The sequence below is a fragment of the Hevea brasiliensis genome, unplaced genomic scaffold (genome assembly GCF_030052815.1).
Source record: "Hevea brasiliensis isolate MT/VB/25A 57/8 unplaced genomic scaffold, ASM3005281v1 Scaf303, whole genome shotgun sequence".
NCBI lineage: Eukaryota > Viridiplantae > Streptophyta > Magnoliopsida > Malpighiales > Euphorbiaceae > Hevea > Hevea brasiliensis.
In genome coordinates this window covers 1-72,089 of record NW_026614811.1, presented here as the reverse complement: position 1 = coordinate 72,089, position 72,089 = coordinate 1, and the positions used below count along the sequence as shown (strand labels likewise).

Sequence of the window (72,089 nt, the reverse complement as noted above, 5' to 3'; positions counted from 1 at the left end):
TCAAGCAAAACCCGGATCTCACAGACTGAGCAATAATCACGCTTGAAATCATGGAAAGAGCAGATTTCATGGAGATAATTTTAGAAATTTAGCCAAAATCACTGCCGTAAATGAAGCAATGACTCTTTCCCTAAAAAGACTATAAATACCAACGAAATGGTCAGAAACAGGTATGCATACTCACTTTGTAATTCTTTTCAACTAAATACTCTCTGAATACTCTCTTAATCAAGATCTCTGATTTGAGCATCGGACTGGCCTGTTAGTAGGCCATCCACTTCACTTTTTCTCTTATTGCACGACTACGTAGCAATAGGACCAGGATTCGTGGACTTTCGGTAGCATCAATGGCACCGTCTGTGAGAAACTCAGATTACCGGCTGAAATACTTACATCTGAGATCATTCCTCTTCTTTTCATTACTTTTTTCTGCTACTAGTAGTCTCTAATTCTTGGTCCTAATTGTTTCTGCGATATTTGTGTTCTTCTTTCTTAATGGCTACAGATCTGAGGACCCCAAACAAAAGCATCATATCCATTAACCCCACACAGGGAGGAGATCAGCCTGCGGCATACATGATCCTAAACATGGCCACACCTATAATCCCATTTGAAGCACAAGTCCCACCACAAAATGTCATCATCCCAGGTCAACAAAATCCATTCCAAGGAATGGCACCAGACCAAGTGTACCTATGCATTCAGGAGATAGAGGCCCAAATTGCTTTCCGGAACCAGTGCCCCACCAAAGACATCTGCCCCAAAAGCAGGAAGGGTCATAGAAGCAGATCCGACCAAAGCTAAGGAAACTAGATAGGAAATCGCTCGATTAACAAATAATAACTTGAGAAGAAAAAAAGAACAAGTCACGGCGAGCGAACAAGAGGAACAGTCCAATGAGTCACTGCGACCACAGATAAATTGGAGTTTGGTGAAAGTAGTACAGAAACTGTAACACCCCTTACCCGGTCTATAGTGTAGCCGAGCGAGGTATGCCACACTCTGTGCTGGAGCACCTTATTTGATCTTACTTTATTCCTTGGTAATTTTATTCCATTTATTATTTTAAATTTTAAAAGAAATCAAATGGAAAAACTGACAAAATTTTCTCTATTTTTTTTATTAACATTTGATGATTTTCCCACCTGTTAAAATTTTTCATCAATAATTATAGATTTAAAGTTCATTCATCATCTCATAATTTCATCATCCATTCAAAATTTCAAATCGTACTCATTCCATTCATACTCAGTTTAGATATGAAATTTACAAACTTCATTAATCTACAATAATATACACATGAATACAAATTCTTAATATACATTACATGCTTAATAATTAATTACAATGATAAAAAATAAAATACATCAGCTAGATGGACCCTACCTATGCACTGCAGTGAGGTGACACAGTTGACACAGTTGACACAATGCAATCTGCTCTCCAAGTAATCCTAGTCAGTCGCCTACTGGGCCTTTTCCTTCTCTCCAGTACCTACGCGTAGCAAAAAGTAACGCTCTAAGCATAACACTTAATGGTGCAATAATAATGTAAAAATAAACCAAATAATTAGAAACAAAGAAATTATGTCATTATGCGACACAGAATGTATTTTTGATAACTATTTGTAATATACTTAATTTATTAGTTTTTCTATTCATTATTTATTATTGAATTTTTAAGACTTATTTTAATGCCTAAGGAACCTATACAGATTGACTGGATTAGATAAACGGGTAATCTAGTACTGGGTATCAAGTACCTTAGGCCATCACACCATCGGTCACATAGTGTCTGCCAGGTGTGCAACAGAATAGCTAAAGAGCTATAACATCAATCGGGCATAAAGCGATGTGTATCAGAAAAATAACAGAATGGCTATAAGCCACAAATCACAAAATGACATTAGAAGCCATAAATCACAGAATGACACAGAGCCATAAGCAATACTGCAAATTAGAACCCTATTGGCATGCCATCCTAACCAATCATAAAACTAGGCATACATGGGCACCTTAGTACCTTAAGCATTGTTCTTTACATTATGTTATTACATTTACTATTTATTGCATTATTCATGCTATATCTTGATCATGCCATTCATAATGGGAACACAAGCCCCAAATTCATATTGATCCCACATTTTATTTCATTAAGCTATTAGCATTAATTGCCAACCATAATTCAAGTCATTTTAGGAGTATTACAAAATTTCAGAATTTGTAACTTAAGTTCACTGTTATATTAGGCCAGTCTACAGTGGAAATTTAACCTCACTTTCTTCATCAAAGATATTCCTTAATGTGTTAACTTTAATTTCCTTTTTGAATCACTCAATTTTGAGTTTTTTAGCTCAAGATATAGTCAATTTACCAAGTCTGGTTCACTGACCCCTTGCTGTTCCAGAATCTAACAGATTCCGGAACCTCACTTTGTCTAGCCATTTGGACAAGCTACAATCATAATTTGGCCTAATGTTCTCCATATGAGTTGTTCTCCTATGTATCCTAGACACACAGATTCAAGAATCACAATTTTTTAAGTTATGTACGGTGAGTTATAGCAATTTAACTGACCTAGACTTATGAACCCTGCACCTGCAGGATCTCAGATTCAGATCAGTGTTTTGCATTATATATTTAGGGTTCTTACACTAAAATATGGAGGAAGGTTTCTAAACTAAAGTTGTAGCTTTGTTTCCTAAGTTTCCAGATCATATTGGCTCATCTTCATTAGAGTTTTCTACTAGGATTTATGGTCTTATTATCATTCTAATGTCAAATCAAATAGTCAATTGCTCAGGTGCAGGAATTTCCAAATTGGAAATTCCTGATTTGTCCTAGTAAATTCCCTAAGTTGCATTTGGTTTTGGGTTTTAATCAATACACCAAAATTATAGTTCTAGGTCTTAGAAAGATTTTGGCTTTTGAATCACTACATTTTCCATTTTGGAGACTGAGTTATGACATTTTTGTCACAACTGGTCAGGTATCCTGAAATTCAGAATTTTAGGTTAGGTTTGGTTTTGTTAGGTTTGCTAGAGCAAATTGGTCTAGCAAATTGGTTGGGTTAGGGTCAGAATTTGACTCTAAGTTCTTCATATGAAATGTTCTCCTATGTCTAAGCTTTTCATAGGTTTAAAAATTAGCTCAATTAGAGTGTCCTACAGTGAGTTATGCCATTTGAATATTTACTGTTCATATGGTTATTTTTCAGGTCCAGCATGTGGTTACCCAGATTTAAGCCAATTTTAGGTCATTTTGTGTTCAGTTTCTAGGAAGGGTCTCATCATAAATAAAGTGGCATTATATCCTAGGTTTCATCTCCAATTAGCCTCACACCAATTGGAGCAATGCAGCTCTACTTATGGCTGCCTAAACATTTTGGACTCAGGGTCTAGAATTCCTTACACAGAAAATGGCACTTCTAATTCTTCAATTCCACCTAACTACCAACTTCAAATCACATTCAATGAACTTCAAATAGTCAATAATTGATCTCAACAATGTAAATTTCATACCACAACACAAAATCTCTAAATTTGATTTAAAACCCTAACTCCCAATTTCTTAAATTCACACTTCACATGTAATTTAAGTTCTAGTTCATATATACTAATCAAAGACCATTTCTAGGCAAGTTCAATTCAAATAAAACCATCAAACACTCCCCTTTCTCATGGCTACCGAAAACCATGCATGACCATTCATACTTGGTTCTTCCATTTTTTAAAAATTTCTAACTCAATTCAACTTTCTATCAAATATTAAAGAAAGAAGAATGTGAGTACTTGCACTAACCTTCAACTTAACCAAGTTTGACTTTGTAAAACTTCAAATTTTCACACTTTCTTGGTTGCCAATCTCTTCTCCAAGGTGCAAGATCAAGTTTTAGTGAAATCAAGTTAAGAGAATTAAAAATGGTGGAAAGGGAGGCTCCATGTGGTTCAGCCATTAAGGAAAACAAGGAAGAAAATGACTCTTATTTAATGAGTTTTGTCTTTATTTAGTCATATTTATCCATATTAAAAATATAAATATTAATTATAATAATTTTAATTTTAACCTTTTTCATTAATTCCACCTATGTCCTTGTTTCTTCTTCTATATATATACTTCATATTTTAATGCATTTTCAAAATTTTAATGTCACTCATTTTAGTGGACATTTAAGTCAAAAGTCAACTCTAGGTGTTAAATGACCAAAATGCCCCTCATCGAGTTATAGTTAATCTTTTTCGGTAATACGGATGAAGCCATAACCAGATGACCACTTTAATTTTTATACCATTTAATTCAATTTATTTTCATATCATTTTTAGTCCTTAACCCGATTTTGAATAGTACTATTCACTGACTGAATGTAGCACTATTTAGAGTTCGGAAGTACAGGACATTCGACAGTTGCCCCTCTTTACATAATTCCTACTGAAGGGAAAAATTTTCCCGTGTAGGGATTATGTAAAGATTCATACCTATATTTTGGGCGATTAAAATTTGAACTTCGAAATTAAAGTTAGGGAACTAAAGCCTACTTAGGTCAGCGACCCTGAGGTTGGTAACAAGAATTTAAATGCTGAAAAATTAAAGTCAACTTAGATCAAGGAACCAGAGGTTGATTAACAAGAAATTTAAATGCTGAAAATTAAAATCAACTTAGATCAAGGAACCAGAGGTTGATTAACAAGAAATTTAAATGTTGGAAATTAAAATCAACTTAGATCAAGGAACCAGAGGTTGATTAACAGGAAATTTAAATGCTGAAAATTAAAATCAACTTAGATCAAGGAACCAGAGGTTGATTAACAAGAAATTTAAATGCTGGAAATTAAAATCAACTTAGATCAAGGAACCAGAGGTTGATTAACAGGAAATTTAAATGCTGAAAATTAAAATCAACTTATATCAAGGAACCAGAGGTTGATTAACAAGAAATTTAAATACTGGAAATTAAAATCAACTTAGATCAAGGAACCAGAGGTTGATTGCTGGAAATTAAAATCAACTTAGATCAAGGAACCAGAGGTTGATTAACAGGAAATTTAAATGCGGGAAATTAAAATCAACTTAGATCAAGGAACCAGAGGTTGATTAACAGGAAATTTAAATGCTGAAAATTAAAATCAACTTAGATCAAGGAACCAGAGGTTGATTAACAGGAAATTTAAATGCTGAAAATTAAAATCAACTTAGATCAAGGAACCAGAGGTTGATTAACAGGAAATTTAAATGCTGGAAATTAAAATCAACTTAGATCAAGGAACGAGGTTGATTAACCGGAAATTTTAATGCAGGATAATAAAATCAACTGAGTTCAAGGAACCAGAGGTTGATTAACAGGAAATTTAAATGCTGAAAAATTAAAATCAACTTAGATAAAGGAACCAAAGGTTGATTAACAGGAAATTTAAATGCTGAAAAATTAAAATCAACTTAGATCAAGGAACCAGAGGTTGATTAACAGGAAATTTAAATGCTGAAAAATTAAAATCAACTTAGATCAAGGAACCAGAGGTTGATTAACTGGAAATTTAAATACTGAAAATTAAAATCAACTTAGATCAAGGAACTAGAGGTTGATTACAGAAAATTTAAATGCTGAAAATTAAAATCAACTTAGATAAAGCAAAGTACATGAGGTTATCAATATTCAAATCCTAATCTCATGGCAAAATTTTAACAGATTAATAGCGCATTAGATAAAGAGGTTGAAAAAGGACAATATTAAAGAGTGAGTATACGGGAAAGATAAAAGCAAAAAGACAAATGCGAAGAAAGTATATCAAAATGACTTTATTATGGTTTGGAAAATAAAGGTACAGTTTCAAAGGAAAAAGGGGTACAGGGACATATCTCACAGATTCCTTGTAGTTAGCTTTGAAGTCCCTTAACTGCCATTATTTCAAGTATTCTACTGACGGAGAATCATGTCGTGATGGTTTATTTTCCTTCCCTGGTCCCATATCTTCTTCCTTATTTCTCCATTTTCTGGTTCTAAGGGCGCCCTTTTGGGTTTTCACCATTAGATTTTTTTTTTTTTTTTTCAGGGCGCCCTTTCGGGTTTTAGCCCCCACCCCCTTTTTATTATTTTTTAGGCATAGTATTTCTTGACGGTGTCAGCATTCATGGGTCTTGGAAGTTTCTCGCCGTCCATGTTGGTCAAGATCAAGGCCCTACCAGAAAACGCCCTTTTGACCACGTAGAGTCCCTCATAAGTTGGTGACCATTTACCCCGGGTATCGTTTTGATTCGAGAGCACTTTCTTTAGGACTAAGTCCCCGAGTTGAAATTCGCGTGGGCGAACGCCTTTGTTAAATGCCCTGGCCATTCTTCTCTGATATAACTGCCCATGACATGCTGCCACTAGCCTCTTCTCGTCTAGCAAATTTAATTGGTCCAACCTTGACTGGATCCACTCCGACTCATCGATCCTTGATTCCTTCAGAATCTTTAGGGAAGGAATTTCAACTTCAATAGGCAGTACAGCTTCCATCCCGTAAACCAGTGAGTATGGGGTTGCCCCAATTGATGTCCTTACAGAAGTCCGGTATGCGTGAAGGGCGTAGGGAAGCATATCATGCCAATCCCTATAAGTGACTGTCATTTTCCGGATTATTCTCTTGAGATTTTTGTTTGCTGCTTCCACTGCTCCATTCATCTGGGGACGGTACGGGAAGGAATTGAGATGTCGAATCCTGTATTGATCACACAACCTTTGGATCTTTGGACCATTCAAATTCTTGGCATCGTCAGTGACGATTTCGTTGGGGAGGCCATGCCGGCAAATGATATTATTTCTGAGGAATTTGAGGAACGTGTTCTGCGTGATGTGAGCATATGATGTCGCTTCGACCCATTTAGAAAAATAGTCAATAGCTACCAGGATAAACCTATGCCCGTTGGATGCCTTAGGGTTGACGGGACCAATTACATCAATGCCCCACATTGCGAAAGGCCATGGTGAGACGAGGTTGAACAATTGGTGAGGCGGAACATTTATCGGATCCGCGTAGATCTGACATTTATGGCACTTTCGAAAGTATTCAATGCAATCCTTCTCCATGGTAGTCCAAAAGTATCCCCGTCTCATGATTTGTTTGGCCATCATATGCCCATTGGCATGGGTTGCGCAATTTCCCTCATGAGTCTCGAAAAGGATCCTCTTTGCTTCTTTTGCATCCACGCATCTCAACAATTCGCCGTTGGAGCTCCTCTTGTATAGAATTTCTCCACTGGGGAAGTATCCCAACGCTAATCTCCGGATCATTCTCCTTTCGTTTCTGCTTGCCCCTGGAGGGAATTCTCTGGTTCTGATGTAGACCAGGATGTCATGATACCAAGGTTTACCATCAGGTTCTTCCTCAATCATGAAGCAGTATGCTGGCTCACTCCTTGCTTTGATCTGCAATTCCTGAGTCGTCTGCCCTTCTTCTATTTGAGCCATGACAACCAGGGTGGCTAAAGCATCTGCAAATTGATTATTGTCTCGACTGAGGTGAGTGAAAGTGTGACACCCCTTACCCGACTACAGTGTAGCCGAGCAAGTTATGCCACTCAGTGTGCCGGAGCACTCTATTTTATCTGATTTCATTACAGCCCTTGATTTATTTATTCAAAAACTTTATTGAAGATTTAGGCTATTTTTACTAAGTGTTAAAATCTAACTAAATTGGAAATTTCAAAAATTTTAACGATAATCCGACAAAGTGTCGGCTGTAATTTGAACTAACGATTATTCAACTCGCCAAAGACAATTTATATATATACTCAATTTCTCAAACTTAATCGTCTCTAAAATTTTCAAACATAATGTATATCAATACATTATCCTGATTTCTCAGAAATCTCTTTAGATTTTCAATATCTCAATATTCACAAGTATAAACTCAATATAACATAAATTCAATTCACATACTAAAATACTTACTTTGAATAGCTTCCATAATTCATAGGTTAATTAAATGAGTTTATTTTGTACAAGATATACAAATAATTTACAATGTGCTAGGAATGAACAATATACATAACATGTATAAAATGAGCCCTATCTACATGCATTGCTGAGGAGGTGATAATCTTGAACTCTTCTGACACTTCTGCAGATCTGGACTCCAAAAATCTCGATCGACAGTCACTGGTTTTACCTTGAGACTGCGAGGAAGCAATTCCATCGCGCTAAGCATTTCGCTTAGTGGTGCAATAATATAACGAAATAATATATACAAGTAAAGAAAGAAATAAATGATAATTCGGATACTCGAGTCAATTTAATTTGTTATGGTATTTCTAGTATCAACGATCTTATATACTAGTTTGTTCCTCTTTGGAAGTGCTTAGTTTATAACTTTTCAGTAATACTAGCAGGTATATAATTTATTCTATCTGTATTATATTTCAAGTCTGTACGATTCTGTAATTTATATTTTTGTTATGTTTCTTTTGCTAATCTCTTTTGCCTATTCATTCAATACTTAATTTAATTGTCTTTGGATTTTCATTATACTTAACTTAACTTAGTGCTGAATTGAATAATACTTTAATTGACATCCCAAGTAACCTATAATAGACGACTGGAATGGATAAAGGGTCGTTGGCAATGGAAAACGCGGTGCCACGGGCAGTCATACCATGGGACGCAGAACGTCAACCATGTATGCAGTCAGTATGGCTAAAAAGCCATGATATCACATAATCGGGCATAAAAGCCATGCATACGGGCATAAAAGCCATGAATACGGGCATAAAGCCATGAATACAGGCATAAAGCCTTTCGCGATCGCTAAAACAATACCCTATTGGCATGCCAAACTATCCAAACCAATCTTGTTAGGTATACTAGGGCATTTGATACTTTAAAATATTAATATATTGTGTTTTATGACTTCATTATTTCATGATAAATTTCAATCATAATTCATACATTCATTTGATCATTTATATGATCACAATTCACATCAATTATCCTTTTATACCATTGTACTCAAAATACTTCTCCTCTTTACAATAATGAGAACTAATGTCTCATTCATACATTAATATGGTTTATTTATCCATTCATTATGTTATTCATATTGATCCCAATTCTAAACAATGGTTCACATGTACCATTGTATTCAAAACATTTTTCCTTTCTCATTTATACATTCAAGAGTCTACTTATGTAATTACAAATTTTATATTTCAAGTTGAGTTACTAATATTTTATGAATTCCATTTGTGATGGGCATATATGCCCCAACTATCTATTCACATCAATTAGGTGACTTATTTTTCATGTTTCAAGTAATCCATGAATATTTCATGGATTTCAAATTTATGGCCTAATTTCTTTTTAACAATTTTGACTAGGATGCATAGTCCATATTTGTCATACAATTCTAAGCATTTAAGCTTAGAATTGGTTCTAGGTCTTCATCTTAATTCACTAATCATTTTGATTACTATTCACCATACTAGTCAACCAAAATGTTGACCTTTTTATACTTAATGAATATATTAATTCTAATTACACCAAGATTCCACATTTTGAGTTTTACATTTACTAGTATTAATTGCCAATTGCAATTTAAAGTCCCCTAGATGCATTTCTAATTTCAAATTTTGAATTTCAAGTTTTGGTGTCACTATTCACCTCATTGGTCAACAAAAATGTTGACTTTTGCATAGACATTAGGTACATTGGTTTTAACACTCCCGATGTACCACATTTTGCATTTAAAACTTGTTGGAATCAATTACCAAATCCATTTCCAAGCTTATTTCAAGTTTTTATGTCACTATTCACTTCATTAGTCAACTAAAATATTGACTTTTGTATAGAAAATATGTACATTGACTTTGGCACTTCAAACATACTACATTTTTCATTTAAAACTTGTTGGTTTTGGTCACTTTCTCAAAGCTTAGGTCATTTTGGCAAAATTGCCAATTTTCGGTTTTGGTGCTCCGAAGTTGCACTGTTTCATTGGTCGATTTACTGTTGGAATTTGATAAAACTTCCTTCATAGAAAATGTTCCTTACTTTGTCTAGTTGAATTTCTTTTTTTGAATCACTCCATTTGGAGTTTTGTAGCTCAAGTTATGGCCAAAATAAGTTTACTGTTTACGTGCACTATTCATGCTGAGATTTTGGGTTCTGGCAGATTTTGGTCCAACTTTGGTCAGTAATTTGATCAAGTTAAGTTCATAATTTGGTCTAACTTTCTTCATATGAAATGTTCTACTATGCCTTAGGTTTCCATCGGTTCAAGAATCGCCTAAATCCAAGTTTTCTAGAGAGAGTTATAGTCCTCCAAACATTGCTGCTCAAATGAAAATCTGCAGAGTTGCAGGTTTGAACAGTAACTGTGACTGCCATTTGGGTTAGGTTCTGGTCATAATTTGGGGTAGGTTTCTTCATGAAAGTTGTTTGTCTATGTCTTAACTTGTTGTTGTAAAAATTTCAGGTCAATTGACCAAATCTACAGTGAGTTATGGCCAAATGAACAGTTACTGTTCATTTGATCATTTCTGCAGGTGCTGTTGCAGGGGATCCGGATTGGGGCCAAGTTTTGGTCCTCTTGCTTTGGTCTTTTGGGCATGGTTTCTTCAGCAAAAATGTGTCATTATAAGCCTAGTTTCATGTCCAATTGGCCAAACACCAATTGGACCAACACAGCCCAAGTTATGGCAGTGCAAGTGGACTGAATTTTCAGTCCCTCTGCTGCTGTCCTAGGGCAGCCTACCTCTTCACTTTGCAATTCTATTTTTCAGTCCAAATTGTGCTTAACTTATCTAAAATGGTCACTAATTGACCATTATAATGTTCTTTAATCAATTCAAATGCCAAGTCCAATTTTCACTTCTCAAAACCCTAATTTCCCATTGCAATTCACCCATACACCTTAGTTACACACTTCCATTCATTATATATGTGTTTATACACTTTAAACATAAGCTCTAATTCATTCTAAGTCCATCAACAACACTCAATCCTATTCCTTCCTTAGGGCAGCTGAAATCCATGGTATGTATACACATGAATTTAGTCCATTTAACTTACAATTTCATACTAAATTCAAGTCCTTAGCATGGAAATAAAGGAATATTAGCATAAGTAAGCACTAACCTCACTTTAACCTCTTGTAGGGCAGATTTCCCCAAGCTAAAACTTCACTTCCTTTCCTTTTCTTGGCTGCCAATCACTTCCCCAAGATGAGTGGACAAATTTTAATGAAAGGGGTTTAGGGTTTATGGTGAAAAGAAGAGAGAAATGGAGCTTGATTGAAAAAAAATCAATGGAGGGAGAAGAGGGAGAGGTTCACGTTTTGGTGAAGGAGAAGAAGAAGATGACCAGAAATTTTGGTCCATTTTTGACTCTTTTAAGTGTTTTAAAAATGCTTGTTTGAATGCAATTGATGGAGACTTGTAAGTGACATCATAAAGATGTCATAAATTGCTTTTTATGGATTTTTCTTTCCTTTTCTTTTCTAATCATTTTCAATTCAATTTTCAACAATATTTATTCACATTTTATGTCATATTAATTATTTACTCGACTGGACAAGTCGGCCAAAAATTACCTCTGAAGGCGAAATGACCAAAATGCCCTCCGTTTGGCTTAACGGGTCAAAATTGTCTGTACCGATTGAAAAATTTTTCTAAATATTTTCTTGGCATTCTAATGCCATAGGAACCTCAATGACCCTTCTTTGGAGTCCCAAAAATTATTTTATGAATTTTTCCCCGGGTCTAGGGCTCCTCGTTGCGAGAACCGCAACTTCCCTCTGGTTACCCATCGCTTGGGCACCGGCTCATTTGACTTAACTGTATTTTATTTCTAAAATTTTTACTAAATTTTTCTCATTAATATTTGAGTTAATTATGGTCCCTGACTTTAGTTTAAATATTTTTCCGGAAGTTCTAGCTGTCCGGACCGACATCGGTCACCGGAACAGTAGAATGTACGGAGTTGTTACCGGGAGGATGTTACAGAAAGAGATTTCCTCAAATTTCTTGATCAATTCCAGTAGGTATTTCTGATATGGGATTAACTTCGGATCCTTGGTTTGCCATTCTCCCTTGACTTGATAAACGATCAAGGCTGAATCTCCATATACTTCCAACTTCTTGACTTTCATTTCAATGGCAGCCTGTAAACCCATCACACAAGCTTCGTACTCTGCAACGTTGTTGGTGCAGTCAAACCTCAATTTGATAGCTATCGGGAAGTGTTTTCGATCCAGGGATACCAACACAGCTCCGATTCCACTACCGGATAAATTGACAGCTCCGTCGAAATACATTTCGCATACATCAACTGGTTCTTTTTCTCCGCCGTCTACTTCGTTAACATGCTTATCAGGAAACTCAAAATCCAAAGCTTCATAATCCTGGATAGGGTTTTCTGCTAGGAGATCAGCGATTACGCTACCTTTCACTGCTTTCCGGGTCATATAGACAATGTCATATTGGGAGAGTATGACCTGCCATTTGGCTATCCTCCCTGGCACGAATGGGCTTTCGAATACATACTTAATAGGATCCATCCTAAAGATGAGCCATGTCTTATGATTCAACATGTAGTGTTTAAGTCGATTTGCTGTCCAGGCTAACGTGCAGCAAGTTTTTTCTAGGAAAGAATACCTTGACTCACAATCGTTGAACTTTTTGCTTAGGTAATAAATAGCCCTCTCCTTTCGGCCGGTATCATCATGCTGCCCCAGAACACATCCCATTGAGCTTTGTTGGACTGCCATATACAGAATCAGTGGCCTTCCTGCCACCGGAGGAACCAATACTGGTGGGTTTGACAGGTACTGCTTAATTTTCTCGAAAGCCTCTTGACAAACAGAATCCCATTGAGTGGTGTTGTTCTTTCGGAGTAGTCTAAAAATTGGCTCGGCTTTTGCAGTGAGGTTGGAAATAAATCTCGAGATGTAGTTCAACTTCCCCAGGAAACTGCGCACCTCCCTTTCTATTTTTGGGGATGGCATCTCTTGAATAGCTCGAACTTTGTCTGGATCTACTTCTATTCCCTTCTCACTCACTATGAATCCCAACAACTTCCCAGATCTAGCACCGAATAAACATTTGGCCAGGTTCAGTTTCAACTGATACTTCCTGAGCCTCTCGAATACTTTCCTTAGCACCTGCACATGGCTTTCTCCTCCCCTGGATTTGATGATCATATCATCCACGTACACCTCCACTTCTCTGTGCATCATATCGTGGAATAATGTGACCATAGCACGCTGGTAGGTAGCGCCAGCATTCTTTAACTCAAAAGGCATGACTCGGTAACAAAACACCCCCCATTGAGTGATAAAGGCAGTTTTTTCATTATCTTCCTCATCCATTGGGATTTGATTGTACCCCGATGCCCCATCGATACAAGAACATCTACCTAATCCCGCAGCATTGTCTACTAACACATCTATGTGTGGGAGAGGGAAATCATCTTTCAAGCTTGCTTTATTAAGATCCCTATAATCGACACACACCCTGACTCTCCCGTCCTTCTTCATCATCGAGACAACGTTAGCTATCCATTGGGGATATTTGACCACTTCCAGAAACCCAGCATCATATTGCTTCTTGACTTCATCCCTAACTTTGAGCAGCGTGTCAGGGTTCATTTTTCTTAGCTTCTACTTCACTGGGATCGTCCGGGGAATTAGGGGAATTTTGTGCGTCACTATGTGAGGGTCAAAGCCGGTCATATCGTCATAGCTCCATGAAAATATGTCCAGGAATTCTTTGAGCAAACTGACCATATCTTCTAATTCTCCACTCTCCACAACTTTAAGTTCTCTTTTTATTTCTTCTGTGCCTAAATTCACGGTGTGCGTTTCGTCCCCGCAAGGCACTAGGGAAGGTTCATCTTTTTCATCCCTTTCTTCTACGAGTTCTCCCTCAGAATCACTTGAAGTAATGGCAGTTATGGGGGTTTCAAAATTAACTGGAGGAATTTCTGAGTCTATTGAATTATTAGGTGTTAATTGATGAGTGGTCCTGAAGAAACGAAAATGGAATATATTATAAGGATGGATTTTAAAAGGAAAGGAGAAGAGAATTGGATATAAAATGCGCTATTAATTTATTAACATTTATAACATAAGAAAAGGGTCCATTTACAATATTACACTTGTCACCATGGACAAAATGATCAAGTGTGGATAACCAAAAGTACTTTACTCGAAATTGAGTACAGGGATGTCCTCTACTGTCCAGTTGTCCAGTTTTTGCCCTTCAGTTATTGGTGAGACTAGAGCTTCATACAAGGAATCAAGATGGATGACATCAATGGATGGTTTGTTAGGCGATTCTTCAGTTTCCACTGAATTCTCAATGACTGGTTTGGTTAAGACCTCCGTGATTCTCGGGACTACCTTTATTTTCCCGTTTTTCTGATCAAATCTCTGGTTCCGAAGCATATTTCTCATCCAGAATCGTCCATCCATGAGGGCGTCTTCCTCATATCTCAAACCGCAATGGCCAACCTTCTGGATAGCCGGTATAGGTTCGACAATCCCTTGCAATGTGGCACCTAACCCCTTGCCCTTTTCATACCCATTCCTCAACATCACCTTGGCTACCATAGCCATGGCCCCTTCGTTTCTTGAAGTGTTTTCTTTTAATTCAAGAGCCTGGAAAGAGCTTTTCAAGGATTCCTCGATTACTTCCACATAAGGAAGTGATTACGGCTTGGTGACCAGCATGGCTTCTTCCCCTTTTACGGTGATGATTTTGCCGTCCATAATGTATTTAATCTTCTGGTGCAAAGTTGAAGGAATGGCATTTGCCGAATGGATCCAAGGCCTCCCCAACAACATAGTGTATGCAGGTTCAATGTTTATCACTTGGAATGTGACGTTGAAAGTGCATGCGCCGATTTGGAGTGGCAAGTCAATGTCTCCCAGCACCTCCCTCCTTGTACCGTCAAAAGCCCTTACCACCATAGCACTTTGACGTATGTTTGATCGGTCAACCGGTAACCTAGCCAAGGTGGCATTAGGCAGTACGTTGAGCACAGATCCATTATCAATAAGGACCTTGGCAACTATGCAACCTTTGCATTTCACTGTCACATGCAGAGCCTTAGTGTGCGTTAAGCCTGTCGGGTCTATCTCTTCTTCTGAAAAAGTGACAAAGCTTGATGCCTGAATTTGTCCCACTATCTTTTCGAACAGCCCCGGTGTGATGTTGGGGTTCACGAAGGCCTGATCCAAAATTTTCTGCAGGGCTTAACGGTGCACCTCTGAGCTCAGAATTAGGGACAATAGTGAAATTCGAGCAGGTGTCTTCCTTAACTGTTCCACCACGTCATACTCACTTTGCTTCATTATTTGAAGCAATAGTTCCTCCTCTTCTTTTGGTCCGGCAGGTTCTTCTTTCTCCGCTTTCTCAGCCTCTTATTCCGTATTTTCCCATGGCTCTCCCATTTTTGCTTTTCCTCTCTTCTTTTCCCTTTCTTCATTCCCCTAACACCTCCCACTTCGGGTTATAAACTCAACTTCTTGCTCAGGTGGGGAGGATCTTGTGGTAGTGACGGGCTGGGGGTTTGATTGGGGAGTAGCATGACCGGAAGGTCCGGCGTATGTCATCTTGAAGTGTTCATGAGGAGCAAAACACGGTTTAGGTGGTATTGAAGGTGAGGCAAGGCTAGGAGCCGGTATACTGCTCAATGCTCCTTGGGTGAAAACTTGGAAGTTATAGTTCCAAGGTACAGCATGGGTGTTTGTGACTGGGAGCTGGGGCGGGGTTCGGATAATGGTTACTGGTGGTGATGGTGCTGGGGGAGAGAAGGTCATTTTGTGGTTAAAGGTGGAGGCATTTTGGCTGAGCCGGGCTGTATTTACTCCGCCCTCCATCCCTGACTTTGCTTGGCATCTCAGAACTTTGAGGGACAGTAAGTTCTATATCTCTTGTTTGAATTTCTCACAATTTTGTAGCTCATGGTCAGCCGCTCTCCCATGATAGGAGCATCCCACATTGTCTTCAGACTCTGTCGTTTGGGGGCGGAGGTAACCTTCCCTCACTGCCGTTGTCAAAATTTCCTCAAAGTGAGGAATCAGTTGATCTACCTCCAAGGTTGACCCTTCTCCTTCCGACTCTATCATATTCACGCCATTGCCCGTACTATGATTGGGCAATGGGTTTGAGGTAACATTGGGGAGGGAACCATTCCCTTCAATTTTAAGCCATCCATTTCTGATTAGGGCGTGCACTCTCCCCCTGAGCGCTCCACAATTATCAGTAGAGTGCCCTTGTGCCCCTCCATGATACTCGCACCGGGCACTAGCATCATACCACCTGGGATATGGCGGCTGAATCGGGTCAAGGGGAATCGACACTATTTGATTTATACTGACGAGGTATCGGTATATTTCGCTAAGTAGCAGGGGAAGAGGTGGATCAGGGTTTCTTTGGGGTCTTGGATTGTTTTGGGGTGGTCTGGGTTGAGTGGGTTGTGGAGGAGGTCTGGGCTGGTAAGTCGACGGTGGCGGATATTGTGGGCGCGGGTGAGGATAATTTGGGAGAGGGGATGGAATATTTGCAATGGTTGGGCCATGAGGGGGAGGATATGGCCGGTAGTTATTTGGAGGTAATGAAAATTGGGTGTTCTGTCGGGTGATGGAATGCACATCACCCTCTTTCTTCTTGCCAAAACTGGCAGTTTTCTTGGCAGGATTCTCAGTCAACTCTTGCAGTCATCCCATCCTTAAGTTAGCTTCTATCCTCTCGCCAGCTTGGATGATGTCCGAGAAGCTGTTGGAGGTATTCAACGTCTCAATGAATAAGGAGCATAGCTCATTGTCAGTCACTGGAGGATACACTTCTGCGGCCTTCTCCCTCCATCTTTGGGCATATTCTTTGAAGCTTTCCCTATCTCTCTGCACCAGGTTTTGGAGGTCTCTCCTTGTGGGGGCCACGTCGCAGTTGAACTTGTATTGTTTTAGGAAAGCATCAGCCAAATCTTTCCAAGAGCGCAATTTGCTCCTGTCCAACTGAATGCACCATCTCAGGGCTGCTCTGGAGAGACTTTCATGGAAAAAGTGGACTAGGAGTCGATCATCCTCTGTGAGGGCAGACATTTTGGCAATGTAGGTGGCCAGGTGAATGCGGGGGTCTAAGTTTCCAGTGTATTTGTCGAAGTCCGGGATTTTGAACTTAGGCGGCACCACCACATCAAGCACCAATCTAAGTGACGCCACATTAATCGAACCATACATGTTCAGCCTCTCTATCGCTCTTAATCTCTCTTCTAGAGCGGATAGCTTCTCGTTTTCTCTTATCTTATTCTCTCCCCCTACTGCATGAAAGGTGTGGCTCGGAGGGATCAGGATTGAAGGGTGTGGCTCCGCATTTAGGATAGCCGGGTAGTAGGAGAAAGGTGGGTCATTATTCAGGGGGACCGGATTGACGGTGATTGTCGGATCTAGGATAGGTGGCTGAAAAGCGAAAGAGGTTGAAGCATGATGGGAATCAACCATTGTAGGAGGTGGGGGAGGTAGTGGTAAATTAGGCTCTGAGGCAGACTTATTATGGGACATCTCTCTCATTAGTCTCATGAGCTCTGAGACCTGGTCTTTCAACTTGGACACTTGTCCTTGTAGGTTCTGGACTTGTTCCTGGTCTTCCATTAGCCTTTTTGTTCGTGATCTTGTTAACTACACTCGTCTGGGTTGAACTGCGCGTCTGGTCAGGCTTGCTTTGTTTGAAGGAATATTGATTTTCTGCAGGAAGTTGAAAAGTTTTTAATGAATTTCGAATTTTGTAAAAAAAATTGAAGGTCCTGGTTTGGACAGAGGATACAGTGGCATTTGGGAGCCAAAATGAAATCTGCAGAAGAATAATTGCATCAATTTTATCATGGCATCGTTCGATAGTCCGGCTGTGAATGACTGGATCGAATGCGCATCTATGATACCTGTCCATATGGCGCATCCAATTTTTCGCATAATCCTGGCGAGGGGGTTCCTACGGGAGTCATACTATTCATTCACAATTTTGCTAAACAATGGCCCAAAAGTTATTCCATTAATTGAATAATTCATACACAGCATTCTTTACATCGGCCTAGGCTCAGGGAGGTTCTTTATAATGTAATGACATTTCCTGAGATATTCATATAGCCTTTCTTCTTGTCTGGCAGGGTTGAACACTTTCAGGGCATACTCAGATTCAGGTAGGAGTTCTTGTTTCCCCTGTGCTATCATTCTCTCCAGCTGGTTAACATTTTCTTTCAGCTCCTGATAAAGAGTGGCTTGTCTTTCTTTTTCCTTCCTTTCTTTAGCACATTCTCTCAGGATATCATTGATAAGCTGTGCTTGCTCCTTCAGTTCAAGCTTCTTCTTTTTTACTTTCTTGTTTATACTCCTCTACGAGTATCTCCTGGTATTTAATTTTCTCTTGAAGCTTGCCATTCTGTACTTCTGCTTCTTTCATTGCAGCTTGGAGAGAGCTCTTTTCCCTTTCCCATCGTGTTTCTTGCTCTTCAAACCCCATCTTTTCGGTTCTTGCCTCCTCCCTAAGCCTTCTTACTTTTCTTTTGAGGATCTGCTGTTGGTCCTCTAACCGTTTTATTTATTCTTGTAACTGCGAGTTTTCGGTATTCGCCTTTTGCAGAGAGTCGGCCAAATGAATGCTAGCTTCTTCTGAAAGGACATTTTAACGAGGGTTGCTGCCTCCGAATTTGGTTGGATTTGCAGTTAAGTGTCCTTGATCCCTGCCAGCCCTCCATTTAAGATAATCACCCGTGACACTCGGACCTTTAGGAGACCTTTCCAACATAGTGATGTTTTCCCAGGATTTGCGAGCTACTTTCAATTCTTCTTCATTACCGAACTCATGATAGAAATGACCTCGGTGGTATTCTTCAATACCGATTGCGGACTGGGTTGAACCGAACTGTCTCATTACTAATGCTGGAGTATAACTTGTGTATCCGGTCACTCCGATTAGGGATACTGATTGATTACACCCCGTGCTGACCAAAATGGATTGACCCGACGTCCACAATTTCCTCCAACAGTAGTCATGGCTGTTGAAGCTCAAAATCCGTTCTTGCCATTGCAGCTCATCCTTTGGGCTGATTACTAATCTGGTCATCTTTTCGATAAGAGGCTGATCAAGATACCAAGTTAACCCCTTTGTCTCCACAAGACATATGTAACTAATAATCCAGAGGTACAACAATTGAGAACAACACTTGATGGACCCCTTGCCTTGTTGTCGACAGTAAGTAAGAGTCAATAAAGTCTCTGCAAGAATTGCCGGTATCAAGTTGACTTTTTATTTCTCTACTGCCCAGAATATTTCCACAACGCTGCAGGTTATAATTCCCGGAGGCCCAGGAAACAAGATCAAACCATAGATCCCCAAAGCAATTACTAACGAAGCTTGCGCCCATTGTTCATCCTGGATGTATCGGTCTAACCACTTCCCGAGGTAAGTCTAATACCATCCATGCGTGTTTCCTTTGACAGTTTCTCTTGCCTTCGCTTCTTCCGGGGGAATTCCCAACACATGTGCGAACCGTTTCCAGGTCTGCCTATGCTCAAGGTGTAAGTAAATCCGATTCTGTACCACATAAGGAATTTCTAGCAATGCCTGATATTCCTCTAGAGTGGGGGTCGTATCAATGTCATTGAAGGAGAAGACCCCATACTTGGGATTCCAAACCGACAGCATAGCCTTTAATGCCGAAACTTGGACTTTGACTCGTATCAAGGTTGCAATCCTTCCATATTTTTCCTCGAATTGTGCCTTAACGGGGAAGCGACCTCCAACCATTAGATAGACCCTCGAGACCGGTCATCCTAACCTCGACTTTGCTTAGGTCCAATGGAGGCAACGGGCTAGTATCTGCCCTGGTGACATCACTTTGCAGGGACAATGAACTATGAGGTGGTTCGGACCACGGTTTAGCATTCTGTTCTGGTCTTTCTTCTGCCGACTGACTCGAGGATGCCATGTTAAAAATGATGCTTATCCTTTTACAGACCTTAATTTGGTGATGCCTGTAGGAAAAACTTGTTAGTAGAGTAAATTCGGGTAATTTTGAATTATACTGTTGGCAAAGTGACACCTACACATTTATCAAAGTAGGAAAGCGTGTAGGTCTTCCTAACAGTATGATCCAAGATTACCCTTAAAAATAAGAACATAAGAAAACACAAACAGAATAGGGTGAGAGCAAGTATGTCCCTTTTGTCCTAAAATAGGGAGAGTCCTGGTACCGGATAGGTGCTACCTAATTGGATAGTTCTATCTTATGAGGTAGTTTGCTACGGCTTCCAGCTATTGTGATAGTTTAGCTCAAGGTCTAATTTTCTAAAAGCCACAGGTTCCCAGATTGCCCCTACTGCAAACAGTAGAGCCCCATTCTATCACCATGATACTAACGGGAGAATTCCACGGGTATCACAGTAAATAGAACAAGTTTCAATCTGAGCAGAAGCCTTCACGGATACTAACGGGGTAAAACCCACGGGTACCGCTACATGACTCCCTCCTATTTTCCTAAATGGGATAAGAAAGCCCGGGTATAGGGCTGGAGTGTGTGAGGACATTGTGTGAGTGTTCAATGTGTGAAGGGACACCTTTACCTCTTCCCAATATGGGGGAGTTTTTTCCTTTTTCTCTTTTTTTAGACGAAGAGTACTGTAATAAGACAATCAAGACAAGCAAAACGGTTAGCAAAAACAACAATAAGAAATTTTGTAAATTAAGCCCACCTAACGATGGTTTGAGCATAAAATTAAATCTACTTTTGGACCTCTGAACTGGGGTTAAGGTGAAGGTTTATACAGCTCCCCAGTGGAGTCACCAAGCTGTCGCAAGGTATTTTGCGGTTGTCTAGACGAACACTCATCGAAGTGGGAAAGAGTGAGGAGTCGCCACTTTAATTTTGAGGGAAATTAAAGGAAACCATTCATGAAAACAAATTAACATAAAACCACTTCGACAATAGAGATTCTAGGTTCGGGGTCCGTATACGGGCGGGGAAGGTGTTAGGCACCCCGCCTCGTCCCTCTATGAGGGCAAGTAGATTTAATATTATGCTCTTTATAAATTAAAATCGATAGCTAGGAGGGTTGAGCTAAAATAAAGATGTTAATCCCTTTGACAAAAGAGAAAATTTAATTTTTCACTAGTTTTCGGTTTACCTAGATACATAAGTAAATGAGACGACCTTAGTGAATTGATGTTGTGTTGCAGTTTTCGTTTATGGGATTACTTTGCGTGTTTATTAAAATTTGATTTCGAGAATCAGATAAGAACTCTCCTCCGACCTCTGTATATTTGCTTGGTTTGATTTGAGAATCGAATAAGAACTCTCCTCCGATCTCTTTTAATATTTAAAATCTTTAATTGAGAATCGGATAAGAACTCTCCTCCGATCTCTTTGAAATGTTTAAAATTTGGATTGAGAATCGGATAAGAACTCTCCTCCGATCTCTTTTAATATGTAAAATTTTAATTGAGGACCGGATAAGAACTCTCCTCCGATCCCTTTTAAAAATGCAATTTGAGAATTTTAATGAAGGATCTCGGATAAGAACTCTCCTCCGATCTCTTTTCGTGTGGATGAGGATCAGGTAAGAACTCTCCCCTGACCTCTTTAAATTTAATTATGATCGTATCGCGCAAGGACCTTAAGCTAAGGGTTCTGGCATCCGAAGACACTGGGAACCCGGATTAGGCTTCTTTTAACTCATTGGTGCCTTGTGACTATTAGGGGATACCGGACTGAATTTTTACCGATCTCCTTTGTGATCGGCTTACCAGTACCTTTCAACAAGCAACATTTGCTCTATTTTATTTGCTAGTCTGAAATTTAATTTTACTCCGACTCTCCATCTTACCTAGCCATCTTCTTGAGCTAGTCTAGTGGTTCGACTTCATAACTCTCTGATTTATTATCCGAACGTTTTTTTTTTTTTAAAACTCTCATGTTAAGATACTGCTACCAACACTTTATCAAATTACCTATACGTTACCCGAAACCAAAACACCTACATTAGGAGATAATAAAAGACCAAGAACAAATAAATAACATGAACCAATATATCAAAGGTAAATTCTAGAGAATGACCACCCACGTGGGACCTTCCAACGTAAGACAAACTTAACGAAAATTATGAGCGTAAAAGAAAATAAAGACGAACACTGGATAGGGCTACGGGTTAGACACTCACCTGCAGGAAGTTGAACTTATTGAACTAACTATGGAGTCGCGAATGTTGCAGAGTTGCGTGCTAATACTCTGAGGACTAATGCTTGCCTTGAAATTACGAATGCCTAGCTAGCATGTAATCGAGCCGGAATGACAATGAATGAGATTAAGCTCAGAAAATAAAAGTGAATATAAAGGTGATGAAAACAGAACTGAAACTTAAGAAAGGGTATCGCAGAGCGATGAACAAACTGAAAATCAAGAGTTCCAGTGTCCAACACTTCTTTAAATAAAACACTTTAGAAAACTGGTTTCTAAAGTCTTTCTAGCTTAAAAATAGCAGAATAGCAGAACTGAATCAATTTTCAGAGCCTTTCCACTATAATCACTACCCTTTTTCTTCGTCCTCCTCTTTTCAACAGTTTTCATGTAGGTATTTATGGGGAACGGATGTTCCTAATGAAGGGTCAGGATTTCCTTTGAGGGAAATGGAAGGTTTGGATTTTAAAGGACACGATCTGATGGTTGGGAATTAAAGAGAATCAAAATGAACGACTGAGATCCTTTTCTGCATATTTGTCCTTTCTCCTTTCTAATCTGACGATTCAGAATTTTCTTGTCAAGGGCGATCCGAAGGCTGGGAATAAAAAGCGCCGGTCTTGTCGTCTTCTTCTTTGATCCAAGGGCTCTGGACTTGTCCTTACAAGTAAGATCAACGGTGGAGATTGAGATGTACAGGTATCCATGACATACTCGCACTGTCAAGAATGTGGGCGATTCTGCAAATGAGGCGTGCGGTGGAGATCTCGTCTGCAATGCTTTAACTACCTCGGCTCTGATTATGATGACAGTTATTGGAAGTTGTCTTATTCTCTTTACTTTCTGACCTCCCCTCCCTTCCGATCTTTCTAACACGATCCTTTTCCGATCTCTCATACTGGGCCCTCCTCTTCCGCTCTCTCCTACTCCGGTCTTCTCCTTTATCTGGTCCGGTTCAGTCAAAGCATTTATTCCTTCGATTTTCGAGGCGTCCGCTTCGTTTTCTGCTAGCAATAAATGCTCAGACTTTCCCTATATATATACCTTCAACGGGAAACCCCTTCGCATTTGATTTTCTCCTCTTTCCTTCTCACATTTCCTGTTCTAACCGCTCCGGCAATAATCCCGGCCATGATAGCTGCTTTCGATCTTTTTTCAGCTGTCCATCTTGTTTACCGTCCGAGAGTTTATGACCCTGGTGATCGGAAAACTACGATGGCCATGTTTGATGACAGTGAGAGAACCGGACTAATTTTCTGATCCAGATCGAGAATATCGATCGTGTCAATTTCAAGTCGGTCGACCGATATAATCGGCAAACTAATTTCGGGCGAGAAGACTGTTAATTTCCCTCCGATCTTTGGTGACTGCCCTTCGAAGTTCATTTGGCCTCTTACCACATTGGGTGTCCTTACAGCGGCTTGGCTCCGAGCGATAACATTGATGACGACCTCTCTCATTCTCATGAGAGTCATAGTCCCCTCATCTGAGCTGTACATCTATCCGATGTCAACGGCCGGTCTCCTGATCAAACACATTTTTTGATTCAGCCACGAGACTAGGCTTTGACATAGGCCTTTACTAGATAGGATGTACTGCCGATCTCTAGAGATCGCCTAAATGATGTAATCTGACCTTTAATGTAATCCGATCTCTAGAGATCCCCCAAACGATGTAATCTGACCTTTAATGTAATCCGATCTCTTGAGATCGCCCAAATGATGTAATATGGCCTTTTGGAAATAAAATTTTATTTTGACAATTATCATTTTGTTATTATTGCATTGATTATTTTTCGATCTCTGACGTGTTTATCCGATCCGGTTCCTAACTGAACAGCCCTTAACCGATCCGCGATTCCAAACATCTGCCTTAATTCCCCGATCTTTAACTAGCCGATCTCTCCTTATTCATTTATGGAATTTCTGGAATATTCGTGAGACGTGTCACAAAAAGCTGGCGAATCCCGCCAACCGATGCGCCGCTTGGGACACCGTGAGCATTAAATGCTCAGACGAGTATAAATAGGGGATGGGTTTGCCAGTTCTCCCCTTATGTCATTTTCAGCCTCTCACGATCGATTCCAAAATCCTCTCGTTTTTTCAAGTTCTTCCGATACCAATCACACTCCGGTAAGGACTTTGATCTTTTTTTTAGTTTAAATTTTCTCTTTTCTTTGAAAATGAGAGGTGCCGAGGGTCAGAGAGCGGCGAGCCCCTCTTCCGTTCACGTCTCATGGTCGTCAGATGAAGTTGAAGTGGTCGGACCGGGACCCTCAAGACGAACGCATTCTTCAGGGAGAGAAAACCTTCCCGTGGATGAGCTGCCGTCAATCCTTTAAGAAATCGATCTGCAGTCGTTTACCCAAGAATATAACCTTCGGGCAGAAGGGGGTCCTTCCCAACCTCCTGTAAGGACCTTTTCCCGCAGCGCTCAAGTCCTGATCCATTCGCTGGAAAAGAACCGCACGGTTCGGGAGAATCCGGGCTTGGCTAAGGTCTTGGGGGCCTCGATCTGCCTTCAGGAGGATCGGGATAGGCTGTCCCCGAACAGTCTCGATGATATCCTGACCCGGACTATGAGCCTGAGCGTGGAGAGCCTGGTGAACCAACACATTGTCCGGGAGAAGGCTCACCGCATAAGGCAGGAGCTCGAGAAGGTGGGTCATGAAGCAGCTTCCCTCCGATCCCAACTTTCATCCGCCCAAAACTATATAGCTGAAATTGAGGGGCGGATGAAGTTCTATGAAGATAAACTGGCCGAGCAAGCTCATGTTCTTGAAGAGGTTCGGGCGCTCCGAGCCGCTGATGTCGCACGCCTCACTGACGAACTCAAAGCAAAAGAAGAAGAGGCAGTGACAAGGGAGGCCGGTGCTTATGTGAATGCCCATAGGGATCTTTTGGCCGAGCTCAAGAATCGTTATCCGGAGGAGGACTTTTCCTGGATGGTGGACCTGGCTCCCTAAGATGAAGAGGATAGCGAGGAGGAGGCTGAAGGTGAGAGAGGAGGTGAACAAAATGTAGAAAAGGCTGGGGGTGATCCTCCAGCCGAAATGAAATGAAGTTCCTCTTTTTTTTTTTTAATGACTGAATGAGATCGGAAAGTATCTAAGTTGCATGAGCGCCTGATTGTCTGAACATATTAGAACAACTTGAAATCAATTATTAACCTATGTATGAGAGATCAGTAAAACTTTGTAGACATGAGATCGGCCTAAACCGAGAACAAACACTGAACGGAACTTAAGATTATTAAAACTGGAAACCTGATCTAAACGCTTAAGATCGGAAGCACCGTTAACCCGGATTAAAACTTTAACTTTATTGAACAGCTATCCACAATATTTATGAATGGGGAATCGGATGGCATGAAGACCTAATGTTGGTTCAATTTCGTTTGACAAGAGAGATCGAAAATGTGATTGACTGGCCAAAAACTTGGTAATTGATTTGAGAGATCGGATAGGATATGGAGACTTAGTACTGATCTGATTCCTTTTGAAGAGAGATAGGAAATGTGATTAACTGGCAAAGAGAGACTTGGTGCTGGGGATTGGCTTCAAAGTTTATTGATTCCGAGGATCGGTTTCAAAGTTTATTGATTCCGAGGATCGACCAAAATATGGTGTCGACACAAACCAATCTTGCTAGGTGTACTAGGGCATATTACACTTTTAAACTTTACAATTCTTGAAATTTAAGTTTAGGTGTTACTATTCATTTCATTGATCAACTAAAATGTTGACTTTTGCATAGAAAATAGGTACATTGGTTCTAATAATCCCAACATACCACATTTTGCATTCTAAATTTGTTGGTATTGGTTGCCAATACCATTTCTAAACTTAATGTTAATTAGACAGAATTTTCAGTTTTCTTACTTTGTCTTTACTGTTCCATTAGTTATTTTTGCAGTGGGAATTTGGCAAAATGATCAACATGAAAGTTGTTCCTTATTTTGTCTAGTTGCATTTCCTTTTTTGAATCAATCCATTTGGAGTTTTGTAGCTCAAGTTATGGCCCAAAAACTACAACTGGCCGGATTAAAATTTTGTCCAAAATTTCTGGATTGACCAAATCTACAGTGTTAGGAACAGTGACTGCAACTCACTTTTTGAATATGTTCTGGTCATAATTTGGGTTAAGTTTCTTCATGAAAGTTGTTGGTCTATATCTCATCTTGTTGTTGGTAAAATTTCAGGTCAATTGGACCTTTCTATACTGAGTTATGGCCAAATGACCAAACACTGTTCATTTGATCATTTTGCCCAGGCAGAATACAGGTCACTCGGATTAGGGCAATCTTTTGGTCCACTAAATTTGGTTTTCTGGGCATGGTTTCTTCACCAAAGTTGTGCCATTATGTGTCTAGGTTCATGTCCAATTGGCCTTGCACCAATTGAACCTCTATAATTCAAGTTATTGCTGCCCAAACCTGCTGGACTCATGTCTAATTCTACAGGTCACCAAGGGCAGCCACACCAAACCCAAATCCCACTATACAATTCACTTCATTTTTTATTCAAACCAAACCAAATGGTCACTAATTGACCATTAAAACCTACTTCCATCATCACATGATCAAAGTCTCATTTTCCACCCCAAAATCCTAACTCAAACATCACATACCATGCAATATCATTGCATTTCATCACTTCACTTACAAGATGCATATTATGGGCAACCATACTACCCTTTTAACTTCATTAAAATCATCACAATCTTGCCCTAACCAAGGCTACCAAAAATTATGGGTTGGCATACAAATGGTATTCAACAAATTTTCTTTATAATTTGCACTCATACATAGTCCTTAACATGAATTTAAGGTGAAAACTAAGGTTAGGTCACTAACCTCTATGGAGTGAAGTTTCCCCACTTGCTAGGGTTCTTGTTTTCTTTTCTTTTTGCTCCCAAAAGAATCACCAAGATGCAAGAACACTTTTTTGTGTTGGGAGTATAGGGTTTAGTGGGGTAGAAGTTAGTGAAATCAAGCTTGAAAAAGCTTCTTTATGGTTAGCTATGGAGGAGGGTCACGGCAAGGAGAAAATAAGGAAGAAGAAGTTCTGATTTTTTTCATTTTTCCAGCCCATTTTGTCTCTTTTAAATAAGTTTATGCCATGTGTCTACATTGGGTTGGTTGGGAGAATCTTAATGACATCATTATGATGTCATAAGTCAATTTTCTTTCATTTTATCCTCTTTTCTTGTCTATTTAATTGCACTTAAATTTTTAACAATATTTATTCATATTTTATGTTATATGAATTATTTATTTAACTGGACAAGTTGGGCAAAAATCATCTCTGAAGACGAAATGACCAAAATGCCTTCCGTTTGGCTTAACGAGAAAAATTTTTCTAAGCATTTCCTTGGCATTCTAATGCCATAAAAACCTCAATGACCCTTCTCTGGAGTTATTTTATAATTTTTTCCCCTGGGTCTAGGGTTGCTAACGGCCTTCATCGTCACTTCCCCTTCGGGTTACTCATCCTTGGAGTTTTGGCTCGTTTAACCTTAGTGTATTTGATTTCTAAAATTTTTCCTTGATTTTTATGAGCATTATTTAGTTCCATTATAACTCCTCACTATAGTCTATTTACAATTTCAAACATTCTAGCTACCCGGACCGACATTGGTCACCGGAACAGTAGACTGTACGGACTAGCTAAAGTGAGGATGTTACAATACGTATTTGATGTCCAAACAAAAAATTTTTTAAAAATCATTTTTTTTTCTTTTTCCCTCTCTACATTTCCTTCAATGGGTAAATATTTTATTTCTTCCATCCATGCTTCACCAACCTGACATAATAGATGCTCCCAATACGCTTCCACAAGATTTTTTTTTTATTCCCTCTCTCCATCAAATCTTCTATCCTCTGCCTCTCTTTGTATCAGTTTATGTTATTTCGATTAGGTGGCCAACAGTTTTGATCCCAAGGAGTCGTATATGTTTTTGATTGGGGAAAATAGCTGCTTCGAATGAGACAGTGGGTGTCTCAGCATTCAGTTGCTCAATCTTACCATTCAGTAATTGTTATATCTATTGTTGAGGCAGTGGATGTAGAATAGGCTTTAAGGTGTGATGAATAACTATATTTAAGGTATTAATTGCCCCCCACTAGATTTCTGCAATGTTATGGCAATATACCTCTAGGATACAACAAAGCCTGAAATCTGCAGATAACAACTCCGGAAGATTTCTCTTAAGAACTCTTTATATGAATTGAATTTAGAGAGACTACAAGAAAAGAAGAATAAGTAGAAGTAGTATATTTTTTGATTGAAAAACTCATCCATATTTATAAAGAATGAAAAGTCATGACACCTTTTCTAGATAGACACATCTGTTTATCTCTAATAGATACAACTGTTTGTGTAATAGACATGTCTGTTTATTAAAAGACACCTATGACTATTTGTATAGACATATATGTTTATTAACAGACACCTATACAAATAGTTATGACTTTTTTTATAGAATAGACATGTCTGTTTATTAACAGATACCCATACAAACAGTTGTGACTGTTTGTATAGAATTGACATGTCTGTCTATTAACAGACACATCTACTTGTTAATAAATGCATCTGTTCGTAATTTATTTATGAAAATTACAATATGATAATTATTTTATTTCACACATATACATGCCAAGTGCCATAATAGAATAATATATATATATATATATATATATATATATAATTCTATACATATTTCACTCTTGTTATTCATTCATTTTCTTATATTTTAACAATATAGGAATTCTTTCTGTCTATACTGTCTAACATACAAGCTATTTATAATAATCCCCCACTTAGCTTGTATTGTTAGATCCCATTGTTTCATGCATAATAAAAAGTATCTTTCGATTTAAACTTTTCCTTAGTGAAAGTATTTCAAAGTTTTAAAGAAATCATGGTGGCCTTAGCTTAAACCTAGATTCCTATTAAATAGAATCGGAAATACTACACACACGAATCAATTAGTTCGACTTAAAAAGTTTACCAAAATTTTAGCACGAATATGGCCTTGTGCTACCTCTTATTTTCATGAATATTTATAAAAGTTATTCTCACTTTTATTGAAGCGGCACCACTTTCTATGTTCATATAGGAGAAGTTTCCTTTGTAATAATTTTAAACCTCATTAAGAGTATAAATACTTATCCTCATTCCATTAACTTAGTACACTAAGTACTTAATTACAGCATTTACTAATGACTTGTTGTTACCCTTTAAACTTTATTTAGTAATAATACTATAAAGTAGGGTTCCCATCATTAGTAAATTTAATGAAATATTTTTAATCCTAATCCAGCACACGTATTTTTTATCATATCTCTCGAGAGCCCTTTTGTAAACGGATCTGCCAGATTATTACAAGACTTGACATAAGTAATAGTAATAATTCCATCAGAGATTAATTGTCTCACATACTCATGTCTTAAGCTAATATGTCTAGACTTTCCATTATAAATTTTATTATAAGCTCTAGACATTGTTGCTTGACTATCACAATGTAAGGAAATAGCAAGCATCGGTTGTGGCCACAACTTGATATCTAGTAAAGAATTTCTCACCCATTCTACCTCCTTACTAGCTGCTGCTAGAGTTATAAATTCTGATTCTATTGTAGAATGGGTTATACAAGTTTGTTTCTTTGATGCCCAAGAAATAGCACATCCTCCTAAGGTAAAAACCCAACCAGAAATTGATTGATTATCATTAATACTAGTTATCCAGCTAGCATCTGTATAATCTTCTAACACAATTGGAAATTTATTATAAAATAAACCAAAGTTTATAGTTCTTTTTAAATAACCAAGAACTCTTGAAATTGCTTTCTAATGTTCAAGACTAGGCTTACTAGTGTATCTTGATAATTTACATACTTCAAAAGCAATATCAGGTCTAGTGCAATGCAAAGCATACATTAAGCTACCAATTGCACTAGCATACTCAATTTGAGCAACTGCCCTGCCAGAATTTTCAGTTAATTTGGAAGAAACATCATATGGAGTTTTTGCTTCTTTGACTTTTAAATGATTAAATTTATTTAATATTTTCTTAATATAATGAGATTGGTAAAAAGCAAAACCTCCATTATGTTTTTTTACTTTGATACCTAAGATTGTATCTACCTCTTTTAAATATTTCATTTTAAATTTTGATGTTAGATACTTCTTTGTATCATTCACACCTTCCATATTTATTCCAATTATAAGCATGTCATCAACATAAAGACAAATTATCACACCAAAATGATATGTAAACTTGGAATAAATACATTTATCAGCACTATTATGTTTAAAACCATATTCCAAAATTACAGAATCAAATTTCTCATGCCATTGTTTCAGTGCTTATTTTAAACCATATAAAGATTTAATTAATTTACAAACTTTTCTTTCATTCCTGGTAGAACAAATCCTTCTGGTTGTTCAATATATACTTCTTCTTCTAAGTCATCATTTAGAAAGGCTGTCTTAACATCCATTTGATGTACATATAAATTATATATTGATGCTAAATAGATGTTATTCTAGCCACTGGTGCATATGTATAAAAGTAGTCAATTTCCTCTTTTTGTTTAAAACCATTTGCAACCAATGTAGCTTTAAAAGTTTGAATCGATTCATCTGTGTTATATTTTCTTCTGAAAACCCATTTACATCCTATTGGTTTGGAACTAGGTGGCAAATAAACTAGAACCCATGTATTATTAAATAATAATGAATCCATTTCATCATTGATTGCCTCTTTCCAAAAGGCCACATCCCTTATAGTCATTGCCTCTTGAAACGTTTTAGGATCATCTTCTACATTTAACAAAATTGATATTTTGTTAAGTACAACTAACCTATTTCCTTCTACTAGAAAAACAATAGCCTGAGAAGATATAAAATCTGGATGTAAATTCTTTTCTTTTCTAATACGTTGACTTCTTCTAATTTTATTAGAAGAATCTAACTTTCTTTTGTTGCTAGAAGTCGATTCAAAATTAATATTAATACTAGAACCATTGCTTTGACTTGAACTATTCATGGGCTCATGTATAGGGTCATTATGAAATTTATTTTCAATAAATGCAACATCCCTAGATTCTACAATTACATTTGAGTCTAAATTTAAAATTCTATAAGCTTTGGAATTTTCGGCATAACCAACAAAAACTTCTTTCAAAGCTCTAGGACCTAATTTAGTCCTTTTAGGATCTGGAACTCTATAATATGCTAAACAGCCCCATACTCTTAGATAGTTCAAGTTAGGTTTTCTATTTTTCCATAATTCATATAAAGAAATCTTAAATTTTCTAGAGGGAATTCTATTATGTAAGCGACAAGCAGTAAGTAAAGCTTCTCCCCATAAGTTTGTTGGCAAATTAGATTTCACAAGCATAGAATTAAGCATATCCACTAAGGTTCTATTCTTTCTTTCTACCAAACCATTTTGTTGTGGTGTATAAGGTGCACTAATTTGATATATAATTCCATTTTCTTCACAAAATGAAGAAAATTCAATGGAAAAATACTCACCACCTCTGTCACTTCTCAAAATTTTGATTTTTTTTCCTTTTTGATTCTCAACTTCAGATTTATAAATCTGAAACATTTGGAATGCTTGATCTTTATTTTTCATTAAATAAACATAAGTATATTTGGAGAAATCATCTATGAAAGTTATAAAATACCTATTTCCTCCTTTAGTCAATATTTCATTTAATTCACATATATCAGAATGCAAAAGTTCTCATAACTTAGAAGATCTTTCAACTTTTGGAAAAGATTTCTTAATCATTTTTGCTTGTATACAGATTTCACAAGATTTTTTATTGTCATCTATATATGAAATTAAACCATGTTTAGCCATAAATTTTAAAGATCTAAAACTAATATGTGCTAAACGATCATGCCATAAAGATAAAGATGACTCAACAGTATAAATAGAAATATTCATATTATTATTAATACTGAGTTTAAACATTCCATCACACGAGTAACCTTTTCCCAAAAATAGTCCATTTATGGACACAATTATTTTATCGGACTCCAGAACAGCCTTATAACCTTTCTTACACAATAGACTAGTAGACACAAGATTTTTCCTGATTTGTGGCACATATAACACATTTACTAATAATAGCTTCTTTCCAGAAGTGAAGTTTAATTCAACACTTCCTTTTCCCACCACTTTAGCGGAATCATGTTAGAACTGTCTGCCCATTTACAACTTCTTTATAATTTTTAAATTGAGTCTTGTCATTGCAAACATGAACAGTAGCCCCAGAATCATACTACCAATTATTGGATTTGGTTGTTGTAGCCATATTGAGTTCTGTTACCATTCCAATATGCAAATCTGATATCATTGCATTCAATTCAGTTATTTGTTCAACTATATTTGATTTATTGGAATTCTGAGCACTATTATTCGCATCTTCTTTCTTATGTTTCTTTAGAAACCTGCATTTATGTTTGTAATGCCCTTTCTTGCCACAATTGTAACAAGTTCTTCCTTTCTTTGATTTGCTATTGCTGCCATAACTAGTACTGTTGCCTGCTGCTTAAGAAAACTTTCTCTTACTTCCAGAATTTTTCTTTTGAAAATTCTGACTTCCTTGCACAAAATTAACTTTTATAGTATATTTAGAAACAAATTTCTTATCACGATTTCTTGTCTCTTTTTCAATGCGCAAGTGTTTCTGAATCTATTCAAGAGAAAAATCTTCTGTGGTATGCAGTAATTTCTTCTTATAATCATTCCAACTAGGAGGAAGTTTTGCTATTATTCCTCCTACTTGCAATGATTCAGGAACTATGACTTTTAAATCTTTAAGTTTTGAAACAAGGACATGTAACTCATGGACTTGATCCATAACAAATATATTATCAACCATTTGGAATTCAAAATATTTCATGATGAGAAATTTATCCATACCTTATTTTTCTGAGTTGTATTTGAACTCCAGTGATTTCCAGATTTCCATTGGAGACTTGACAGAAGTAAATAGATCATATAGCTTATCTGACAAGTTGTTAAGAATATGACCTCTGCATAGCAATTCATCTTCTTCACGTTTGTCTCGATCTGCTTTAACTTGTTTAGAATCTTCTGGAGTTAGTGGTGAAATGGCAGGCAGACTTGGATCAAGTATATAAGAAATCTTCAATGTGGTGAGTAAGAATAGCATCTTGTCTTTCCAGTGAACATAGTTTGTCCCATCAAAATCATCAAGTTTCACAAACTCTTGATTCATCACGGAAACAGCCTTGGACTCCATTGTGATTAATACCTTAAAATTGTTGAGGCAGTGAGTGTAGAATAGGCTTTGAGACGTGATGAATCACTATCTTTAAGGTATTAATTGCCCCCACTAGAGTGCTATAAGGTTATGGCAATATACCTCCAGGATACAACAAAGCCTGAAATCTGCAGACAGCAACTCCTGAAGATTTCCCTTAAGAACTCTTTATATGAACTGAATTTAGAGAGACTAGAAGAAAAGAAGAAGAAGTAGAAGTCGTATATTTCTATATTGAAAAACTCATCCACATTTATAAAGAATGAAAAGTCATGACACCTTTTCTATATAGACACATCTGTTTATCTCTAATAGATACAACTGTTTGTGTAATAGACATGTCTGTTTATTAAAAGATACCTATACAAATAGTTGTAGACATATCTGTTTATTAACAGATACCTATACAAATAGTCATGACTTTTTGTATAGAATAGACATGTCTGTTTATTAACAGACACCTATACAAACAGTTGTGACTATTTGTATAGAATTGACATGTCTGTCTATTAACAGACACATGTACTTGTTAATAAACACATCTGTTCGTAATTTATTTACGAAAATTACAATATGATAATTATTTTATTTCACACATATACGTGTCAAGTGTCACAATAAAATAATATATATTAAATTTTATATATATATATATATATATATATATATATATAATTCTATACATATTTCACTCTTGTCATTCCTTCATTTTCTTATATTTTAACATTATAAAAATTTTTTCTCTTTATACTGTATAACATACAAACTATTTATAACATCTATAGAACCCATTTGAGTTTCGGCAATTGTTACGCAATTCACTCCTCTGCGAACCCAATTAGCAACAAGTACAAACCGCTCGAGTTAGGGTTTTTTTGTAAACGGGTGCATTTGAGAAAATAATGTAAAAAAGTAAGCGAATTTTAACTTAATTATTAAAAGAGATGAAATTTAAATTAGTTAGCTAGTTTGTAGACATGACGCTATTTTAAATAATGCATAAATAATTGCCCGCTAGTGTAAATAGCATGGATGATGAGATGCTACTTATAACAGCGTCTCATAACAAAATAGAAATTAATTAATTTATTAATTTAAAATAAATAATAATAAAATATAATATCATTATAATATAATAATATATAATATATAATATAAAATATAATATAATATAATAATACGTAAATCATAATTTAGTCTCTAAAGTTTATTTAAATTTATAACTTATTAGTCCTTATGTTAGTTCCTGTCAATTTAATAAATATATAAGTTATTTTTAACTATTAGATTTCAATCAATTATCATTAATTTTAATAAAAATACTCTTCATTCTATTTTTAATTTTAAAAAAGTTTAGTCCTTTATATTTTATTTTATTAATAATTTAGTTCTTGATATTTTATTTCATTAGTAATTTAACTTTCATATTTTTAAAATGCGAGTCTCATTAAATTAAAAATTTTAAATTTAAATTGTAGTTATTAAAAATATAAATTAACTACTTTAAAGTCCTTAAAAATTTTACTTAATTATAAAATCATTCATATATTTTACAAATTAATTCGTAAATATCATAACTACTTATAAATAAGCTCTTATAATTTTGTAAAATTATATTTGTCATTATTATTTTAATATATATATATATATTCATATATTATTTTATGTTGTTATATATAAAAAAAAATATGAATCTAGATGTAAATTATTAACAAAATAAAATATCATAGATTAAATTATTTTTGAATTAAGAATAGAGTTAAAGACATATTTGTCATTTTTGCTAAATTTAATGAAAAATTTAGGGTGATAACGATAGGGATTAATTTATAGATTTATTAAAACGTTTGTAACTAAATTACTAGGATAAAGCTATTAAACAAAACCTCGATGGCTAAATTGTTAATAAAATAAAATTCAATGGCTAAATTAATTTAAAAACTATAGGGACTAGCAAGTTGTAGGTTTAAGGAAACTTAATAGACTAAATTATAATTTATTTATTATTATATTATATTTAATTATATTATAATTATATATTATTATATTATATTATTATTTATTTTAATTAATTATTTTTTTTTATTTTGTTCTGGTACGCTGCTATAAGTAGCAATCCATTGTCTTGTTTACGCACTATTTGAAATAGTGTTCCATCTACGAACTAGGTCATCTCAGCAAAATTTCATCCCTTTTAATAATTAAGTTGAAACTCATTGTTTTCCCTTGTATATTTTCTTTTTCTGTCACAGTACTCAGAAAAAAGCCCCTCGAGTTACCACTTTTTCCAGAAACTAGTGTGGAATTTGCTGTTGTAAACTTTGACACAGCGTCGGCTGAGTTGGAGGAATATGTCTAAGTGACCTCACTCTGAATTGGAGCTACTAACTATGCCATCTATTTTCATAGTCATGGAACTACTTATCTATTTGTACTTTAGACATATAAAGAGTTAAAAGGATGAAAAGGGATGGCCATACAATAGCTACCTTTTCTCCTATTGTGTCTTACCAACTGCACATATATAGTCATAGAAATACTTAATTTTATCACTTACCTGAATTGAACGGTGAAGATGAACGAGCGAGTAGAGTCAAGAATCTGTAAAATGTAAGATTAGACTAACTATTGTTAAAGTATTAGAGCTTATCAATTAAATAGTTAACCCTCCATTGATATAAGTCCTTTAATTTCTTATAATTTTTAAATGTGAGACTCTTGACAATTTAATTATATTTTAGACATATAAATCAATATATAAAGGGTCTTTATATATTCCTCAAGGGATCATGGTATCAAAGCTTTAAGATATCAAAGAGAATATTATGTATTTCAATACCTTTTGTACTTATTAATTCCAAAAAGATCCAATCTATCTCACTTTCTAATTTAAAACATCTCATATATACATTAGCCATTTTGTCTATTGGGATAATTTGTCATCCCTTTTATTGTGGTCAAGTTTGTAACACGTAAATATTCATTTTTTTTTTTAATTCAGTCAAAGTAAATTAATGTGAATGCTTTTTTCCTTTTTAATTATGGATTGAGTCATTTTATTTTCGGTAGATAAAAACTATAATTTTCCAAGTCATAAAAAATGAACACGTGGGAATGCATATCCAATCACATGAATAATACAAGCAATTTTATAAGATAAATTATATTACAATGTCCAATGAGATGAAAAAGTAGAAAATGAAATGAAAGAAAAAGCAATTCCACTAAGGAGCAATCATGCACGAATTAGGCCCACATAGAATAAATTAAAATATATATGATCCTATTTGCTTATTTTTCTTTTAGCTTTTACTATGGAGTCAATGGAGGCTGCCATTATAAGTACTGCCTTTGAGCTCATCATTTCGAACTCACAAGCTAATAAGCTCATTATAGTATAGACTTCTGAGTTATTTTGAGAGCATTAGAGCAAGATAATTTTTTTTTCCTCCTTTATAATTCTTCATGGCTCCAGTGGGTAGCTTTATTCATAAGGCCTTGCTTCCCATGGTCACTTCCAGCAGGCTCAGCAGTAAAAATATGATCGTGTAGGTCTAGTTATTCATTCATTGTAACTTTTACTACTGTTCAAATCATGTAAATTATGCGTATCAAATTTCAAATCAATATATATTAATTAACACTGTTAAAAATGTTTTTCCTTTGTGTATCAGAAGATTTGCTACACCAAGTCGGCCAAAGCCCAGCAAAGGGAAGCCTCCACAGACCAACGAAGCACCAAAAGAGAAGGTTACTCTTTCTAGCTTCGATAGTAGTGAGACAGAAAGCAAGAAAAGCAAGGGAAAAATGGATGATGGCGGCATTGCAATGGATTCCAAGGCCACCAAATGAGCTCCACATGCTGCATGCTTAAACTGTAACTGATGCATAATCTTATATTAGAGAGGTCAACCTCTTCTAGCTATCTTAGAAGTTAGCTCTCAATAACAAGTATGAGGTTGTTGTATGTTGCTACTGTTTGCTTATGTTTTAGTGGAGAAAGACCTTTGTCTTTCTGTGTGCGTAGGTGTGAAATAATTTAATTTGGCTTTGGAATGTTTGATGAGTAGTTGGTGTTGTTTACATGCAAGTTGTTAATTTCTATGACATATATTTTTTGTAGGGAAATTTTTATACATACCCGAGTTATCGTGTGTTTAAGATATAAAGTGTATAGTACGACGCATATATTATCGCACTTATAAATATATAAGGCTAATGTGACAGACAAGATTTAAGTATGTTTTCCTATTTTTATATGTTATTTAGTGTAGTGGCATATTTTCATAATATTTAAATTATTTTAAAGAATGTTGACTTATTAAAAAAATAATGAGATAAATAAATTATGAAATAATTGCTTAAATATTATAAAAAAAATAAAATTCTAAGTGTGTAATGAAATTAAAAAATAAATAAATCAAGCAAAATATGTAATAATTATTTGACATGAGTAGTTTGTCACTTTTATCTCTTAAGTAAAATCGAGTTTTCAATCCTCATGGATAGAGATAATGTTCGTTGGGAACGCTTTACTTCTTAATGGGCTAACCCAGCACAAGCAAAATTAGTCTGATCCAATATATATGCGTGAAAGTCATTTTTTTATAAAATTTAGGTGCATTTTTATGTATTTATCTGTAATTTATTTTATACATTCTCTCTATATATATAATGCCATTTTAATGCCTGATTTGTTACACAAAAGATTAAAATTTAAAATTTGATAATTCTATTTTCTTTAAAAATTTATAAAATAAAAAATATTAAATTAATCAGATTAAAAAGTTAAGAGACCTACTTGATTATGAACTAAATTGAAAGGCAATATATATTTTATTTTTTTTAAGTGAAAGCAATGTTGACTTTAGAGTATGAATTTAGGGGTGAAATTTGGCTTTTGGTGAAGTTCAATAAAACATTATTTAAGCTAAGAAAGTTTAAGGGATGAAGTCTAGTGATTTCAAGTATTCATTAAATTAAGCTCTAATATGAAAAGTTAAAATTTAAGTAAGCACTGTATTAACTTGATTATATTTTTATTTACAATTATTCTGTTTATTTTGTGAAAATATATTTTTTTTAAAAATATTTTTTATTATTTAAAATACTTAATAAAAAATATTTTTATGATTAAAGAGAAAATTAAATCATTTTTAAATATGTACCAATAATTTAATATTATAATTAAATAATTAAATTTTTTTAAAAAAATAATTTTTATGAAAAATATTATTTATATATAAATTATTTCTGTAAAATAAATGAACCCAAATAACAAAAAAATATACATAAATTTTCCTATAAACTAGTTGAGAAAATTTTATTTTATGTCAAGAGATAGATTTGAATTTTCATTTCATATTTAAAAAAGAAAAAAAAAAGTTGTGAAGGGCTCATAAAGATATATTTTTGCCACTTCACTTGAATTATAATTAATGGTCAGTTAAGCAATTTTAAGGGCCATTGAAAGACACATTAGAAAGTGTTTCGGAGTCACATTTACCCTTTGTTTGTTTTGAGTGAAAGGAAAAGAAGGGAAATGCAATTTTTCAATTTTCCTTTATTTAGATATAAGGTTGTATTTATTTTATAATTTTTTTTCATATTTTTTAGTATTTAGAGTATTTAGGAAAATAATATAATAAAAAATATTTTCCTTATTGAATAGAAAACTAAGTTATTTTTGAAAGAAATGACTTTTTCTTTTAAAAAGAAAAAAAGAGAGAAAGTTCATAATTTCACGAGAGAAAATTATTTTTTATTTTTTAAATTTTGATAATTTTATTAAAACATAAAAATAATTATATATATATATAATATAAATATATGTAATTAATTTGATATTATAAATAAATAATTAAAAAATTTTCATGAAAAATATTTTTTTAGAAAATATTTACAATGAAAAACATTTTTATATACAATTAAGTTATTTTTCACAAAACAAATGAGCGAAATAGATGAGAAAAATGAGGAGAAATAAAGAGAAATTATAGCTCTGTTTATTTAATAGAAAATATTTTTTTGAAATATATTTTTTATTTTTTGCATTTTTTTTTGTGTTTGGGGCATTTGTGAAATAAGTGAATAAAAAATATTTTTTCAATAAAAAAAAGTTCATCATTTTTTAGAAAGTTATTTTTAGAACTTTAATAATATTATTAAAATATAAAAATATTAATACATGCATGATATATAATATGTACCATTAATTTATTATTATAATCAAATAATAAAAATATTTGTAACATTTTTTTTATATAAGTATTTTCTAGAAAATAAATACAGCCTATATTTTCAAATTTCCCTTTATTAACCAAAACATTTCTCTATAATTTGTAGTGAAATGGAGAAAATGAAACGAATTTCATACTATTTATATTTAACTTACTTATGCATTCTTAATATCTACTTATAGTAATTAATTAATTCTATAAAAAGAGAAATTTATTTCTCTATTATTTTAGTAAAATATCTAAATAATAGAAAGAAAATTTAATTGTTTTCCTTTTTAATTTTTTAAAATTTCATCTACACAATTACCGATCCAAATAAAGGTGTTTGAATTAGCGCCACGTTAATTAACCTCTTTTCGATAAGAAGTTAGCAGTACACTAGACATTACAATCAGATTAATTATAATTAAAATTTATATTAATTATAACTGGAATTGACTTATGCAGAATAATTAAATACAAATAAATAATAAAATAATATAGAAATACAATTGACTTAATATTGATAAAAAGATTTTAAGGCCTCAACTGTAAAATAATTTTACAGACTCTGGCCTCAACCTTAACACACGGTTTTTCATTTTTTTATCAGTAAAAACTAAAAAAATTTTAACCCAGTTAATTTATAATGATATGGCTAGTATATTGATGTTAATTAAAAAAAATAAAATCTTATTGGTGATATGGTCCACTTAAATTAAAATTTAATTCCTTAATTAATTATCAAGAAGGAAAATAATTTTATTGAAATGAAAACAATAATTGAAAATCCAAAATTTTCATATGTTGAATTATTTAAACTTAAAAATATTTAAAAGTTTAAATAATTATATATTTAATTAAAGTATTTATAAGTAACTAATAATTAATTGATGTATTTGATAAAAAAATATTTTATAAACATATTTAATGTTAAAATGATTAAAAATATATTAAATAAAAATTTTGATAAAATTTTAAAAATTAAATAAAATGATATAATAAAATATTTGATCAAATTAATTTATAAATATGTGATTTATAAATATTAAAATAAAAATTCAATCCTTTACTTTATTTTTAAATTTATAAATTTAAAATTTTTTTAAAAATAAATAAATTAATTTATTTTTAAAACTTATAAATTATGTAATACAAACATGAATTGCATCATAAAAATTTATAAACTTTTTATTTGAAAAAGTTCATTTTTTCAATGGGTCATGGGCTTTTCCTCCACCACCGGTTCACCGTTCCATAGCTTGCCCGGCACACTTCCCAAAAACCAAAAAAAAAAATGCTAAACTTTCGAATTTCGATGGTCTTTAAAAATGAGGCGGGTGCACTGCGCAAACGCAGAAGTCTTTCCTTAATTCCTGTTCGAGAATGGAGTTGAACCCTGACGACATCTTCAAAGATGACGAAGACGATTCCGATTCTGAGTTCTATCAGGTCTCCTTCAAATGCCTCTGTCAACAACAACAAATATAACTATATATGCTCTATTTTCAAGCAAAATTAATTGTAATTGCTTAACTTTTACTTTGCAGCAAAGAGAATCCTCCAAAGAATTCGTCGTCTACCTCGTCGATGCTTCTCCCAAAATGTTTAGCACCACTTGCCCTGGCGTTAGTTTCCACCTCTCTCCAAATTTTGCTGCATTCTTTTTTATTTTGGAAGAAAATAAAATTATGCATATATTAATTTTGGGTTTCTTACTCCAATTATGTGTGACATAGTAAAATAAATTGGGAAGAAACTAATGCTTGTTGTTTAAAATTATTTGTTTGCTTCAATTTTACTAGTAATTTTAATTTTGGAAGCTTATAATAGTTTTACTCTCTCTCTCTCTGTTTTTCTTGTTTAATTATGTGTGTAGGTTCATTGCTTTTAGGTCATGTTTGCTATGAGGCAGTTGTAATGTTATTATATTGCATATTTAATGCTGCCCCACTAGTACCACCACTAACTCCACCACTCTCACACTGTCACCACAACCATGAACCACCATTTAACAACCACTTAGCTAACACTATTACCACCGCCCCTTAGCCACCACCATTGCTATCACCTACCACAACCATCACTTAGTTATTATTATCACTTGATTGTCAATCACTGCAGCCATTACTAATAATTTATTATTAACACCATAAATAAATTAAATATTAAAATAAAAATTATCATTACATTACTTGTATTTTTATTTTGCAACAAAAAATAGCAACATAATGAAATTACATTACATTGTAATTTTGAGTTTATTTTATAATTGATCACATTGCATTGCATTATGCTTTACCAAATGTAACTTTAGTAATAGTTTAATTCGATAGTTGATTTGGTGATGGTTTAATTTGTGTTGCTAGTCTATAACTAGTTAACTAAATTTTTCATTAGAGTCTGCTGCTGTTAAAGTTTGTTTCAGTTTGAATCTGAATTAATTTCTGTGCATAAATACTGAGTATACTTGTAGTTCATGGATCCTTGATGTGGATGTGTATTGTGTGGTGTGCGACAGGAAGGCAGTTTTGTGGCATTTTATTACCTTAATTCTTGATGACAAAATATTCTATGCTACTGCCGGTTGTAGGGTTCTTCATGAAATTACCCCTAGCTTGTGAAATGGGATCCTATATTGAATGGAAATGAGAATGTCCATGTGTCTTGCTTGGTAAATTAGTTTTTCCCCTTCCTCAACCCTAACTTTATGGGTTCAAAGTGCTACTAAAGCATGGGATAAGTTAAAATTACTAGATCAGTCCAGTTTAGTGATTCTTGGTCAAATTGGTTGCTTTTCATGTGCTATGCATGAATATTCAGATTTCAGACATTAGAAAAAGCTGTCACCGTTTGTCTTTGGGATGTAATTTTTTTGACATTTCTTGGTTTATCAATATTGACAGGAAGATCAAAAGAATGAAACTCATTTCCACATTGCTGTCAGTTGTATAGCACAATCTCTGAAGACTCAAATCATTAATAGATCATATGATGAAGTTGCGATCTGCTTCTTCAACACTGTAAGATGCTGGTCTGATGGTTGAATATGGTGAAAATCTTGTTTTCTTGAATAATTCCATTTTGGCAGGGTGTTATATATTGAGCTATTTTAAGTGTTTCATCTCTACATACCTTTACTTTCTATATCAAAATTCTGTCACTGAATGTTTCTCTTTGCAATCTTTTCTTCTTCCGACATTCAGATTTGGATTGTTCAATATTAGGATATTATAATAATTATGATGCTAAGATGTTATGACTTATCACTTGTCAGATTGAGTTCATCCTTTTATTGTGAATCGTTGCAGAGGGAAAAGAGAAATTTGCAAGACGTAAATGGTGTTTTTGTATACAATGTTGTTGAAAGGGAGTATCTAGACAGGCCAACTGCAAGGCTTATAAAGGATTTTGATTGCATAGAGGGTAAGGGTTTCTTCCTTTCTATCTTTCTTCTTTTTCTTCTTCTTTTATTTCTTCTTTTCTTTTCTTTTTGATGGAGGGACTATAATTTCTTTTCTTTTTTCTCCTTGAGGAATGTTGAACTTATTTTTGTAAGTTTAATCTTGGGCCAATAATCCCATAAATGGTGAACTTTGGAAAGTTATCTTGGACATAAATCAATAACAATTTTACGCCAGGGGAAAAATATCATGCCAGGATGTTTGTGTCTATATTGAGCTAATACTAGAATTGGTATGTTAAAATTGCTGGGCAAGCAGATTAGTATTTCAATTATTGACTGCAGTCCTTTTGCACGTCTCTAACCCTTTAATCGTCTCTTATCGCTGTCTGTATGTCTGTATCTTTATGTGCAAAACTACAATATTTAGAGGTTTGAAGCCTTGTATGGATACCCACATATGTTATGATTCTGATCCCTGTATATAAATGCTGCGATTATAAACAACTCTAGGATTTATGAGATTATTGTCCCTTTAATCTTTTGTTTAATTATTTTCTTCTGTCATTCAAAGGAAGGTTATTGATTGAAAATGATGGTAATGCTTAACTTCATTGAATTGTATAATGTTTCAGTTTCTGCAAATTCTTGTTCCAAGGGAATTTGACATTTGGTGCTTTCTTTTCAAATTTCAATTATTTGATTTTCCACTATGCATATGAGGTTGAATGGACTATTATATTACATCAAAGCTCAACAAAGCAGTAGCTGTCTTGCAGTTTTTTTTCCTCTCATTTTATTTTAATGAATGTCTCATTACTCTCTGCTTTAGTTTCTGTGAATTACTCATGTAACTTGTGAGGGCTCTGTTTGTCCAATTAATTGACAGTTTGTTTTGGATGTTGTTTGAGTTTGAATGGTTCTAATTTTACTTTACTTTTCGTCAGTGAAACTGTTAGTTTATTAGAAAGAACTTGGGGATTTATGCATTCACAAATTAGAAATATTGAGAATTTAGTGACAATTTTTCATGTATTTCTTACTATCTCCTGCTCTCCTCTATTAAGGAAAAAACAATTCATTGTTTCATTCATAATAAAAGGATTTTAAGTTTGATCAATTGCCTCTTTGACGAATGGATCTTTGTTTTGAAAGTCTATTTGTTTTCAACTGCTTTTGCTGCAGAATCTTTCATGAAAGACATTGGCTGTCAGTATGGCATTTTGTCTGGGTCTCGGGAGAATTCCCTTTACAATGCTCTTTGGGTGGCACAAGCACTTTTGCGTAAAGGGTAATCCAAAAATTTCACCATTTTATTTCTTTTTGAATTTCTCTTCTTAACTGGAGTGCTATATTCTTTTTGTTCTTTGAAATATCTCTGTGCACACTGTTTGCTTATGTTAAGTAATAAACTTATCTCAGATCCTCAAGAACTGCTCGTACAACGATACTTTTGTTTACAAATGAAGATGACCCTTTTGGAAGTATCAAGGGTGCAGCAAAAGCAGATATGACGAGAACCACACTGCAGCGAGCTAAAGTAGGAACTGCTATTTAATGTTACTTTTCATTGCTTTATGTTTCAATGGTCTTTGTAAGAGCACATTTTTGCTGGAGAAATTTCATTATTAGATAATGTGTTTGGTGCTCTTTTTCAGGATGCACAAGATCTTGGGATTTCAATTGAACTTCTCCCCTTAGGTCGGCCTGATCAGGAGTTCAATGTTTCACTCTTTTATGCTGTATGCCCATATCTAAATACATCATTTGATCTCATTGTTGGTTCATATGTACATCATTTAATTCCTTTGGTCGTTTAAGTTGAGAGACATTTGATAAAAAATTTTATGTGTTTTCAGCAATTGATTGGATTGGAAGATGATGATGCCGCTCAATTTATGCCCTCTGCAGGACAAAAGTATGCAGTTTATTTTTATATTTATTTAATTTTAATTTTCTTATTCCAATCACAAGGACCATCACATTATGTAATCTGACATTGCTAAATTTCATCATGTTCTGACTTTTTAGCTTTTAGAATTGCTCAAGTCCCATATCTTGTACAACATGACTTTGCATCAACTGCTTAGACCCTGGTTAGCGACATGTCAATGTGATAAACACATTAAAGATCTTGTTGTGAAGAACTGAATACTTAAAATTCCCAATCCTGAAGGCCTGTTCTTCAACACTCCTCCATGATTCCTTGTTTATCCATTTAATGTTTCACTTTTCAAGAAGAGTTGATGGCTGTCATAATTTGTATTTTGGTAGGATTATCAAAACATAATATGATTTTTTTTTCTTTGACTGAGATATGTATATTTTTTTTTATTATCTAGTGAAGTGATAAAGAATTCGATATCAGACGTAATACTGAAACCAGTCAATATTGAATCTGGAATCTCAATCTTTAAGTTTTGCACGCTCATGATATCTTCCTTTTCAAATATGTTTCTATATTCTAATTTCAGATTGGAAGATATGAAAGATCAACTGAGAAAACAAATGTTCGCAAAGCGCATAGTAAGAAGAATCACTTTGTTAATTGCAAATGGTTTGTCAATTGAATTGAATACGTATGCTTTGATACGTCCAACTACACCAGGTACACATGCTCTCATTTTTCATACTATCTGCTTGTGAATGCTTTTGCATTTTATCTTTTAATACTTGGTAAGTGGTAACAATTTGTATCCATGCTTTTGACTCCTAGGGGCAATTATGTGGCTTGATTCTGTTACCAATCGTCCTCTAAAGGTAATGCCAAACTGTCAAATGACATTTTATTTTGCATACATGCATTTATCTATCTATAATATATTTAAAGTTAGAATGGAGGGAGGCATGCATGCTTAAAAACCTTTATAAACTCCTATATAGATACTTAACTAATTTATCCTTCTATGTATTTGGCACTTCAAAGTTTTGTTGGTGTCACCCATATATAGTGAAATATTCATTAATGATGAAGTGCCAACAAAATATATAGATTATAAAAAAGGGTAGCAGTTTGAAATTTTGTGCATATAAATGCAGCCTGAGGTATAGATGGTAGATATGATTGTTACTTTTAAAATTTTTTTTTTTTAATTTTTAGGCCGAAAATGTATCCAAAAGCCCTTCTACTTTAGCTAAATGCATAAATAAGTCCATCTTTTAGCGTGTTCAATTGGCCATGAGGCCAAATTGGACCTTAAACTTGTAGCCCATAGTCAGTTTAGTGCTTATATTTCAATTAGAGCCAATCAAACGCCCAAACTTACTGGTAATAATCTATTTTTATTAGTAAGTTTGAATGTTCAATGCAACATGCTTGATCGTTTGGATTTGTCTTATGGTATTATGGTTTTCACATAGTACTTAATTTCCCTCTGTAAGTTTCTTGTTTTTGCGATTTTTATATACTTTCTACTTTTACTGTAAGGTTGTCAAAATGATTTTACTTATTTCTAGTTCTCCAGGAAAAGAGAGAATTCTGATTTTGAACTTATTGCCATTTTTGTTGCCAACTCTTTGTAAAATCTTGTAATAAGGAAAATTTTTTATTAGACATACATTATGGGTTGCCCTACTTTCTAAATTAGAATTTTATTTTATTCATGTCATTTTATTGTTTTAGATTTCAGATTGACATGGTAAGAACTATATTTTAATTAGTTTGTTTTTGTAGACGGAACGATCTTTCATTTGTGCAGATACGGGTGCATTGATGCATGAACCAACAAAGCTCTCTCAATCTTATAAAAAGTAAGTTGGTCTGTCTTTTGTTGATTATGTTACTTGTGATGTGTGCTGACAATTTCTCTCCCCTCTCTCTCTGTCTGTGTGTGTGTGTGTGTGTGTGTGTGTTCGTGTGGACATGTCTATTAAAATGAACCTGCTGCCTTTTCCTTTTCCTTTCCTTGCTTCATGATTTTTTTTTCTTATATGTTGGTTTCTTGTTCTTTGGGTTAACTTTTCTAATTTTCTTTTTTTTTTTTTCCCAAGTTGTTTGCTTATATATTGATGATCGTGTGCTTCTCTTTACTCATGTTATTAGGGATGTAAAATCAGAATAAAGTTACCATCTAGTGCTGTGAAATCATGTTGTCTGCTGGGATTTTCAGCCTAATTATTGAATCTTTATTCTTTAGTGAGAATATTATCTTCTCTGTGGAGGAATTATCAGAGATAAAAAGAGTTTCAACTGGACATCTTCGTCTTCTTGGATTCAAGCCATTAAGTTGCTTGAAAGATTATCACAACCTGAGGCCTTCAACATTTGTTTTTCCCAGTGACAAGGTTCTTTCTTTTCCCTCTCTTGGTTCTTCTCTTTGTACAGATATCAATTTGTTGTTGTTTTATCTTTGCTTTTATGGTTGCTTTTTTTTTTTTTTTTTTTATGGCTAGGTGTGGTTCTATATTGTTGTGAATTCTTATGCAGTGTTTGTTGCTTTACATCTTAGTCTTAGACCCTCATGACATCATTTAACATAATACAATTTGAGCCATCTTCTATGTATATATATCTCTCTCTCCCACCCTTTTCCCATCCTTTGTTTTGTATAATCATAATTAAAAAATTTGAATTTTTAATTCTTTTTTCTGTTAATAACCTTTTAGCACTCTATTTAACTCAAATTATGCACTGAAGCTTTGACATATTCTATGCATCTTATTACCAACCTGAGGAAAAAAAGGATATTAATAAAGGTTGCCCAGCCTATAAAATCCAGAATCTTAGTGCCTCTGTTAATTTTAGTCTTACTTTTCGATTTTGTCAATCTTAACTTGAAAGTTGAAATATTTGAGCTGATTGTTTTGTCAATCTTTTGATTGATTTTTTCTCAAGGTTTGTTTCATTTTGTTTGTGGATATTTGAAAATTAAGAAGATGCAAATTGATTTCTCATTTTGCTTTGATAACCATATACTCTTTGTTTATGATTTTAAATACATGGAAAATTGACAGTGTGATAAATATTGGACAACTTAGCATGTCGCATGGGGTATAATTGACAGTGCGTTTAAAAATCATTACCTAAAGTTTAGTCTATAATTGAAACATGGACCTAAAACTAACAAAACTGCTGTTGTTTTATATGTAAAATGATCAAATAGGCATCCCACTTCTCTTAGATGGGGAATAAATAATCTATCTGAAGGGTTTCAGCTGAAGAAAAGGACAAGATAAAGTGTTTTTTTTTTTTTTTTGGGTACTAATACTTGTTTTTATTACATTACTCCCCTTTGTTCTCCAAATTCCAACATAATCAATCATTAAAAAAGGAGTTTAAAACTTAAAAATGCGACCAATGTAATTGAAATGGTAGTTACATGGTACCTCGTCAGATGATTGCGTAAATGGCTTTTGTGTAAAAGTAAATGGATCCTATATGATGATATTCCATTAGAAATAAACACATTATACTATTATACGTGGATGGTGTGGGACAAAAAATTCTAATTTGTTTAAGTATAATACTGCATTAGAATATGTGAGGCAGACTTTAGAAGCTGATGTAACTTTAGCTTTATAGTTTGTTTGAAAATGGCAATTAATGTATGTTACTAATTGTGCTCAAACTAATTTGAATAATACATACATATTAGTTTGTGGGCATATTACTACATGCACATTACTGGTTAGTAGAAAAATGCTTATAAACTAACACAAACAAGTAATACATTTTGTGTTTCATAGGATTATATGTGATATTCTTATAATCTTGGCTGGTATATGTATTTTGAAAAGACACTGTTGTATACTTTATCTGATTCTTTTGATTTTGGTTGTAGGAAGTGGTTGGTAGCACTCGCATTTTCATTGCTTTGCATAGATCCATGTTGCGGCTTAATCGGTTGGTGTCTCTTATGCTTTTACTATAGTATTATTCCTTGAACTTGATTATTGTGTGCCTTTGATATGATTTTTTTTTTCTTTTTTTGTGTAAAACATTCATTTTATCTTTCTATGGTCTAACCATGATTTTCCCCTCTAACATGATAGATATCAGTGTTAATTCATTCCTTCCCTCTCTTACTTCAATATGGATGGAACATCCACTTGTAACTGGAGAAATCCCAGTTGAAGCACTAGATAGTTGGGATTGTAGAAAATTCATATTTATTACTGCAACTTTGTAGTTTTAATATCATTTGCTGAGGCACTGGTTAATTATCTTCACTTTCATCTTTTCGAAACTAGAATTTAGAAAATAAAAATGATAATACACAAGAGGGCTTGTATGCATCTAACTCAGAAGACCTCATTTATTTCATCTACTTGATTATGATGACATTTTCTTGCATGGTTTTTATATTATCTTTGTATACTTCAGTCTTGTGAGGGTTGTGAAGTTGTGAAAATAAGCTGTCACATCTATTCATGGACATGAACTTTCTATTTCATTTTTCTACTGAAAGCAGTTAATTGCATTTATGAAATATTAAATAAAATACCATACTATAAAATAAATGCAACCTATGATATTAAAATAGGAAAGGGGTAGACACGAGATTTTCTGATCTCAATTGGATTACACCAAGGATCAGCTATAAGTCCTTACCTTTTTACATTAGTTTTAGATGAATTGATGAAACATATACAAGAGAGTATTCCTTGATGCATGATGTTTGCGGATGATATTGTTCTGATAGATGAGACGCGAGAAGGAGTCAATAGAAAGCTAGAGTTTTGGAGAAGTACTCTAGAGTCAAAGGGCTTTAAGTTAAGTAGAACAAAGACAGAATACATGCATTGCAAGTTCAGTGAAGGCCAAACTGGTGATAGGGAAGGAGTTAGTTTGGATGGAGTGGTACTGTCCCAAAGTAATCACTTTAAATATCTCGGCTCAATCCTTCAAGTAGATGGGGGATGTGAGGAGGATGTTAGTCATAGGATTAAAGCCGGATGGTTGAAGTGGAGACGTGTCACGGGAGTTTTATGTGATCGCAAGATTTCCAATAAGTTGAAAGGAAAATTTTATCGTACAGCCATACGACCGGCTATGTTATATGGTAGTGAGTGTTGGACATTGAAGGAGTCGTATGCGTCTAAGATAAGAATTGCAAAGATGAGAATGTTAAGGTGGATGAGTGGCCATACTAGACTAAATAAAGTCCGTAATGAGAGTATTAGAGAAAAGGTAGGAGTGGTACCAATTGAGGATAAGTTGAGAGAAGGGAGATTGAGGTGGTTTGGTCATGTGAAGCATAGACATATGGAGGCTCCAGTTAGACAAGTAGAGCACATTAGGTTAGAGGATAGAAAGAAAAAAAGGGGTAAACCTAAATTGACTTGGAGGAGAGTAGTACAACATGACCTAGAAGTATTACAAATTTCTGAGGATTTAACCCAAAATCGTTTAGAGTGGAGAAAGCGAATCCATATAGCCGACCCCAAATTTTTGGGATAAAGGCTTAGTTGAGTTGAGTTGAGTTGAGTAGAGTTTGGAGGTTGGGGTGGAAGGGACATTTATGTGCAAGTGCAACCACCATAAAGGTTGTTATTTATATTAAGTCCATCAATAGCTGCATGTACAAATGTGATTGTTGCTTAAAGCTTTGGCAATGAATGCACCAGCTCAACAATTTGTTGTTAGTACTTGCGTTTTCTATTATTGAATACATTTTCCCTTGAAAGTAAACACAACATTCTTCTCATTTGTGGAATAGATTTGGTTTTTCTTGACCATAAGGAGATTTACTAATAGTAAGGTGATAGATTGCAATAACAAGCTGGGCAAGAGCCAAAACATATGAGCAACCTAGCAATTATTCTGAAGGAACTGGAAATTTAGTCCATAGGTTTCAAGTTTAATTTCTAAAAGTTCAAGATTGAAAGTGTAACAAAGTGTTTTTCCCTCCTCCCAAGATTGCCATGCTGACTTGGAGTAGTAATATGCTTGTGGTTATACATATTTTTTTGATTGATGTTGAATTGTGTTTGGATGTGGACTTTTACCATATGCTTGATAGTAGTACAATTGCTTACGGTTTAGTTTATTCATATAATGTTTTGCAGTTTTGCTGTTGCATATTGTGGCAGCTCCTTTCATCCCCGATTGGTTGCCCTTGTTGCGCAAGTAAGATTTAGCTTTGTTGTGTGAATAGGCTTATATGGTGTTGCATTACGCTTATGATTATATGACTAGATAAATTAGTGACGGTCTGATTTGTTGCTTGCATCAATATGCCACCAATTATCTATTTATTATTTGCATACGCTACTACTGAATGATAATCTTAGCAACATTCTACTTGCTTCTGTATTTCTCTTCTTTTGACAAAACCCAATCAATTTATTGTTGTTAAAAAATGACTAAATTCGAGGAAGTTGGGTTAGTATCCATAGTTTGGGCATTGGTCCATAGTCCATACCTACTGGCTACTGTGACCCATTGGCAAGTAACTTATCTTGAGAATTTAAGAATTAGAAGAATAAGAAAGAAAGAAAGAAAGGGAGGGAAGAGAACTACAAGGACTGCATCTTTATTATTTGCACATCTGTAAAATAGAAGATTATATTTTTATTTACAAATCTCCTATAATTACTCTACTTAATTAGAAATATATATTCAACCTATTTAGGAATATAAATTCTATACTAAATAGGAATGTATAAAATATACCAACTCAATAGTAATATATAAATTATACCAACTAAATAGGAATATATAAAATATAAATATTGACTTTCTATAACACTTCCTCTTAAGTTGGAGCATGGAATTCATCGATTCCAACACTTCCCCTTGATGTGATTCTTATTGAAGCCAATAACTCCCACACAACAGAACCAGATTTAGAAACACATACACAAACAAAGGCACCGACACAAAGTACTAAAGCACAAAGTAACTCACAGGGTTGCACTTCCTTTCCAAAGGCGACACTGATGACATAGTAAAGGCACCTCTCAGGCTCCAGCCTCACTAGGCTCCAACTCTAGCGCCTGTGTAGGAGAGATGCAGGCGATATTCATTAGACCTTCACCTTATGCGCTTAGGCGTGTGCCTTGTTCTAGGCACTAGGCGCATCTTTTTTATTTTCACCTTTGGCGAGCACTTATATTGGCAAAAAATACTACCATTCAATGCGAAATTTGTCAATCTACCAGATTTTGATATTGACGTGCTAGGAAGTTTTGAAATGAGCATTGTTGGTGATAACTAGTCGCCAAAATCTCATCAAATCACTACACTGAGGATCGCAAACCTCCCATATTTCCATTTTCAACACTACTACTCTCTTATTATTTTTTTCCAAAAAAAAAATGTTGCATCTGCACCTATTCAAGATCTATGTAAAAGAAAAAGGAAAAACATCATCCATTGACTTGAGAACTAAATAATACTCCTTTAGTTCTTACAGATGAGGAAGATGATGAAGATATTAATTTTGAAGATGAGTATCAAGAGGATAAAGATATAGAAGAAGATGAAGAAGATTATAATGCTACTCTTGATGAAGATTGAAGAGTAGTTATTCTATGATTGCTTGACTTTAATTTTGAGACATTAAAAGACTATTCAAGTTTTAATATATTAATACTATAATGCTTATTAGTTATTATTATTTTTAGTTTTATGTTATTTGAAGTTTGATGAAATATCCATATTTATTTGACTTTTATGTTTTTTTTTTTGCGCCTCGCCTCGCTCAGGTGTGTGCCTGTGTTGTGCGCCAAGGCTCTAGGATCCCTTGGTGCCTTAGAGCGCCCTGAGCCTTTAATAACTATGGCTGATGAGGAAACATCAACACATGTAAATTTTGTTATGAAAGGAACACATGCTCAGTCCGTCAATGTTTCACTTTTAGCCTTTTTTTTTGAGTTTTATTTATGAAATAAACATGTGCTCAATCCATGCCGTTCAAATTGCATGATTTTGCAGGATGCATATTATTTTGAATTGAAATGTCCTGTGGGCTTCAATTGCTATTATGTGTGTTGGGTTTCATGGAATCTATAAAGTTGAAGCACATTAATCTGTTTGAAATTTTTACAGGATGAGATTATTAATGCTGGTGGTCAGGTTGAGCCACCAGGAATGTACATGATATATCTTCCATATACTGATGATGTCAGACTTATTGAAGAGGTAAGAACAATTATAGAGTTAATTTGAAATATATTATATAGTAATCATGTTAACAATTACATGTGTGCCTTTTTGCAGTTTCATTCAGAGTCAAATGTGAGAGTACCCCGTGCAACTGATGACCACATTAAAAAGGCTGCTGATTTAATTAAACGTACTTACTTGAAAGATTTTTCAGTATGCCAATTTGCTAACCCGGGTAAGTTGCCATATGTTACACATTTTACTCAGCAAGCACTTGTAAATGTCAAACTTTTTGTATAAACCTTTTTCTAAGAGCCTTTTATCAATCGCATGCTTATCAATTCAAGCAATTTTTTTTTCAGTAGAGTTCAAAAATAGCTTTAATGCTCTCTTTTAATGAATTGAATATATGAAGGAAATCACGTGTCTCCAGTTAAATAAAGAAAACATAAAAAATGGATAAGTATTGATTAGTGTATCTCCTTAAGCATGGCCCTAGCATGAACTGGCCCTTCAAACAACTCAATTGGCTGTGTTTGTGCATGGTAGCCAGGCTGTTTCACTGGGCAATAGCCCTTAATTATCACTGAGAGAACAATAATATATACAGTTATTGTCAGTAATACTTACAAACATGTAGAATTTTAAACGCAATGGATGCCATTTGATGTTAACATCAGCAATTTTTAAGCAATATGGGCGTTAGTAAGTTTGCATATGTTAAGTTAGTGCAATTGCTTTGTTCAAAATTTTTATATAGAGTTGCCGTTATATGCAATTATTAATTGTGTTATAGGTTTTTATTGAACTTCCTCAGCATTTATTCGTTAGCATGCATGGCATTATTCCCAGATTTTTGCCTCATTGTCCCACTGTATTTAACAAAATAATTTCTTACAGCTCTTCAGAGACACTACGCAATGTTGCAGGCACTTGCTCTAGAAGAAGAAGAGATACCAGACACAATAGATGAAACACTTCCTGATGAGGAAGGCATGGCTAGGTAAGAGTTTTAGCGTACAAGTTACAATCCTTTGGTCCTTTGGTTTATCTACCATTGGTCTGTCATGTGCCTTCTTATGTGGATTTTCTCAAAATGTTTGTTTATATGTTGGTTAATTTCTTCACATGTGTGGTCATAGGCTAGGAGTTGTTAAGGCAATAGAAGAGTTTAAGCTTTCTGTTTATGGTGACAAGTATGATGAGGAAAGCAACTCTGTGGGCAATGGAAAAGCAAATGAGGCCTCCAAAAAAAGGAAAGCAGCTGCTGAAAATGCTGCCAATGAGTCTGCAAATTATGACTGGGCTGACCTTGCTGACAATGGACAGGTGTGTTTTGTTGTTTCAATCCTTATAGTTTTGCATGAGCTCTTTGAAGTTGACTTGTTTGTGAGAAAACTTGAGTCGAGTCTTTAAAAGGAAGTTTTGGTTTTTAGAGAGGTTCTTGATTTTTTTAAAGCTTTTGAAGAGGAATTTTAGCAATTTTCCCAATCACCTTCATTAAATTAGTTGTCCACAAATTAATAAGCGATGCAGTCTATGTTCCTCTCTATATGCATGCCTGAGCACTAGTTGTGATCCAAGGGGGCAGAGCCAAGCTCCTTGAGAGGGGGCAAGTGCCCCCATCGAGATTTTAAATTCAAAATAGTGAGATTTTAAATTCAAAGTTTGTTCAGATTTTCTAAAATTGTTTTCATAAATATATATATTTTGTACTTGATGCCCCAAATGAAATTTAGTCAATGCCCTCACTGAAGTTTATTTTTAAGTTTTTCCCTAGTCCACATAAAATTTGATATATGAGATTTCTAATAGGCTTACATTTAATATGTACTTATAGTGTACATGTGATGAAGTAAAAAGAGTTTGTATTTAATATGAATACATTACTGACATATTTCAATTCATTGGTAATTGTTAATTTTTGTGCCTAATATATAATTAAAGATAATATATAAAATAAATATATTACTTTCTTTTTTTTTGTCAATTTTTCATGAGATTGTAATGATTTTTTTTTTGTTTTACACACACACACACACACACACACACACACATATATATAAAATTGAATTTGCTATATTTCATCTCAAGACAATGTTTAATAAAATTGAAATTGCTTAAAATTTTTCTACAATTTTATTTTATTGAAAATTGCATTTATTTACTTTTTAGAGTAATTATTTGTAAACAAAAGAAAAAAAATATTTTTTTTTTCAAATATTATATACAAAAGAAGAGATTTTTTGCCTCTACTAACCAAAATTCTTGACTTTGCCACTTTGGAAGGACCTCTTTGCAATTGTTCTTCTTCCTATAGTCATTCTAGTAGTAGGAAATTAAGTAATTTTTTATTTTTTTGGACCATTAAAAATTTTATCTTTTTGTAGTTGATTAGCAATTTTTCTATTTTGTTTCTCATTAGCAATGATGTGGCCTCTCTATTCTTCTTTGGCTTTTGTTTGGCTTCATTTTTGTCATATGAAATTTCTTAATGCTTATGTCTGGATGAAAGAATTTCAAAATAAGGTTTTGGAGATAATTGTAGTTTAAATTATTTGAATGAATCCCCAGACTTAATCTGTGATGGATTTGAAATCACACCTGCTCGTATGTACATTAATCTATTCTATCAAATGAAACGAATGTATTATCAAATTCATATATCTAAATTTTAAACCTCTGTCCACAATACAGGCATTAAAAGCTGGATGAAGATGGAAGTTTTGGTGAATTGCACATTAGGAATTCATATATAACAACACTTCATACTTGGGGTCAAATAGAATTAGTAATTTAGAAATTAGTGGTTTCAGCTTAGTAGCATTCTGAGTTATTAATCCCTTTCAATGGATTAATGTTTGGCAGTTGAAGGACTTGACAGTGGCGGAGTTGAAGCTCTACTTGACAGCGCACAATCTTCCTGTTTCTGGGAAAAAGGAAGCTCTGATCAGCAGAATATTAACTCACATGGGGAAGTGAGCAAGATCAGGCTAAGACCTACTTCTGTGATAACAGTGGTGCATTAAATGATAAGGTTTGAGATTTCTTCCCTGCAACATTATCCAAATGAGCAATCGGATTTGTCTTTTAGGAGCATCATCTATTCACTGCTGTATTTAAGTTCCCAGAAAATTTCTTCTAATTACATGGATAGCTGCTAAAAAATGCGTTATTTTGTAGTAAAAACTGAGGAATTTTGTTTCATATTTATATTTCAACTTTCAAGCCTAAAAACTTACGCTTTAACTTGAAGAGATATGAGAAGACACAGACCTTTTGGTATTTAGTGTAACGTTCTTGGTTCGGTGTGAAACCGAGAACAGCCTTGTGCATAAATATAAAAGAGCTGACAACATCACAAGTGGCACAAAAATGATGTTATCATTGCTCAATGTAAGAAGCATTAATATATCGAATCATTGATGTTAATATTAATAATTTGTTAATATTACGCAGGGTCGTTTACCAAAAAAATATTATTACTCAGGGTCGTTGTGTTTATATCTCAAGCTCACAAAATTCTGAACATCTCAATTACCAATGTTGTAATATTAATAGCTATACTACATATATAGAATGCATAGAAAATTGAAGAAGAGTACATAGAATGCCTGCAACACCAGATAACATAACAATCTAGATTTGAACAAATGAGATGGATACACTCATTACTATATTACTAAATTGTCGGGCTATATATTTAGGAGATGATTTTAGTAATTTAGAAAGACCTTAACTAATGAATACTGTCAATGGGTGGGTGTCACGACTTCTTTATAATGTTTATATTATGTAAATAATTCAAACTATTGACTAAATGTTGAAGAGAAAAAGTCTATAATAAATAAAATGTCGGTTTTTGAAATTGAATTGGTCATAATTCATATGATTCAATTGAATTATATAAAATAAAAAATAAACAAATGTAAACTATTAAAATAAATGCTATATTCACTTAAGTTTTCTTTTTAGTTATTTTTATAAGGGTAAATTATAATTTGATTTATGAAATTTGATAAAACTTATAATTTAGTAGCTACACTTTTAAAGCCAAGCAATTTGGTCTCTTAGTTGTGAAACCTATAGTTATTCTGTTTAATTTTCTATCAAATTTATTGTTACCTGTATCAAAATATTAAAATGCTTTTAACTTTAAATAATTTAGAACTTAAATAATTTAATTCATAAAATTTTGTGTTATAAATAAAATAGTTTAATAAAGGGATTATATTGTTTATAAAGTTTAAATTAAGGGATTATTTTGTTTATAATATAAAACTTTAGGGATTAAATCATTTCAATTGGAAAATATAGAGTGAAGGATATTTAGTCATTTTTGCTATAATTAACAATTAATAGACAGAAAATTAGATAGAGACTAAATTATAAATTTTATCAAATCTATGATATTAATTTTTTTTTTTTGGAAAATACAAGATTAGTAGTATTTTCTTCATCAAATTTTATGGATTAAATTATAATTTATGTTTTTATTATATGTTTTAGGTATGTATGGAATTTAAGTTTCCATTACAAGATTTTTTATCAATAAAAAACATGTTAATGAGTTATATATCATATTTTTCTTAAAAAAAAAAAAGATTTGAGTAAATTATGGCTTTAGTGTTTAAAAATATTTATATAATTATGGGTAACTTAGAATATAATTTTAAACATGTATTTTTATTGATCAATTTTTAAAATTATCAAGATTTGAGATAAAATTTTAAGGTTGTCAATAATTTTACTTTATGGTTTAATTATATATGCATTACGTATCCTACTTACCAAGAAAATAACACTTGCAAAAAAGTACTTTTCATTAGTTAATAAATTAAATAATTTTTTCATTAGAATTTTTTTTTTTACTTATATAAGGGAAATGAAAGATCTTGAATTTGAGATATTTATCCACCAAATATTGATAAAGCTTTTAAATGGAATCGAAAATTACTTTTAATTAATATTTATTTTTTAATTACATTTATTCTTTATTTATATTTTTTTTAAAAAAAATATAAATATCTTAATTATATAGTCATGTATTGATAAAGCTTTCGAGTATTTTGGAGTGGATCTGGTTGATCTCCGGGTCTGTTGATACTATTTACAAGATAAGGAAAGGCCAGAAAGCCAAAGGGGTGTGTTTCCCTGTTGGCACTCAAATGACTAAGTGAGAATTATGATACTAAGTTAGCAATAAAGAGAATAGCATATAGAAAAGTGAGTTTGAATTTTTTTTTTTATCTTGAAGGAAAGGTGGTTTTATTTATTGACAATTAAGTCAATGAGAGAGTACCAAATGTTAGATTGGGTTACTAGCTCAATGGTAGCTTACGGCTTGAACGGCGTGTGTTCAAAGTTTGTCCCTAGTCACAAGCGTTCTGCCATTTCTGTAATAGCGGTTATGGTGTCAATAATGATAGTATTTGTTTTGGGTCTAGTACCATAGTTATTCAGCTATTAAATGTGCCTATCTCTGAGTTAATAAGTGACCATCAATCTTTTAGTAAAATAGTAGTCGTCTCTTTAAGAGCGGTTCTGAGGGGTATGAGTTGGATACCACTACCAGTTGGTAACCTTTTCAGGATGGTTGATGTGATTCTCCTTCGGATTTGGGGACACTCGCTAGACAGGACATTTTTAAGGGCCCGTTTTGTTCATAAAAAAATAACCTAAGAATAGGAATGAATTTTTTCGTGGTTATTTAGAAACTTTTTTTTTTGATTTTCCATTTTACAAATTAGAGTTTCATAATTAAGAGAATCACCGTTCTCCTTTTCAATATGAGAATCAAAATATAAGAATGGAAATGATTATCTTATTAGAGACTAAATACTTAATCTTATTCGTGTACTTATTAGAATGTTTTAATTTTTATATTTTCATATTATTAATTAAAAATTATAATTATAATTATAATAATTTAAATAATTATAATTACAATAATAATTAAAATATTATAGTAATTAAAATATTTTTATATTCTAAATAAATAATTAAAAATTATAATTATAATTATATTAGTTATATTAGTTATAATATAATAATTAAAGCAATTAATAAAAATAAAAATAAAAATTATAATAATATTAAAATATAAACTATTATTTTTATATTTTCATATAAATAATTAAAATTAAAAATTATAATCATAATTAATTATAATTAATTACAATAAAAAAGTAAAAATATAAATTTTATATTTTCATATAATTAATTAAAATAAAAAATTTTGAATATAAAAATATATTATTTTTATTTTTACTTATAATTAAATAAAATTGAAAAATTATAAATATAATTATAATTAATTAAAATTAAAAATTATTATTTTTTATTCCCATTTAATAATTAAAAAAGTAAAAACATAAAAATATAAAATAGTAATATTAAATTTATTTTTATGTGTAAAATATATTTAATTCTGATTTTACTACGCTAATCAATACTTTTCATAGTAAATTAAATATAAATAAAAATATATCATTTTTTCTATTCCGTTTGATTTCGATTTTAACACTGATTTCAGTGTGCGAATCAAATAAGTTTATCAACGTTGAAACATAGAAAGATAATATTTCTTCACTCTGGGATTGTTTTTTTGGCAAGAATTTTCTGAGAAATAATGTCTTTAGGATTTACTTTTCTTTTGGTCTTCCATCTCGTTTTTAAAACTAAAAAGAGAAATTAGGGTAAAAAGAGAGAGATGACAAAACAACCTTTTAAAACTAAAACTATTAAAGTAATTTTGTAAAATTATTATATTAATTACGTGAAATATTTATTTATATGGTTGACTTGAAACACATATGATTTACAAAACAATGCAATAGTCTAGTAAATAAGACACTATCAAATAATTGAAAACTTTATATATAATTTTTAGAATATCTTTTTTTTGATTGTGGGAGTAAATTATATTCAGTTTTCATTAATTTTAGTAATTAAAAATTTTAAATTCAATAGTAAAAGCTCTCCAAAATCACTATGATCACCCGCTACTGGAATTAAATAAAAATCAGCACATTGTATGGATTATGTATTTTATTTTAATAACATAATTTAATATATATTTTTTATATTTTATATTTTTATAAACATATTATTAAATTTTGTTAATGGTAAAATTTTTAATTAATTTTACTTAATTATATATAATTTTATTTTAAGTGTTGACAAATAAATAATTTGATTAATAAATTATATTTTTTATATTTTAAATTAGTTGACACAGTTGTAAACAAATAAAACCATAAATAAAATAAAAAAAAAACATGTCACATAATGATTTTTAAAGTATCATTATTAAAATTTATAGATTTTAATTATGATAAATTTTTTTAAAAATAAAATTTTAAATTTTATAACTAATTTTTATTGAATAATAATAATAATAATAATAATAATAATAATAATAATAATAATAATAATAATTCAATTTTTTCTTTTTGTTTTGAAAATTCATCTTTTTTCTAACTCAACAAAAAAATGAAATTAAAAATGATTGATTTTTTAGAGATGTATACAATATAATATATAAATAAAGTTTTACGATGTCTGAAATTATAAGTTTACAAATTTAAAAATTTTAAAATATGTAATAAAAAGAATATTAAATAATAATTATTTTTTATATTAAATAAGATTTTAATAATTAAAATATTATATTGGCCCCATGAGCTCAAAGGAGCATAGATTTTGATGATAACAAAACTCAATTAGAATCAAACTAACCTTGTTTTAAGTGTTGTGCTTCTTAAAGGATAAAAAAAAAGATTCATGGAGTTGATGATGAACTTGTGTTTTAAAGAAAGGTTGACATTTTAAGAATAACACAAGATGAATCAAAGACAAAGAAGAAAGAAAATGTTACCTTCCAAAGCTGCATTGAAGATCAAATATGAAGGTACATGTAGTATAGAAGTTAGTTTTAACTTTTAGGATCACTTGTGAAAAGAATTGAGGAGTAGAAGTCAATGATACTTATTTTTAATTCCTCAATTATTTTCTTTTAAATATCATCAATGACCTAAAGGCATTTGATTATGATTTGGTGTAAAGTTTTTCTGGTATGCTAATTGGTTTGCTAATTGTTTTGGTATGCTAACTGGTTTGCTACTTTTTCTGATATGCTAATTGTCTCAACTCCGCACAACATTGCAGAAAAAGATAAAATAACGGCTATTTTCTTGAAATTTGAAATTGTAACGTTCAAATGAGTTCTCAAACGGTCAAAAATGTTCCAAAGCTATAAATACACCTATCCTTGGCCATTTTGCACTTAATGAAAGTCTCTCTACTGTTCCTAACCTTTTAAGATCATTAAAGCTTTCATTCAAAGTGCTCAAATTATTTTTATTGCTCATCATTGGCTTACCTACTCATCTCTTCTTTATAGATTCTGTTATATTGAGTGAGATTGAGTTTTAAACACTTTCTTATCATTTATGAGAGGTCATTCAAGCACCTATTGAAGCTTGATTGTGAAAAGTGTTTGGGATAACACTTGGTAGAAGTGTGAAGCTGCTTGTAAAAGCTTTGATGGGAAGATTTGTAAAGGGCTTTTGTCTCTTGCCTTTAAAAGAGAAGATTAGTGGAGTGAAAATTCAAAGTGGGATCTTTGAGAGAGTGGACGTAGGCTAGTTGGGCCGAACCACTATAAAAATTCAGTGTTCAATTTTCTCAACCCTTACTCTTTATATTTATGCATTTTAATTTTCTGATTGAAGTGTTTTTTGCTGAGATGAAAATTGATACTGTTTATTGTTAACTCTGCTGCAAACTGAGAAAATTGATATACTATTGAATCTGCTGATATCTTATATAATTTGCTTATTGTTATATCGGTTGTCAACTAATATAATATATTTACTGCTCTGTTTGCTGTATTGTGATTTTATTTAGATTACTGAAATTCTTACTGAATGCTAATATATCTTGTTAGATCAGTATATTGAATGCTTATGAGCCAATCTTGTTTCAACTTATCAATTGAGCAGTATTGCACATATTTCACAGTAGAAAATTAGGTAGAACCAAGCTGCAATTTTTCAAAGGTTTTGAGTAAGAATCGAAAATTTGTTTTTAAAGTCCAATTCACCCTCCTCTTAGACATATTTTAGGACATCATGTTAATATTTTATAAAAAAAATATAAAAATAAATATAAAAAGAATATTCTGTCACATGATAAATTTTGAAGATTTTTAATAAATCAGGTGGCACGCTCTTATAAAGCCATTATTAAGAATTAGCTTGTTTTGCTTGGTTTTATTATTTTATAGTATATTTTATAGCTTTATTTTTTTTTTAAGCATGCTTGGTTTTACTTTAAATAATATGAAGTATTTTATAGTATATAAAATGTTAGGTGTTGATTTTCGTATAATCTGTATATTTCTTTTACATTTATTTTTAGAAATGTATTCGAATTTATTGACAGATGTGGATATAAAATTTCATTTTTATATGATTTTAAAGTATATTTTTATATTAATATATTAAAATTATTATTTTTCAATGAAATCAAACCATAAAGAAGTCTCCATTTTTACCAATTTGCTATTCAATAATGAAAAAAAAAACCTTATATAAACCTATTTTATTATGAATATAATATGTGGATCCTATCATATATACTATATTTTAAGTTCGATAAATATTTGCCATAACTCAACCTATCATAGATTTATGATACAATTATACGGGACCTATGTATTTAATAGGTGAGTTTTATCATATTTCATGTGTCTTTGGTTCATAATAAATCAAGTTTGGGTAAGAAAAATCCAATGATGTACCGTTCTATACATGAATTTTCATTCAATATGGCATTGCCAAGCAAACTGAACCTGGGGTAATTATCACACGTGGACACTTAATTTTATGAGTACTTCTATAAAAATCATTAAACTTTAATTTCTTTTATAAAATTTATTAAAGTTTAATTTGATTTCATAAAAATCATTGTAACTGAAAATTAAATTTTAGATTAGCTTATTCAGCTGTCAACTATTTTACAATAAAATTACCTAACTAGTAGTTACTAGTGAATAAAAAATAGAGAAAGGAGAAGGGTTTGATGGCGAGAAGGGTTGAAGATCAGTGAGTTTTATGAAAAAAATTAAAATTTAATAATTTTGTAAAAATATTTATAAAGTTAAGTGAACTTGTATGATGTTTACCCACTCAACCTATAGGTCATTAGAAGAAATTTTTATATGCACAAGACATGTAAAATATATAAAATTCATATATTTATGTCCTGGTTTGATAAGTTTTTATTGTTGGTCAAATAGCAAATATATCCATTCTAACACAATGTTTTTCAATATTAAACAAATGTCAACCTTCATAGTATTAAAAAAAAAAAGGTAAATACAAGTAAAAACCATGTGAGAAGCCAAAAACATTAACATTCAACTGAATTTAATGGGGAAATAAGAAAATAGAATACGTGCGAGAGGTTGCTTTGATCAAGATTTTTTTGGTCAAAGTTTTTTTTTTTTTTTTTGGATGAAGATGGCTGTTCATATTATTGACTTAGTCATTGAACTTGACTTCCAGTGTGAAGCAGTTATATATGCATATAAGTATTGGTTTTTGGAAGCCAAGAGGATTCATAATTTGCCTGAAAGAGCTCGAAAATTTCCTCAAAATTTCTCATGGCTTTTGTGGGTTCTAACAGCAGCTTCACTGTACCCATGACCATCTCACATTTCCCTACCTCCAAGCCCTACGTACCAGAGAAAACCTCTGGTCATGTAAGTTCGATCTTGCTATTGATTACTTGCTATTAATATTTTGTTATAGGAAAGATGTTTGCAATAACTTCCAAATTTTTTGATTACTTTCTTTAGTTTATTTTACATGTTAGAGAAATTAAAACTCATATTTCTCTTGCTTCTTTTGAATCAGAAAATGCAATGCAACAAAACGCTCAAAACCCAGCTCTGGAAAAACACCTCCACAAATCAATAGCGTAGTTATGGGAATTATGAAGAACACTGAATTTGGACGCGAAGTGGTTATTGATCCTATTAGCTTGAATTTTGCTAAAGATAATAAGAAAGGTGAAGTAGATTCTGCTGCTGCTGCTGCTTTGAAGACTAAAGCTACTGATTGATGCTTTTGTAGGATTTAGGAAGGATGGTTTTTCACCATCAATCTTCTTTAAATATTCATGCGGGTATTTTTCTTTTCTTAAACCTGGTATAGAATGTATGATTGAATATACTTATTAAATATATAAATTTTATATTTATATCTTGAATTAACGATAAACTATCTAGATAAGAATTTCTCAAAAATGATTTTTCTTATAAATCGGTGTAACAAAGCTAAGTTTTTTTTTTTAAGCAATAGAGTTGTATAAATATATTAGTATCAAATTCATAGAAAATAGTAAAATAAATAAAATAAAAAATAATTTTAAATTACATAAATTATAATTTTTTAAAATTATTACTTAATTTAAAATTTACATTTATAAGTAAAATGAAATATTAATTTCATTTTATTTTAATTTTAAAAATTTAATTTAATTTAATTGTATATTAATTATTTTGTTTGATTTTAATATTATGATTAATTTAATATGTTTTTTTAGAATATTTTTAAAAATGTGTTATTTAAAATTTATTTAAATACCTAATCAAGGACATTTTCATAAACATATAATATATAAATTAATCTTTTTTGAAAGCTGAGATAAGTTTATCCATCTATTTCTGGGAAGATATAAAATTATTATTGGAATATGACTACACGCATATATATAGAAGGCAAATGCTGACACATTCAGATTCAGTGGAAGGATATGAGAAAGTAAACAATGGGTGACTTGACCAATTTGGCTTTTCACATAAAATGTCTTTTAGTGCCAAAACCAGCTTCATTTCCACTACTATAAATGCTACATGGCTCAATGCCTGACCATTTCTTCTCATCCTCTTTAAGTACAAAGAAGCTAGTGGTTTAATTTTGTTTATTTTCCATTTGGTTCTTGGAAGAATGTGCAATTTTTGTAAGTATCCATTTATATAGACATAAATTTAAAGTGATTATGAATTTAAATTTATATGTTAAATAAATAAATATTAAATTTCAATTAAATTTAAATTTATTATCTTTTAAAATTCATTCATATTTATCCGTCATTAATCACTTAAATCACAAACTAATGCATTTGAAATTCATTCTTATTATTTTCCTTTTTTATTTTCCTTTTATCTTTCCTTAGAATTGGAGTAGTGGCTAGCTTTGAAGTGTGAGATTCCAACACTATCTTTTAAAGGGTAAATAGCATGCGATGGTCCATTTAAATTTTGATATTTTTTTTTGGCTTGCTACTATGGATTTAATATTTTTGCTAGCGCATGGTTCTATTTGGATTGCTTTTTTGCCAAGCTTTTTCAAATCTTGAATTTTAGCCTACTTTGATATTATGTAAAATTCTATGATCTAAAGAGTGTTGAGTTAGCAAGATTTAATTGTTAAGTTTAGGGTTATCTCAATTAAAATGGTTTAAACCAATTAGGTTGGCTCTCCTTTAGTTATATTCTCTTTCATTATTTTATAGCTTTTCGGTGTGAGATTTTAACACTGTGTTTGAATCAATAGAACTCGATCCATTAGATGAAAATTGCATTTTATATGAAATTCACAAATAAATTTAAGTCTAATTAAAAAAAAATTCTAAACCTTTTCCCTAAATTATAATTTAATCTAATTATTTTAATTTTGATAAGTTAAACTAAATTGAAACATTTTATTAAATTAAAAAAATACTTTACCAATTAATAAGTAAAATTATCTCTCTCTCAATTCTCTTTCCCCAGCTACCCACCTCCTATGGCCGCTTTCCCTCTGCCACATCCTCACACAAACCACTCTTTTCCTTTATTGCCCTTACCCAGATAGTTAAGAAGAGAGGAGGAGATATTCTTGGGGTAATAAGAATAGATAGCAATTGTGAGGTTCTCTCTTTTGCATTTGTAATAACCATTCTCTCTTCATGTTTTTATAATTTAATATGGTGACTCACTTCAATATGGTGATAATGTGTATTTTTGTGCTACAATTCATAAATTGTCCATCCAGAAAAAAAAAATATATTGTCTATGCATTCCTTGTAAAGTTAATCTCTAATCTCTCATGATATAATCAATTAATAATGCAGATGCATCTTATAAATGACTCATATTATTGAGTTAGACTTTAATTTTGTTTATTTGCTATTTGGGTTAATCATACCATTGAGTTAGATTTTATTAATTTACAACAACAATTAATCTTAGTATCAAATTAATTAGTTGGTGTTGGTTATAAATTTTTTTTTTCATTCAGTTTTGTAGATATCAGATTCACTTCAATATTCAAAATTTATAAATCATGTGACACTACTTTCTTCTAGGTCACTTTCGATTTTTCCTTTCTCCCTTTCTCTTCTCACTCATTTCTCTACTAATTTATCACACACTTCTTTATAATGCATAAGGTGTGAAGTTGATCATGATTATGGTCTAAGATTATTTAGACATCTGAAGTACATATATTTCATTTCACATGGTTCTCAGTGGTCGAGAACATTTCTGTCAGCATTCAAAAGAATACATTTAAACATTCATAATCATATGTAGTTAAATGGTTAGACAACAAATCCTATCAATAAATCCTCCTATTTTAGTTCAACAACTTGTAATTAAACATTTAACAAATAGTTAATTTATCATTGCTTTGATTAGGACAGCCTATCAGAATCAAAGAATATTATTTGTTTTTATATCACTAATCAAATAAATAAATAAAAAAACCCCACGTGATTCAGCTTTGAAATTCAACTACATGAAAAGGATAAATGAGAGCAAACCGAGGATGACTTAATTAATTAAAATAGTGGCATGATTGATTGAAATTTTCTACTGAAGCTTCAGAATGTGCCTATAAATATGTCCTCTGAATTCATTACTAATCACATTGTAAACTAAACTCAGAGCTTACTGAGAAAACAAGAGAGAAATTTCACTCTTTCCTCCTCATGGCTCTAGCGGGTAGCAGTTTCTTGCCACAGCAGACCATGCTCCATATGCCCAACCTTAAGCCACTTCAAAGAAAATTCTCTATCCTGTGGGTGACAATCTTCCTCTAATGCCTCCTTTTCTTCTTCTTCTTCTTCTTCTTCCTCTACCAAACTTGTGAGCCGTTAAGAGAAATTCATACACAGAATTTCGATCAATAGTAGATATGGAAAACATAATCCTTTATTTGAAATTTAAAATTTTATAAAAATTTAATTTAATTAATTTTTTTTATCCATTCTTATATTTAAATTGAACAAATTCAATTATTTATAGCTTAAAAAAATTTTATTTTCAAAAAAAATAAAAAATAATTATAAGATAATTCATTTGAATTTTTTTCTAAAAAATAATTTATTTAAAAGCGAAGCCAATATATAGTAGGAACTTTTATATCTTGATCTTTGACAGATAAGTTTTCCCCCCTAGTCAAATAGCAAATGTATCCACTCAAACACACTGTTTTTCAATATTAAACAAACGTCAACCTTCAGAGTATTAAAAAAAAAAGTAAAATACAAGTAAAAACCATGCGAGAATGGGAAAATAAGAAAATAGAGTGCATGCAGGAGGTTGACTTTGATCAAGATGGCTGTTCATATGATTGACTTAGTCATTGAACTTGACTTCTAGCGAAGTAGTTATGCATATAAATGTTGGTTTTTGGAAGCCATTTGCATGTAAGAGCTCGAAAATTTCCTCATGGCGTTTTTGGGCTCCAACAACAGCAGCTTCATGCCCATGACCATCTCAAAATTTCCTACCTCCAACCCCTGCCAGATTAAACCTCTGATCATGTAAGTTCGATCTTGCTAGCGATTAATCTTTTTCGATCTTGCTAGCGATTAATCTTTCGTTACAGGAAAGATGGATGCATTATTTTCTTACAATTTGTTTCTTTACACTCTTTAGTGTGTTAACTTCATATTTCTTTCTTTCTTTTGAATCAGAAAATGCGATGCAAGAGAAAGCTCAAAACCCAGCTCTGGAAAAACTACACAAATCGATGGTATAGTTATCAGATTTAAGAGCAAAGCTACAGCACGAAAACGCTCAAAACCTAGCTCTGGAAAAACACCTCCACAAATCAATAGCGTAGTTATGGGAATTATGAAGAGCACTGAATTTGGACACGAAGTCGTTATTGATCCTATTAGCTTGAATTTTGATAAAGATAATAAGAAAGTTGAAGTAGATGCTGCTGCTGCTGCTTTGAAGAATAAAGCTACTGAGTGATGGTTTTATAGGGTTTAGGATGGTTTTCACCTTCAATCTTCGTAATATTCATGCGTGTATCTTTTTTTGTAACATAGAATTACAGTAACATAAAATTAAAACACATACATTTTTTTTGCTTAAACCTTATAGATCAAAGATATAAAATGTATTGTAATGCCCTCACCGTAGGTAGTCCATACATTCTACTATTACAGTAACTAATGTCTGTTCAGACAGTCAGAATGTCTAAAACTATACTTAAACTATAGTGAAGAGACCTAAATTAATGAAATAAATATAAAGAAAAATTTAATAAATATAGAAAATAATTTTGGGACCCAATTTTAAGGTTTATTTAGGTAAAAATGACATTAAAGATGTTAAAGAAAAGTTAGAGAAAATAAAATAAAATTTAGAGAATTTGTTAATTCATATAAAAATAATAAAAATAACCCGATATGCACCCCGAACGATATTTTGGTCATTTCACCTTCCAAAGGTGAATTTTGACCTAAATGTCAAATTAAAAATTGAGAGAATAAAATAAATAACATAAATTAAAAATTCATGAGATGAATTGGAAAATGAGAAAAGAAAAGAAAAGAAAAGAAAAGAAAAGAAAAAGGCTTATGAAATTTAAAAAAAAAAAATTGAAGTACACATAAATGTATATATATAAATACCCACAAGAGACAAAACCCCACCAACCATCTTCTTCTTTCTCTTCTCTCTCTCTCCTTACCATCTCCCTTGGTCTCTCCCTCCCCACAATTGTTATCAAGCTTAAAACTTGATTTCCTCTGCATTTACCCATCAAAACCCATAGCTCTCTTCATAAATAATTCTCCCCACTCCATAAGGAAGCTTTAGATATTCATTTGAAGAAGAGAAATTGAAGTTTACAAGTTGGGTCACAAGGTAAGTGCAAAAATACCACTCCATCTCTTCTTTAAATCTTGTAAGAATGATGAGATGAGTGAGTATTCCATGAAAATGAAAACAAATAAAAAGGAATTGAAGAACCCTAATTTTGGCAGCCATGAATCTTGTGAGGTTTGCTATTTTTAAATGATGAAAAATGGTTCCATAAGGATGTTTAAATAGTTGATATGATAAGAAGTGTAAAAGAGTTGAGTTTGTGTAAATTGGGTGATTGGAATTAGGGTTTATGTATATGATATGGAGACTTTATGTAAATGCTTGAAATTAACTTGATTGAGTTGAGATTGTTGCTCATAGAAGTGCTATGCATCCCAATTGAAGTAAGGAAGATGGAGGAAATTGAAATTGGAAGTGCTTATTTTCTGCTGGTTTTGGGACTCAATGAGTCCAGCATGAGTTTTGAACTATAACTGAAAATATATGACTCCAATTGTCATGAGGCTAATTGAAGGTGAAACTAGGCCCAAAATAGCCCATTTTCCATGAAGAAACTATGCCCAAATTCTATACAAAACTAGACCTAAATACTGCTCAAATTCGGATTACCCTGCACCAAACCAAGAAAATGACTAATTGGTCATAACTCCCTATACACTGGTCTAAATGATCTGAATTTGATACCATTGGAAAGCTTAGATATAGGGCTACAATTTTCATGAAGACCATTGAACCCAAAAATGCCAAAAACCAAACCAAATTGCGGGCCCACTTTGGGTCACAAAACTATCCAGAATTAGGTTACCCAGAAACTGCTGGACCTAACCTCACCAGACCAGTTTTGGCAAAATGACCATAACTTGGTCTACAAGAACTCAAATTTGATGAAACTAGTGGCAAAATGTCCACAAGACACAGACCTACAAAATTGGTGTTTTGACCAAAATCCAGAAAACAAGAGAACTAGGTTAAACAGTTAGAATAAATCACTGCATCAAAACCTGCAATCTGATCAAACTTCACTTGACCCCAGAACAGTATTTTAGTCATAACTCCCACTAGAAAAATCTAATTGAGATGAGCCATACCTTTCCAGAAACCTAAGAAATAGGGCTACAACTTTATTTTAGGAAACTTCCTCAATTAATGAATTTAAGAATCTCAAAATGTGACCTGTAGTCACTATCCTAAACTGAGCACCTGTTGACACAGGGTACATGAACCCAAGTTAGTTAATTAGCTATAAATAATTCCAAAACACTTGAAAAACTGTGATACAAATTTTTCAATGATCATAAGAAATAGGGCAACAATTTTTATGAAGATCACCATGCCTAAAAGTGACTACAACCTATTCCATTAATTAGGTAAAGTTTAAGTTTAACAGCTGCCTAATTAAGGAACCAGAATCTGGGAATGAGTCAGTTATGGTTATCCGACCATAACTTGAGTTCTAAAAATCAAATTGACATGATTCAAAAGGGAAAATAAAGATAAGACATAGAGGAACAACTTCCATGAAGGAAGTGTGGCCAAACAGTGGCTACAAACTGATCATATGGATAGGTAAAAGTAAGACACAAAAACTGAAACCAAAGAAAGGTCCATGAGATAAATTATCTTATGGTAGGAATTTAACCCTAACAAGCCATTAAACACTAAACCACATGAAAGGGTATGTGGGACCTATTTTCCCACTATAAAGTGATATGTACATTTCAAAAAAAATAAGTAATAATGTGTAATTGCTCAACGTGATATGTAAAGTCAAAACAGTGAAACTGAACCTAAAGAAAGGTTCTTGAATTAAATTGTTTTTAGTAAGAACTTATCCCTAATAAGTCTCTACATGCTAAATTACATGAAATAGGTATGTGGGACCTACTTTTCCACTACAAGGTGACATGAAATTAGTTGATACATAAAATATAAATTTACCTAAATGGTTTGCTAAACACATAAGTCATAGGAAAATATACTTGGAAACTATGTTTCCATCATATATGAAATAACAATACTATAAATATGTATAGTACATGGCATAAAATAATGAGAGTGATAAATACATAAGTTATACGAATAAGTGCTTGAGATCTTTGTTCCCATTATAATAATATGGAAATGGTATAAAGCATAGGTAGTACATGAAGTGAAATAAAAATATGTTATGAACCCTTAATAGTACATAGCATGAAATAATAAAACTATAAGTGCTTAATAGTACTAATTTGCCCAAAGTATGCCTAGGCTTATATGTATATAGTTGGATCGATTGGTATACCAATTAGGGACCACAGATAGCAGTACTGCTTACAGAGCAAATCATGAACTGACAATATATGTCTGATATGATTGTTCTACAGGCTATATGCCTACCCATTAGCCATTGTGCCTAACCTTATTTCTGGCTTTACAAGCCTGACAGCAGGCCTCGTGCCTGACAGCAGGTCTCGTGCCTGACAGCTGGCCTCGTGCCTGACAGATGTATACAGGGTAGACATATGGCTGTCTAACCTGTATACTCCCGTGTATCCAGCATTATAGTTTGTTATAGGTTACTTGGGCACAAATATACAGATATAACATGAAATACACCGATATGATATAAAATACATTGATACAATTCCAAAGACTCTAATATGAGTTTAAAAAGCCAGAGAATGAAATTAATACCCAGAAAAGATACTGATAATTAATTTATTTTCAAAGTACAGAAAAGTTATAAATGACTTAG

General features: G+C 33.0%; 2 protein-coding genes across 2 annotated transcripts; both read left to right on the top strand.

Moving 5' to 3' along the window:
• The first annotated feature begins 41,012 nt into the window (after positions 1 to 41,012).
• On the top strand, positions 41,013 to 56,382 carry LOC110671408 (ATP-dependent DNA helicase 2 subunit KU70). Its single transcript, XM_058142004.1, has 19 exons — positions 41,013 to 41,176; positions 41,275 to 41,352; positions 42,631 to 42,747; positions 43,036 to 43,150; positions 44,313 to 44,418; positions 44,550 to 44,667; positions 44,786 to 44,869; positions 44,987 to 45,045; positions 45,602 to 45,735; positions 45,844 to 45,887; positions 46,801 to 46,877; positions 47,264 to 47,411; positions 48,908 to 48,969; positions 51,135 to 51,195; positions 53,119 to 53,211; positions 53,290 to 53,410; positions 54,076 to 54,178; positions 54,318 to 54,504; positions 56,044 to 56,382. Exons 1-19 carry the CDS (start codon positions 41,111 to 41,113, stop codon positions 56,155 to 56,157), a joined length of 1,887 nt encoding a protein of 628 aa, XP_057997987.1. The 5' UTR covers positions 41,013 to 41,110; the 3' UTR covers positions 56,158 to 56,382.
• Positions 56,383 to 67,930: 11,548 nt separating this feature from the next.
• LOC131176994 (uncharacterized) lies at positions 67,931 to 68,605 on the top strand. Its single transcript, XM_058142005.1, has 2 exons — positions 67,931 to 68,055; positions 68,209 to 68,605. The coding sequence occupies exons 1-2, from the start codon at positions 67,961 to 67,963 to the stop codon at positions 68,492 to 68,494; spliced, it is 381 nt and encodes a 126-aa protein (XP_057997988.1). The 5' UTR covers positions 67,931 to 67,960; the 3' UTR covers positions 68,495 to 68,605.
• Positions 68,606 to 72,089: the final 3,484 nt, after the last annotated feature.

Bases quoted from the DNA above. Each gene is read 5' to 3' on its own strand.
- LOC131176994 (XM_058142005.1), top strand. From the start codon at position 67,961: ATGGCGTTTTTGGGCTCCAACAACAGCAGCTTCATGCCCATGACCATC. The intron at 68,056-68,208 runs GTAAGTTCGATC...CTTTTGAATCAG, and splicing joins CAGATTAAACCTCTGATCAT to AAAATGCGATGCAAGAGAAA.
- LOC110671408 (XM_058142004.1), top strand. From the start codon at position 41,111: ATGGAGTTGAACCCTGACGACATCTTCAAAGATGACGAAGACGATTCC. The intron at 43,151-44,312 runs GTAAGGGTTTCT...CTTTTGCTGCAG, and splicing joins GGATTTTGATTGCATAGAGG to AATCTTTCATGAAAGACATT. The intron at 45,736-45,843 runs GTACACATGCTC...TTTGACTCCTAG, and splicing joins GATACGTCCAACTACACCAG to GGGCAATTATGTGGCTTGAT.